This window comes from Procambarus clarkii, chromosome 75 (assembly GCF_040958095.1).
Source record: "Procambarus clarkii isolate CNS0578487 chromosome 75, FALCON_Pclarkii_2.0, whole genome shotgun sequence".
Taxonomy (NCBI): domain Eukaryota; kingdom Metazoa; phylum Arthropoda; class Malacostraca; order Decapoda; family Cambaridae; genus Procambarus; species Procambarus clarkii.
Window position 1 is genome coordinate 29,016,609 of NC_091224.1, and position 70,677 is coordinate 29,087,285.

General features: G+C 48.6%; 1 protein-coding gene and 2 long non-coding RNA genes across 3 annotated transcripts; all 3 read left to right on the forward strand.

Annotated features, from left to right (window-relative positions):
* Positions 1 to 2,118: 2,118 nt before the first annotated feature.
* Positions 2,119 to 3,868, forward strand: LOC138356964 (uncharacterized). Its single transcript, XR_011224734.1, has 3 exons — positions 2,119 to 2,275; positions 2,389 to 2,570; positions 3,759 to 3,868. It is a non-coding gene; the product is annotated as an uncharacterized lncRNA (long non-coding RNA).
* A 7,969-nt stretch (positions 3,869 to 11,837) lies between these two features.
* On the forward strand, positions 11,838 to 17,030 carry LOC138356911 (uncharacterized). The gene is made up of 2 exons (XM_069313444.1): positions 11,838 to 12,054; positions 12,436 to 17,030. Exon 2 carries the CDS (start codon positions 12,672 to 12,674, stop codon positions 17,016 to 17,018), a length of 4,347 nt encoding a protein of 1,448 aa, XP_069169545.1. The 5' UTR covers positions 11,838 to 12,054; positions 12,436 to 12,671; the 3' UTR covers positions 17,019 to 17,030.
* Positions 17,031 to 21,178: 4,148 nt separating this feature from the next.
* Positions 21,179 to 23,252, forward strand: LOC138356913 (uncharacterized). The gene is made up of 3 exons (XR_011224722.1): positions 21,179 to 21,334; positions 21,438 to 21,619; positions 23,143 to 23,252. It is a non-coding gene; the product is annotated as an uncharacterized lncRNA (long non-coding RNA).
* Positions 23,253 to 70,677: the final 47,425 nt, after the last annotated feature.

The window sequence follows — 70,677 nt, forward strand, 5'->3', positions numbered from 1 at the left end:
TCTTGAGTGTCCAGATGAATGCTGTCTCCTCCAGGTGGTGGAAGGGTGTCCCGAATGGGACCCGCACTGTGGCGCTACGCTTGAAGGAGGCCATCCCTTCATCTCTACAGCTTCTGGGCTTCATGGTACGTGTGTTCTATGGGGGTCAGCCCCGGACTTGTTTCCGGTGCGGGCTCTCGGACCATCAGACTGCGGGTTGTGATGCGAGCCGGGTCGGGCCTGTGAACCTCTTCAGGGAGGAGGACTTTCCCCCGTTAGCGGTCCCGGACCTGTCGGAATGTGCCGCTGTGTGCTGAGTGATACTTCCCAGTCGTCTGGTGCCCCGTTGCCAGTCTCCGATGCCAGCCTCGATGTGGCTGTGGGAGTCGGGGTGGTAGTTAGTGCATCCCCGGCTCCCGCACCTGAGCTACCCCTACCTGCCTCATCTCCTGTTGTGTCTCCTGTGGTGTGTGGTCTCATGCCCACGGACGTGGATGCTGCGCCCCGGCAGCTATGTCTTCGGCCTGTGTCGACGTGCACGCTGTGATGTCTCCCAGGGTGTATGGTGTGGTCCTGTTCCCCGGATTGGTGAGGCTGCGATGTTGAGTGATTGTGCGCTGCGGGGAGTTGCGCGGCCGACCAGAGGTTCTGCTACGGTGCTTCCTGACGGGGGTGATAGTTCTGACGACCTGCGACCTGTGTACAAGTGTTCGCGGCGAACTTTGAGTCTGTCTCCACCTCGTAGTGAGGCCTGGGCCGACGTGAGGGATTTTGGGGACTACGGAAGTTCGTCTTCTGTGGATGATGATGTGGGCGACGTTGTTGGAGTGCCTGCGGCTCCTGTGGGCCGTGTTGGGTGGTGGGTCCTGTGGTGGGATTGTCGCCTGGCCCTGGTCCGGTGTGTTCTCCGGTTGCCTCTGCGTCCCTGGATGGTGGTTCCCCATGTTGGGAGGTTGTGGCACTGGCCGAGGTTGCGGGAGAGGGAGAGGACTTGGTGCTGGTTCTTAAGAAAGATTCTGTTCTGGCGGCCCCGTGCCTCTGGCGTCCATGCCTGTGCCTTCCGGCCATCTGCCCTCAGTGATGCTGATCGCTGCGCGGTTGCCCTCTGCTCAGCCGTCCTTTGTTACTCCGCCCCCTGTGGTGTCGGCCCCTGCACCATCGCCCTCTATGATTGTGTCCCCTGCGACTCTGCCCGCTAAGTTGCTGGCCTGTGTCCGGCCGGCTCCTGTGCTTCAGTTCCATGTGGTTCCACCGTCTGTTCCGAAGAGCTCTGTGTGGCCTCTTCCCGTGACTTCCGCCTCGCCCCATCCGTCGTGGAGGGTGCCGATCTGGATGTTCCCGATTTCATGTATCGCCCGCGGGGATCACGTGGTCACGTTAACGCGTCTGCAGAGGTGTGGGCTCGGTGGGATGCCTACTGGAAGAAGTACCTGCGTCGTCTATTTCCAGATTATATATTGAGGATTGACTGTGTGTGGTTCTAGATTTGTGTTGCTTTATTTATCTGTTTTGATGTGCTGTGAGATACGTTATTTTTTCATGTGTTTTTTACCTGGTTATTGTTGGGTTATAATGCTCTGGTGCTTTTTCTTTTCTGACTGTGTTTAAATGTTATCTATGTTTATGTTTCCATTTCCTGCGTTGTACAGCATTTGTTTGTGTGTGTTTGTTTTCCTGTACTTGAGTTTTGTTCTTGTGATTCTTGCCTTGTAAATGTGACTGTTGATGTTGATGTTTTTCTGTTATGTTGTATTTGTGTTTACCAAATAAAAAGAAAGAAAAAACTACTTGGCAAGTGTTGTTACTGCCAGTCCCTCATGGGAGAGTTGACCTGGGAGAGGCTCTTCCCTCTGTTTGTTCCTTCCCTCATTACCTCATTATTATTTTGGGAACTTCAATGTTACTCGGCCCGATACTGGGAAGTATACATTTGGTAACTCACTAAACTGGAAACTTGGAGTGCATGGTTCTTCCCACTAACAAGTTTGGAGAGTCAATGGGGAATGGGAACATGTGGGCAGATAATGGGTCCAACATCTCAACGAGGAACTGACAGGTGTTGACTGCCTTGTTTGCCTATGACTGAATGCCATTGGTTGGTTTGTGGAGACGTGTGGTCGAGGTTTCGACCCTCATAAACGAGACGACTGGAGCCAACATTAGCCTGGCTTGTTCGGGGTCCCGCTTGTGTTGACGGAGCATATATAACCGGGTCACTTGGCTGTGGAGCGTCAGTACAGCTTGGGAGACTCTCAGTGTTGTCTGTGTTTCCATCATGTTTACTATGCGTTGCGTTGTAAGTGTATTATGATTTTAAATTATTCGTGGAATTTAATAATTATTAAGTTATTGAATTATTAATTTTATATCTTAAAACTTGTTTAAGTTTGACTAAAACGCTGTTTTCAGAGCCTAGCAGCTCTGATGGTGCTCATGGCTCTACTACACTTCTCGACTGCCCAGTATTGGCATGATCGTCGGTACCAGCCAGTGTATGGCCAAGGTTACTACCAGGACAACTACGGGTATCGTCCCACGTACGGCCACGGTTATCAACAGTACTACGACGACGGGCTCTATGGTAGACACAGGTGCGGACACGAATAGTTCGTATATCTTCAAATTTATGAAGTTGTTTATGGTACAAACTTCGTAAATGTGTACATTACGTGTACACATTTACGAAGTTCGCTCATCCGTTTCCCCTCTGACTCATCCACGCACCAATTCATTAATGATCCCAACCATCTATGAGGGGGTGTTTGTAGCGAGTCTTTAACACCCTATGTATTCAAACCTTCTACATAATGCACTGCTTGTTTTTATCTTCTGACAAACTTCGTGCATATGTTACTGGATGAGTATTCCAGTTGGGACTAAAACTTTGTCCTCGCCAGAATTTTTTAGCTTTGCCAAACGGCAAAAATTGCCGTTTAGTCTAAAGTTTCTTCTAAAATTTCTTCTAAAATTCAGTTCAGATATAGGTGCTGAGATTTGCATCCATGCAGAACCTCCACGGACTATTAATCTCGCTATCGACAGTTTAGTAACTTTAATTTGATTCTTCTTTATCTTTAATGCCAGAAAAATTAAAGCATTGATCTTTGAAGAAATGACTGCTTAATTTTTGTTTACTTTAATCGAACCTAATAATAAACTCTAAGGACTGAAAGTTCTGTTTTTGGTAAAGTTTCACATAAACATTTACTTAGCATATCTAGAGTAATTACCAGATTACTGGTAATACTGTCTAGGATACCTGCATTGAGCCAGCTACTGCATTTACATCTTAAAATGCATAAGGATAATTGCTCGGAAAGATTACCAGGTTTTTAAAAAAAAAAATCTGAAATCCTCTGAAGACGCTACTAGATAGCATAGATCTGATACCTGGAGAACAAAACGGAATAATTAAAATCTTGGTTAGTGTTTACGCTTGCAAAGCTTTTAACAAAGTTACTAACTCGCCTTGAGTTTGACTGTTAGCTTCTGCCATAACGTAAAAACTGACTAACCTGTTATGTAAAAAGAGTACGTGCAGTTTTTTACCTAGAAACTAAACGTACATAAACTTAAATGTTTGCGGTAGTATCTGGGTACCAGAGGCCATGAAATCGTTACTTGAAATGTGAAGAAAGTGATCACTCTGTGGCAGGGAAGTGAAGGCTTACAAATTCCCACAGGAACACTGGGAAAGTTCCTGCATGGCGATATATCACTTGTAGCTATTGTTACTGAATTTTTGTAAATATTTTTTAATGATCCTAAATTTTTTTCAGGTTTAGGTACTAAAGACTTTAACCAAGGACTCTGGTGGCTGCTTACATTCTGTACAATCTTCTAGTGATGGAACACTTTCTGTAATTTCTTGAATAAATGTCTCTACGAATTGTACTTTTAAATTTTCCAATTGAAATACTTAAGGTTTGAGGTAAGGGAATTGATTAGAATTTAACAAATGCCCGTAGTTAAAACTCTAACATCGATAATAAAGCTATAAAGGATTACTGTTTTTTTCATTACTACTAATTTGTTAGTGTAAAGTATTTGTCCTTGACCAGTAAACTTCAGCAGCTGCAAGTGCCGAGTATACCAGTCACGGACACTAGCTGTTATTCTCATTATTTAAGAGTTTGTATAATCTACAAATTGTGTTATAAAAAATAGTTCTGAACAAGCTTGGACAGCCACTGGCACGCATAGTGGCTCTAGCAGGTCCTTAATCCTATGCTCCTCGGAATATGACCCTGCCAAACCCTTTTAGACTACTTTCATCGTTAATTTGCTGTGTGGATTAACTGTATCCTCGTGGCTTGAGGCCAATAAGTTTTGTGTAAGTCAAAATCAAATGCCAGAATTTTTTACCTGACCTAGCAATAAAAAGTGCAAATTAATGCATTTAAATTAAAAGCTCGGTGGGTGTCATCTTGACTTGATGATTAAGCACTGCCCTCGGTTAGGTGGTGGCTCCTGCCCGTCCGTGGTGCCTCCTAGCCGTGGTGAGGGGCTCGCATACACCTCTCTGGGACCGGTGTGAGTTGCTTGTTCCCCCCTCTCCTGCCCCCTCTTTGGGTGGTGTACGTGCTGAAGGGCACCATGTAGGGGCCTTAGTGAGCCATCGGACCACCCGCTGGAGGGTTCGCCTGTGAGAGGCCGCCCCGAGTGGATGGTTGGGTGTCCAGGCTGGGGCGACAGTGGGACTGAGGTCTTGGCACTAGTGTGGGAGAATAAACGAAGCCGTAGGACTCTCCTGTTGAAAAGGGGGAGCACCGCTAGGGACGACGCACCCTTCCTGCACTGGCCCACGCTCGGCCTCCCTGGTAGATGATATCCCTTGGTTCCAGGTCCCATCCCTTGTATATTGGTTTGCTGTATGGATGACTTGAGTTCTCTTACCCAGGCTCATAGGGGTGGGCGACCAGGCCCCAGAGTCGGACAGTCATGGAAGACCGGGATCTGTAGCCTCCGCTGTGTTGGGCCCCGACCTTGCTCCTCCTTTGACCGTCCTGACTTCTTCCCCCAGCTCCCCTCCCTCCTCTGTGGTTGGGTCGAGCCTCCAGCCCCCAGTGGTGACCACTTCGTCCCCTGGTGCGGCTAAGTCTCTAGTTATGACTACTGCGCCTTTTGACCCCTCAACGCCTGGGAGTGAACCTGGGGGTTCTCGACGCCGTTCATGCCCCGGCTGCACTCGCTAGATTCCTTCCCGTACTGACGCGTATCAGGCCTTGTTTGGTCCCGCTTCATGGGCCAAATACTTTGATCGCCTCCCTCTTGCTTCTGCGCCTCCTGACGATTTCTCCCTCCATCGGCATCTTGTAGCTTCTGTGGATGAGTCTGTTACCATCAACCCCTCTCGTCTCGGTACACGTGTCGTTGCTGCTCCTTCTCAGGATGCAGCAACCTGCTTGGATGCCTTGTCTTGCCTTGGCGAGATCCCTGTTCGGGTCTCAAAGAACGTTCGGATGAATGCCAGTGTCTGCACTATTCTCGTCCCGCCCCATGTTGCAAGCGGTGTTCAGAATCTGCAAGATTGCCACGATGATATTCGGCATATCCTTGATGCCCAGGGCCATTCTGTCCTCCAGGTTTACTCGTCCCCTCGTTGTCGTCGCCGTCAACCCCTTCGTGTTGTGAAGATCACCTTTGATGGTAGGACCCTTCCATCCTCGGTCATTCTTGCTGGTGCTAGGTGCTCTGTCCAGGAGTATATTCCTTCTCCTCGACTTTGTAACAAGTGCTGGAGGTTTGGGCATGGTGCCCTCCGCTGCTCTGGGACTGTCTGTCCTTTGTGTGGGGCCGAAGGTCACTCTAACTCGGAGTGCACTTCTCCCCAAGCTCGCTGCCTCAATTGCGGCGAGGCCCATCCTACCTTCTCCTGTGCCTGTATCCATTACACGCTTGAGGCGGCCGTCCTCAACTTGAAGCACCGGGAGTGATTATCTTTTCCTGAGGCGAGGCGCCAGGTTCGCCGGCTCCCGCCTTATTCTAACGTCAATTATGCTCGCGTGTTGCGCTATTCCTCTCCTCGTCCTTCCCTCCTTCCTCACTCGCAACCGTTTCCGGGCCTTGGGCCCTGATACGCCCACTGTCCCCTCCTGTTCCTTTGCGTTGTGTCCCGAAGGGACCCCCTCCTGGTCCTCAGTCTGGGGTTCCCCTTCTTTCTATCCGGTCTGTCATGTCTCCTGTGTCTTCTTCCTCATTTCCCTCCGATCCTCCTTCCCATCCTCTTCCTCCATCTATCGGCTCTCTCTGTCGGTGCAGGCGGATGTCCATCGCTCTCCTAACGACCGTCGTGTGCGCTCTCGTTCCGCTTCACCTGTTGAGACACTGGAAACCGTTGCCCGGTACGTAGTTGCTGGGACACAGGTCTCTAAGTCGGCATAAGCCTGGCTCCTCTCCTTCCTCCTCCCCGGTGGGTAAGAAGGCTTCGCTTTCTTCCTCAGCCCCTACTTCTGCCTCCATCGCTCCTTCCCCCTCCCATTTCAGTGATTGCGCCCCCTGTTCCTGTTATGGAGGTTTCTTTGGCCCCTGCTGCCCTTTCGGTTGCTGCTCTTGCTGAGGTGCGCTCCCCTCTTTCTACTCCCCCCTCTTCCTGCTGCTGTCCTTGACTGCTCCTCTCCGTTGTCTCTTCCTCCTCAGGACCCCACCCGCCCACCTCTGGTCTGTTCCCCCGCTTCCTTCCCTCCGTCTTTGCTTAGTTTACCCATGCCCCCTAACCCTGACTTTGCTGACCCTGATATTCTTTAACGTGCTGTGTTGCTCTTTCGCCTTTGTTTCTTCCCTGTTCTCTGTTTTTGTCCTTTCTCCTCTCGTCGATGTCTATTCTTCAATGGAACGTTCGAGGTTATTACGCTAATTTCCTCGAACTCCAACTTCTGATTTCGCGGTTTTCGCCCCTTTGTGTCTGTCTCCAGGAGCCGATGCTTGGTGCTCGTCCTGGTCGTTTTCGTGGCTATTCCTTTCTCCCCCCCCCCTCTCCAGCCGTTGCTGGGGCTCCTAATTCTTCTGCTCTCTTGATTCGCGCTTATGTTCCCTTTGTTCCTTTACTTTTTCCTTTGCCTTTCCATTGTTCTGCTGCTCGTATCTTTGTGGGGAAATGGTACACAGTTTGTTCCATTCATCTCCCCCCGAGTGTCTCGCTTTCTCTTCCTGATTTGAAACGCCTCTTGGCCTCCTTACCTGTGCTCCTGCTGGGGGACTTAAATTGTAGTCATTCTCTTTGGGGTGACGTTCTGACGAATACCCGGGGTCGCCTTCTTGAGCCGTTTATCCCCTCTTCTTCCCTGTCTCCTCTGAATTCTGGTGAGCCCACTCATTTGGACTCTAGGACTCGCACCCTTTCCTGTCTTGATCTTTTTCTCTGCTCTTCTCTTTACTTAGATTTCACGTGGCTGGTTCTTGATGACCTCCATGGCAGTAATCATTTCCCCATCCTTGTTTCCTTTTTCTCGTTTCGCCCTTCCCTCTCATTTCTTAGGTGGCAGTTTGCTAAAGCGGACTGGAACCTCTTTACCCTCAGTGCTGCTCTCTCTGACCTCTCCCTTCTGCCTCTCCCTCGTACTCTCCTCCTTTTTCATGAGTCTTCAACGCTGCCCTCCGCTCTATTTCTCGCTCTTCCTCTCGGGGTCCGCGGAAGTGCGTTCCCTAGTGGAATGCGGATTGTGCTCGGGCTGTCAGCTGTAAGCGTGCAGCCTGGAAGAGGCACCGCCGTCGGCAGACGGCCGATTCTTTTCTTTTCTTTCGGAAAGCGAGTGCAGTGGCCCGTAGGGCCATCCGTATGGCTAAACGTGAATGTTGGGCATCTTATGTCTCAACAATTACGTCCAAAACTTCTATGCCCCAGATCTGGAAGCGTATCCGCAAGATAGCGGGTAAGTTCGTTCCCGATGTTTCACCGGTCCTTCACCTCCATGATGCTCTTGTGGCGGACCCGTTGCAGGTCGCTTCTGAACTGGGTTCCCACTTTTCTTCTGTTAGCTCTGGTCTCCATCTTCCCTAATCTTTCCTTCTTCGTAAACCTGCCCTTGAGTTTCGTCCTTTAGATTTCTGCACTCGTCTTCAGCTTCCCTATAATGATCCCTTCTCTCTCTCTCTGAACTTCGTTCTGCCCTGGCCCTCTGCGGTTCTACGGCGGCGGGCTCCGATGGTATTCATTGAGATGCTTCGTCATCTCTCTCCGTGCACGTCTCAGTATTTACCGAGTCTGTATAATCGGATCTGGGAGTCGTCGTCAGTCCCTGAGGACTGGCTCGATGCCGTTGTCCTCCCTGTTCGCAAACCGGGGTCTCTGGGTACTTCCGCTAAGGACTTAAGCCCTATTGCCCTCACAAGTTGTCTGCAAACTCTTTGAACGTATGGTTAACGTTCGTCTGATGTGGTTCCTGGAACACCATCACCTCCTCTCCCCTTCTCAATTTGGTTTCCGCAAGTGCCGCAGTACGACAGATGTCCTGGTGAACTTGGAGGTCTACATTCGTACTGCTTTTGTCTGCGAAGACCTTCGTTGTTGCTGTCCTCTTTGACCTGGAAAAGGCTTACGACACTACTTGGAGATATCATATCCTATCTCAACTTCATTCTTTTGGCCTTCGTGGTCATCTCCCTCTCTTTCTCCGCAGCTTCCTCTCTCGTCGTTCCTTTCGGGTGCGTCTTGGTACCGCTCTCTCTGCCTCTTTTCAGCAATATAAAGGTGTGCCCCAGGGTAGTGTTCTGAGCACTACTCTTTTTCTGGTTGCCCTCAATGGTCTTCTTTCCTCTCTTCCTTCAGGTATCTTCTCCGCTCTGTCGATGATCTTACCATTTGCTGTCAGGGTGATGATTCGCCTCTCCTTCAGCGCCGGCTTCAACTTGCAATTGATGCCGTGTCGTCTTGGGCCACCGATCATGGCTTCAAATTCTCTCCTTCTAAGACTTGTGCCATGACTTTTACGCGGAAACGGGTTGTTTTTCGTCCCTCTTTGTAACTTTATGGTCATCCCCTTGAGTACAAAGATTCCGGGAAGCTTTTGGGGTTATTCCTTGACACTCGTTTGTCTTGGTCTCCCCATATCTCTTACCTCCGTGTTGAGTGCTCTAAGGCCCTTACCCTCCTTCGGGTCTTGTCCCATACTTCTTGGGGGGCAGATAGGCGCGTACTCCTTGCTTTACATTCCTCTCTCGTCCTGTCTAAGCTCGATTATGGTTGCCCTGCTTACTCGTCTGCTTCTCCTTGTACTCTTCGCCGTCTTGATGCTTTGCACCATACTGGGTTGTGCCTCAGGTGTGGTGCCTTTCGTTCGACTCCCGTCCTTAGCTTGTATGTTGACACTGGCTTCCTGTCTCTCCAGGACCGCCGTGATCGCTACTGTCTCCGCTATCTTGCGCGGTCCTTACAACATCCTTCCTCTCGCCTGTGTCGTGCTTTAACTTTTACCCCTCCTGCGGTTCCTGTTCCTCTTCACCACCTCCTCTTTCTGTCCGGTTATCTCGCCTACAGAACTCTTTCCGTTCGTATTTCTAATGTTTCTCCTCGTGTTGTTGTTCCTTTGCCCCCGTGGAGAGTCCCTCTTCCGCGGTTTTGTACATCCTTGACCCGTATCACTAAAGCTTTTACCCCTCCTACTGTTCTAAAACGCCTTTTCCTTAAGCACTTTTCTTCTCACTCCCGCTCCATTTCTGTCTTCACCGATGGGTCTAAGTCTGCGGACGGTGTTGGCTACTGTTGTTTTTCCTGATCGCACTTATGTGTCGCTTACCTCCGGAGACTAGCATCTTTACAGCGGAGCTTTATGCTATTCTCTATGCTCTTCGTCTCCTGCTTTCTCGTTGTCAGTCTTCCTTTGTAGTTGTTGTTGACTCTCGTAGTGCCCTCATGGCTCTCGGGTCCTTTAATCCGGTTCATCCAGTAGTTGTCGAGATCCAGCATTGGCTGTTCCTTGTTCACAGTAAATTTAAGTCGGTTGAGTTTTGTTGGGTTCCCAGCCATATTGGTGTGTGTTTAAATGAGCGTGCGGATGCTGCTGCCAAGGAAGCTGTCCGCTCTTGTCCCGCTGTTGTCTGTTACTGGTAACAAACTACGTACTCTTAAATGTTGTGTTTCCTCGTAGCCGTCTTCCTACCACCGTAACCGGCGATGGGAAACAGCGGCGATGGGAAACAGCTCTGGCGAGGTTGTGTATTGGCCATAATCACTTAACCCATGGTCACTTGGAGCGCCGCCCTGCTCCTTACTGTCCTAGTTGCATTGTCCCTCTGACGGTCGTGCATGTCCTTCTTGAATGTCCTGAATTCCAGGACGAGCGTGTGTCTTGCTTTCTGACCGCCCCTCGCGGTCACCTGTCCCTCAATAGAATTCTTGGTGACTCGGATACTTTTGATATCGTTCGCCATATGCGTTTTTGTTCTCGTATTGGCATCCTTGGTGATATTTAGCGCCCTCTGATTATTCTGCACATTTGATAGTGCTACATAGCCTTTCCGGTTTGGTGCCTTCTTTTGATAATTACTTGCTTACACCAGCCCAGATGAGTCATCAGTCCTGCCACCTCTCCATACCCCCCAGGGCCTGGCACGGCTTGGTACGACTCACAGGCAAGGTGGGTGCCTCTGCTAACCGGTAGTTTGCCCCCACAAACTAGCAGTTAGCCGCCTTCAACTGGCAGTGGTGCAGCTCAACACAAAGGCACCGTTAGCTATAACGAGCAGTTTGTTAGTTGACCAGATGTCCACCTTGTGGTGACACTGGAGGAGTCATCACCGCCGGACTATATAAAGGGCGCCGCCTCCCTGGAGAGCTACGGGCTCGCCATAGCCTGTGCTGCTTGGAACTTTTTGTTCCAGGTAGTGAATCTTAAACAACAACAACAACCCTGGAGAGCCAGTCTCTCCCTTAGTGCTCTAGGATCACCTACGTGTCTCTCACCCGTCGTCCGCCTTCAGCCAACGTCGTGTGATTGATGCCATGGTGGTATGGTAGCTGTCTTCAGTAAACCAGTATATCTTTATGCTTTTCTTCATTGCTTATACTGTAGTATATTGTTACATTTAAGATCATACTTGTTCACTTTTGCATTACATGAGAGCCAAGTATTTTCAGGGGCATTTATGTTCATTAATATTTCAGTAAATTGTTTAATTATTTATTTGATTTTTATTTGTTTCCACCTGCGACTTACACACTGCAGGGCCAATAGCAGTATTTTTGTTTATTGTGTGCAGGAGAGCCATACCATCTTGGTTCAGTATAGCTGCGATACCACAACCCGTCACAATAGCAATATGAGAACAAAAGCGCATAAGGCAAACAACATCAATAGCATCTGATTCACCAAGGATACTATCGAGGGACAGGTGACTGTGAGGGACAGTCGGGAAGCAAGACGCATGCACATCCTAGAAGTCAGGACATTCAACAAGGATATGCACGACAGTAAGAGGGACAATGTAATTGGGACAATAAGGAATAAAGCGGCGCTCCTTATTGTCATAAGTCCCGGTGAGTTAAGCGTGTATGGCCAATACGTAACCTCGCCAGAGCTATTTTCCACCGCGGGTTACAGAGGTAGGAGGAAGGCTATGGGGGGAACACTACACTTAAAATCACACAGGTTGTTACTGTTACGTACTCCTAGCAGAATACGTATATAAATTTAAAATAAATATTATTTTATTTTATCATTGCATGTATATGTACACACATTGTGTTTTGGGTAAATTGTCGTGTGGTTTGGCAGCGTCAGTGGACAGGAGAGCGGTTGTCTCTGCACACGTCTATTACTTGATTGATACGGGAAAGCTGGACCTGTTCAGTTTGAGAGTTCCAGATGTCACTTTATTTTAGTTAGAAATTGTTTCATATACTGTAATTAAACAGGTGTCATTATACTTATATATTTTGTAAGCAACTATTATATGTAACTTGCAGTCTTATGTGTTTTGAGAACAAGTGGTTGTTCAATTAGTTTATAATATTAAAAAGTCCTTAGTTTCCATCCCTCATCCTGGGATGAGGCAGACGGGAGGTGAGAATGTGGGTGGCGACAGAGCGAGAGTTCAGTAGCTGATACTGGACCAGGAGGAGTAACAAGTGGGAGATAAGTCTGTTATTATTCATTTGTTGCCATAATTACTATTATATATATTGTGACATGACTATACAATCATATTCTATAAGTTAACTTTACCATCTGTGTTTTTATATTATACTGTTTTGAATATATAGCTATCATATTGTGTATCTATTCTTCAGTCCTAAACGAAGATTGTTAATTATGTGCTCATTACCTATTAAGGGGTTATACTGGTGATTCGCTATTGAGAACAGCAGTTGTGTCGTATCCCTAGATGTAATTAAAGTTTGGCTGCTGTAGAGTCACGAGCCGTAACGTACGATAGGTAACAAAGAGTTATGGGGGCCTGTGCCGGGAAATATTGTCCCATTTTTAACTTAACTATGCTAATCTAACCTTGCCTTCCTAGGTACCAGTGTGTCAAGTGTCTCTGTGTGTTTCTTAAGAACTATTCCATGTGCCAAGCAAGCCTTCCTGTGTGTCAAGTAACAACGTTTCACGATTTTGAGGTAAGTCATCCTATATATTTTGTTTGTGCAGTGAGGCCAAGCGAATTTTCAGTGTGGTGACAATTTTACAGTGAAGTGTAGTGCAGTGCCATTGTTTTAATTATTGTTGTGAATTAAGTGCCAAGTGTTAGTAACGATGGAGGAGAAAGTTGCAGCGTTGGTGGCTCACCCAGACTTTGAAGGGATTCAGAACCTTAAAAAGACTGAGTTAATACAAATGGCAAATCAGTTGGATTTGACCGCCAGCAATAGAATGGTTAAAGCCCAAATATTGAAAGTCATTGTGACGCATTTTGTTGAGAATGGGGAGTTAGATGAAGAAATTCTAGAGGAGTTAAGAGAGGAGTCGAGTGATCAGATGACGTTAAAGCGTCTTGAGTTAGAAGCTCGCCAATTAGAGCTTGAAGCTCAAAAAGAACAGAAAATATTAGAGGCTGAAGCTCAGCAAAGGGAGCTGGAGACTAGGCGTTTAGAAATTGCGGCACAAAACCAGAGAGGTTTAATTGAGTTGCAACTTGAAGCCACAAAGAAGCAACAATTAGAGATTCAACAACAAATGGCTGACACTAACTTCAGGCTTGAATCACAGCGTATGGCAGCTGGGCATGGAAATACTAGTAATGTTTCAACAAATAGTGATAATAATCCCATCAGGATGAATAAGTATATAGAGTTGCCCAAGTTCAATGAGGAAGATCCTGAGGTTTTCTTTGCACATTTTTATAAAATTGCCATCAGTATGAACTGGCCAAGGGATCAGTGGGTAGCCATTATGCAGTCTCAATTTAAGGGGCGTAGTCAGGAGGTTTTCACATCCCTACCTGACTCTCATAGTTTTGATTATGATTTTGTAAAGAAAAGCATCTTAAATGCTTATCAACTAAATCCAGAGGCACACAGGCAAAGGTTCAGAAATCTAAGGAGGACAAGTGATCAAACAATAGCAGATTTTACTCGTCAGAAGACGAAATTTTGTAACAGATGGTTAAAGTCACTTCCAGTCACTGATTTTGATGCTTTAAAGAATCTTCTTATAATGGAAGAAGTATTGTCATGTCTCCCAGACCAGTTGTCTACTTTTATGGCAGAACAAAAGAATGTAACAGACATTGATGAGCTGTCAAAGCTCGCGGATGAGCATGAGTTGCTGACTAAGGCCCCGTTTACGGCCACTTCACCTAAGTCTAGTCGTAGAGTAAATTTCAATGCTCACCGAACTCCTTATCAGTATAAGTCTCCTCCTGGTGCGACAGTTACTCCCGTGAACTTTTCTCTTACTAACCCTAAGATGGTTACTCCATTGCCAGGATCATCTAAGCCTAGTAATGCTAATTCTAAACCTACAGTTGGTTCTACCAGTGTGTCCACTGTAAGGTCCTGTTCCCATTGTAAGAGAAAAGGCCATGGAATTCATTCATGTTTTATATTGCACCCTGAGTTACGACCAACTGGTCTCATTTATTGCAGAGGTGTGCAAAATAAACTTACTAATAACCATGTAACTGTAAACCCCAATTGGGTGAAACAGTATTCACCATATCTGTCTTCAGGTGAAGTCTTGTGTATTAATGGAAAGTGGAAGCCAGTGGTTATTCTTCGTGATACAGGTGCTTCCCAAACCATAATTTCATCCAGTATTCTTTCTGATGTTGAAAAGAGAGAGACAGGAAAGTTTGTTGTTCTTCAGAGTGTTGCAGGATGTAAAACTGTACCTCTAATAGACATTAATTTCAGATCCACCATTACACCACGTTTATGCACTGTGCGTGTTAGTACACAGTTGCCCATCCCAGGTGTGGATGTTATATTGGGTAATGATGTGGCCATAAATCATGTTGTGGGTGAGAATGATCCCCGTTTGTGTAAACAGCCAGTTGCAGACCATGTTTATTCTGCCTGTGCTGAAGTTAGTTCTATGAATGAACCTGTTGTAGAAGATGGTTTTGTCCCTTCTACCTGTGCTGATGTCAGTACTCTTATAAATCCAGTTGTCAGTTCTGATGTTGTTACTCAAGCATTTGTTCCAGTAACCAGTACCCCTTCAGTGGAGAAGTGGGATGTGGTTGTTCCAGATTCCTGTGTGGCCGATTTAGTTGTTGAGAGTAAGCCTGATACTATGACTCTGCTTTATTCCAATAAATTGGGAAAGGATGTCCATGTACCATTGTCTTGCCCGCTCACTACGAACGTTGTGCCAGGAGTTGAGAGAAACTTAAAAGCCACGACTCTGTATTCCAGCCAAGTGAATGGTTTAGGACAAGATGTCGGGTTGGCAGAAGTATTCCCGCTCACTCCAAGTTTAGAATCAGTTGTCGAGAGTAAGTCCGTTGTCGAGGCCCCGCCTCACCCTAGTCAAGGTGATATAATAGGGGAGGAGGTCAAACTACCTGTTACTTGCCCGCTCGCTTCAGATTCCCTTCATTTATGTGCTTTGAGTAGAACTGACCCTAAGATTTCAGAGAGAAGCAAGGAGACAGTCTGTACTGTAGATCCAGTTTTGGAGAGTGTGGGAAAGCAGCCAGAGGATCAGCTTCTGTTGAGTAGATGGAGACCCATTGAGCCTCCCTCTTCAGTTGTCTGTGAGGATGTGACCCAGCTTGGTAGTGATATTGTTGATTGTGAGCAGACAGTACTCCAAGCAGCTCCAGAAGTCATGGGAGGAAATTTTGGTAAAATCATTAAGAGTGGTAAAGCAGCATTTGGATCTAAGTTGCGGAGTTGTGATTCTTATTCTATGTGGAGGAAGTATTTCTCATTGTGTACATTGAGTCAGAGTGTGTGTAGGATGTTGAAATCTACTTTTATTCTGCAGGAGCCATTTTCTTGTGAAGTAATGGACTGTGGGACATCTTTGTCAAGCCTTGTGGTTGAGCAGAGAGAGTTTACTCAAGTAGGTTGTGCATCCAGTTCTGAGGAAGTGGTGAGTTATGCTAGAGCAGTGTCTCTATATTCAGATCCAGTTAATTTTGATGCACGAGTGATAAAAGTGTATGTTCCACTCAAGTGTGGTGTTGATTTTCAGAATCATATTGTGGGTGAAGGATTAAATCATACTGGGGAGCAGATGTTTGAGGCTCCAGGTGTGCAATTCAAGTTGGAGGATAAGGTTATCCTACCTAGTGTTAATCATTGTGAAGGGTTTCAGATTGTCCTAGGGCGTGTTCCAGGTAATCTGCTGTTCATCTTCAAGATGTTAAGACCCTTAAACCTCTTGGTTGATTGGTTGTCATCAGACGTAAATCACTTGGGAAGTGATGGTGAGGGTTGTAAAGTTTTCGGCATGTTTTATTTAGTCTCTTGGAAGACTAGACGGTTGATGAATGTGTGTGTTGTGTTCAAGTTCACCATCAGAGGGTGTGAACTTGTCTTGAGAGTTATGATTGAGATATGGTGCCTAGGCATATGCCTGTTTTCTTTCACTGATCGTTATGACAGAGTTATGAGGCAATTGATTTCTGTGTTCCTTATGGATCATCTGAGTCAGTTCGATCAGGTAGTCTTTGCACTTATCTTGGGTTGTATTTCTTGGTTGGAAGGTCAAAGGTTTGATAAGTCGGTGTCTTGTGTTTCGGAAGGTTCTATGAATGGGAAAGTCTTATGCATAATTGTGAGGTTTAATGCTACTTTCTCTAATTTTAGTATCCATTGGGCGAGAGTATGTGTTCCACAGAGGATCAAGAGTGATGAGCAGATGTCTGTGTCAGAGCATACCCAGGAGAAGTCCCAACTCAACTCAACATACAGCCTGCTTCAATTAAGCAGTTCAGCTCCAGAAAAAGGGAGTAATGGAAAATCGAGGCTGTCTTGGGAAAATTCACCATGTGAAAAAGGAATCACATGGAAAAATGAAACTGATCTTGAAGAAATAGTAGAAACATATGAAAAGCAAAATTGCCATGATTACTGTGTGAAAGCAGCTACCTATATTGACAATTCTATTCATGCTACTAATGATACTGTTGTAGATAGGAGTGTGAAATATGATCTAAAACAAAGTGAAATAAATGAGATAGTACCTTGGAGAGATAAATTTGCATACTCCAGTGACACATATGTAGAACATAGTCATAAGACTGAAATTTCTGAGTTTCCTGTAAAACTATATTTGGAGTGTTTTCATATTTGTCCAGAAATGTGTTCTTATTACTTATACATGTTTGGTGTAATTAATACCATAAATCTCAAGTGTCATACATTTTACTTTGAAAAAATGCCATTGATCTTCAATCTATTGCATTTTTTTTCTTGGAGGTGGAAGTGTTACGTACTCCTAGCAGAATACGTATATAAATTTAAAATAAATATTATTTTATTTTATCATTGCATGTATATGTACACACATTGTGTTTTGGGTAAATTGTCGTGTGGTTTGGCAGCGTCAGTGGACAGGAGAGCGGTTGTCTCTGCACACGTCTATTACTTGATTGATACGGGAAAGCTGGACCTGTTCAGTTTGAGAGTTCCAGATGTCACTTTATTTTAGTTAGAAATTGTTTCATATACTGTAATTAAACAGGTGTCATTATACTTATATATTTTGTAAGCAACTATTATATGTAACTTGCAGTCTTATGTGTTTTGAGAACAAGTGGTTGTTCAATTAGTTTATAATATTAAAAAGTCCTTAGTTTCCATCCCTCATCCTGGGATGAGGCAGACGGGAGGTGAGAATGTGGGTGGCGACAGAGCGAGAGTTCAGTAGCTGATACTGGACCAGGAGGAGTAACAAGTGGGAGATAAGTCTGTTATTATTCATTTGTTGCCATAATTACTATTATATATATTGTGACATGACTATACAATCATATTCTATAAGTTAACTTTACCATCTGTGTTTTTATATTATACTGTTTTGAATATATAGCTATCATATTGTGTATCTATTCTTCAGTCCTAAACGAAGATTGTTAATTATGTGCTCATTACCTATTAAGGGGTTATACTGGTGATTCGCTATTGAGAACAGCAGTTGTGTCGTATCCCTAGATGTAATTAAAGTTTGGCTGCTGTAGAGTCACGAGCCGTAACGTACGATAGGTAACAGTTACCAGCAACAGAAGACCAACGACTCTGTCAACGGGCAAGGATGGAGGAATGAATAACTGGGTAGAAGTCGAAATATGGAATACCTTTACGGGAGATGGGACAAGTGCGGATAGCTTCCTTAGCGGCAGCGTCCACACGCTCATTTTAGGACACCCCAATATGGCTGGGAACCCAGCAAAACTCGACTGTCTTAAATCTGCTGGAGATAAGAAACATCCAATATTGAATTTCGATGACCACAGGATTTACAGGATTAATTGACTCCAGAGCCATGAGGGCGCGGCGAAAGTCAACTACAACCAAAAAAGGCAGAAAAACGGCGAGAAACCAATTAACGAAGAGCAAAAAAATTGCATTAAGCTCAGCCGTGAAAATGCTAGTCTCCGGAGGCAGGCGACACATAAAGGTGTGGTCAAGAAGCACAACGGAGTAGCCTTTACCTTTTTTGAGATATATACAAGAATTGTTACATTCTTGTACAGCCACTAGTACACGTAGCGTTTCGAGCAAGTCCTTGGAATACAACCCATGCCGCGAAGAATCGTTTTTACAGCCAAGTACCCATTTTACTCTTGAGTTAAACAGAGGCTACAGTTAAGGATTTGCGCCCAGTAAATCCTCCCCAGCCAGAATACGAACCCATGACAAAGCGCTCGCGGAACGCCAGGCGAGTGTTTTACCACTACACCACGGAGACTGGTAAACAGACCGTCAACCGACTTGGACTCATTTGTAAAGACGGAGATGGAGCGGGCGTGTGAAGAAAAGTAAGCAAGGAAAACGCGTTTCAGAACTGTAGAAGGGGTAAAAGCCTTAGTCATGCAGGTCAAATTTCTATAAAACTTAGGAAGAGGGACTCTCCATGGGGACAAGGACGGAATGACACGAGGAGAAACATTGGCAACGCGACCGAGAAAGAACCTAGCAAGCAAGACAATTGTACAGAAAGGGGACGGTGGTGAAAGGGAACAGAGCCCATAGACGACATAAGCGAGTGTGAGGGGTGTTGTAAGGACCGCGCAAAGCAGCGAAGACAGTACCGATCATTTCGTTCCTGTGAAGACAGGACGTCGGTCTCAACATACAAGCTCTGGGTAGGGGACAAACGAAAGACACTAGAGCTAAGACGGAGTCTAGAATGATGAAGAGCATCAAGACGACGATGGGAGAGGGGAGAGGCAGATGAGTAAGCAGGACGGCCATAATCGAGTTTGGACGTTTAGACGAGTTTAGCGTGCGCCTATCAGCTTCCCAGGATGTATGGAAGAAGACCTTAAGTAAGTTAAGAACCTTAGAGCATTCAACTCGGAAGATAGGAGATATCGGGTGACTAGGACAAGCGAGTGTCAAAGATTAACCCAGAAGTTTAGCAGAATCCTTATACGAAAGAGGATTAGCATAAAGCGACAGAGGGTGTCGAAAGACGACCTGCTTCCGAGTAAAAGTCATAGCACAAGTCTTAGCCAGAGAGAACTTGAAGACATGAGTATTGGCCCTTGACGACACGGCATCAATCGCAAGTTAAAGCCGCCGTTGGAGGAAAGGCGAGTCATCACCTTGACTGCAAAGGGTAAGATCGTCAACATAAAGAGCGGAGAAAATGTCAGAGAAGGGAGGAGAGAAGGCCAATGAGGGCAACCAGAAAGAGAGTAGTGCTCAGAACACTACCTTGGGGCACACCTTCATATTGCCGAAAAGAGGCAGAGAGAGTGGTACCAAGCCTCACCCGAAAGGACCGATGAGAGAGGAAGCTCTGGAGGAAGAGAGGGAGATTATCACGAAGACCAAAATAATGGAGTTGGGAAAGAATATGGTATCGCCAGGTGGTGTCATACGCCTTTTTCAGATCAAAAAGAAAAAAACAACAACGGAGGTCTTCGCAACAAAGGCAATATGAATATAGACCTCCAAGTTGACGAGGATATCAGTCGTGCTCCGACACTTGCAAAAGTCAAATTGAGAAGGGGAGAGGTGGTGATTGTGTTCCAAGAACCACATCAGACGGACATTGAGCATACGCTCAAAGAGTTTGCAGATGCAACTCGTGAGAGCAATGGGGCGGAAGTCTTTAGGGGATGATCCTAGAGAACCAGGTTTCCGAATAGGAAGAACCAGTCAAGCCAGTTCTCAGGGACTGACGACAACTCCCAGACACGGTTATAAACACTCAGTAAAAACTGAAACGTGCACGGAGGGAGATGGCGAAGCATCTTATAATGAATACCATTCAAGCCCGCCGCCGCTGAACCGCAAAGGGCCAGGGCAGACTGGAGTTCTGAGAGAGAGAAAGGATCGTTATAGGGAAGCTGAATAGAAGTGCAAAAAGGATAAAGGAGAAGATTCAAAAAGGGGCTTAAGGGTAAGGAAAGAAGGGGGGGGGGGGGGGGAAATGAAAGCCTGAGCTGACAGTCGAAAAGTGAGAACCCAGTTCGGTCGCGACCGTCACCTGATCTTCCGCAATAGAACCATGGAGGTGAAGGACTGGTGAGACATCTCTATCAAGCTTACCCGCTATCTTGAGGATTTTCTTCCAGATCAGGGGCAGAGGAGTGTCAGACGTAATGGTGGAAATGAAAGATCTCCAACCCTCACGTTTAGCTATACGGATGGCCAGTATGGTCATCGTGCCCTCTGAAACTAAAACAAAACAAAAGAAACGGGCGTCCTACGGCAACGATGTTTCTTCCAGGCTGCACGCTTACAGCGGACAACCCGAGCAGTCTGCATTTCACCAGGGAACGCACTTCCGCGTGCCGGGAGGTAGAGCGAGGAACAGAGCAGAGGGCAGCATCAAAAACAGTGTCATGAAAGAGGAGGAGAGCTCGGGGGGACAGGTAGAGCAGAGAGATCTGAAAGAGTAGCACGCACAGTGAAGAGGTTCCAGTCAGCCCTGGCAAACTGCCACCTAGGGAAGGAGGGCGAAAAGAGAAGGTGACAAGGACTGGGAAATAGTCACTTATGTAGGTCATCAAAAAACCGCGAGATGAAGTCCGAATAATGAGAAGACGAGCAGAGAGAAAGATCAAGACAGGAAAGGGTACGAGTGCGGGAGTCAACATGAGTTGGTACACCAGAATTCGGAAGAGACAGAGAAGAACAGAGGACAAAAAGGTTCAAGAAGACGGCCGCGGGTGATTGTCAGAACATCACCCCAGAGGGTATGCCGATAGTTAAAATCACCCAAAAGGAGCACAAGCTCTGGCAAGGAGTCCAACAGGTGTTTAAGATCAGGAAGACAAAGTAGGACATTCGGGAGGAGAGAAATGGAACAGACTGTATACCATTTGCTCAAAACGTTACGGGCCGCAGAACACTGAATGGGCGACTGAAAAAGTAGGGGAACGAAGAGAATATCTTACTATACCCACGTGAGAGAGTTCCCATATTACTGTATCATGGTTCCATGATATGTACCATATCATGGTTCTTGTTACTAATAATTTTGGAGAGTCAATGGGGAATGGGAACATGTGGGCAGATAATGGGTCCAACACCTCAACAAGGAACCGACAGGTGTTGACTGCCTTGTTTGCCTGTGAGTGAATGCCATTGGTTGGTTTGTGGAGACGTGTGGTCGAGGTTTCGACCCTCATAAACGAGACGACTGGAGCCAACATTAGCCTGGCTTGTTCGGGGTCCCGCTTGTGTTGGCGGAGCATATATAACCGGGTCACTTGGCTGTGGAGCGTCAGTACAGCTTGGGAGACTCTCAGTGTTGTCTGTGTATCCATCATGTTTACTATGCGTTGTTTTGTAAGTGTATTATGACTTTAAATTATTTGTAGTATTCGATGATTATTAATAGTGTATTTTAAAATGTATTTAATTTTATGTTTGACTAAATGGCTGTTTTCAGAGCCTGGTTCTCCTGCTGGTGCTCATGGCTCTACTACACTTCTCGACGGCTCAATATTTTCACGATCGTGGGTACCAGCCAGTGTATGGCCAAGGTTACTACCAGGACAACTACGGGTATCGTCCCACGTACGGCCACGGTTATCAACAGTACTACGACGACGGGCTCTATGGTAGACACAGGTGTGTACAAGAGTAACGCGTCAGTATCAACATTTATTAATTGGTCTTTTAAAAACACTTGTGTAAATTTACAATATTGTGTATGAACATTGACTAGGCTAGGCTTAAGGCCTAGGCTTGAGCACTAGGCTTAACACGCAAAATTGATATTAGTTATTGCCCAACTGAACTTTAAAATCCTTAATTCTTGGATATCAACTATTAGCTTAAACTAAGTTCATAATTTAAGTGAGTGACTTGCAAAAATTTGTAAATTGAAGGCCGTAGATGTTAATACTTTACGTATGCAATTCTGACCTGAATGAAATTACCAGGTATCTCCTACACCTAATAAAATGCACCCATCACAACTGTCCTGGATAACTAACTAGGCCTTCTGGTTATGGACCTAAATAAAAAAAAAAAAAAAAAAATTGCAGGCAGCTCTTTACAGCCTGACTGAAATGACAACCAGGTTTCAGAAATGATTAAGAGCTTGAGTTTGTCCTAAAATATCGGTTGGTTACCCTCTGTAGAAGAGTTAGATATGACTTCTTTAGTTTTTTTTTTTTTTTTTTTTTTTTTTGCTTTGTGCACAGACCATTTTTTCAATGGATATCTAGCAAAGTTTGACTTGGTTTGTCCCTGGGGAAAATCTCTAATCCGTTCTGATCTTTAAGACATCTCGTCTAGTATATAGTAAAACCTATTGTAGACGGTCACAAATACTTGGTAATAAATTATTCTACAACTAAATTTTGCATGCTCTACCGGTCAATTTATCATTTGCATAAGTCTTAATATGCACGGATATTTTCCAGTATCATTGGAATGGCAATTTTTTTTTTTCTCCTTTCTCCCCCCCCCCCCCACCCTCCTTTGTCTTGCATTTGACTGTGCCTTAAAAGCGGTCTTTTTAAACTAAAGTCTAGTACAAATTTGGTTAAGTAGTTTAGAACTTGGGTAGTTGTGTTAACAATAACTTCAAGTTATATTTTCTACATACTCAAATATTCGAAACGGTTGGTACTGTAAATAAGACAAATCTTGTCAGTCATTACCAAGGTAACTTAATATTGACCAGGATAAAAGCAATTAGTACCAGCGACTGCATTTCTTTTAAATGCACAAGGATAATTACGGAAACAAACACTCTTAAACATTTTGAAGACTATGACTAGATGGCATAGATCAGTTTGATAGAGAACAAAACAGAATTTAAAAATAGTTTGTAGAACGTCCTTAAGCTTTACAACAAACTGTTATCTTATGAGTTTGACTTGGTGTCAGTTCGTTATGGCTGAAATAAGTTGTGTAAAGTTTAGTTTCAGCTAAAAATTAGTCGCGTAACTTGAGTGTATAGGGCAGTATCTGGTGATTGAGGACACTAAATCGTTAATCAGAATGGGATGTAGTTTGACTCCTTGGCAGGAAAGTGTGAAGCAACTTTTCCCAATGTTCCTGTGGCACTGGCTAAGTTCCCACATAGCGATGTACCACATTGTACCTGTTACTATCATTTTATGATCACCTAATTTTTTCAGGTTTAGGTACTGAAGACTTGTAGCAAGAACTCTGGTGGCTGCTCTAAATTCTGTAGAATCTTCCAGTGATGGAACACGTTCTGTAATTTGAATAAATGTATTTAAACCAATTGTACTTGTAATTTTCCAATAGGGGGGGGGGGTGAAATAGCTTCAAGCTGTCAGGTAATTGGTTACAGATAGAATAAAGATTCTAGTACTTGTCGTTAAAACTTGGATTTTAAAGCTATAAACAATTTAGTTTTATTAGTTTGTTAGTGAGATTTTTTGATAATACTTGACAATTAAACTTCAGTAGCAGTGACTCGCTTGTCACAAACTAGTTGTAATTCTCATTAAGCGTTTATACAATCTGCATCAAAGCTAACTAGCAAATCTGACGTCTGACCCTATTTAGTCAAATCGGAAATCTTCTAATTGACATAGGTGGCCCTGAGAGAAAGTATAATTTTCCAAATCTTGCACCCCCCCCCCTTCCCTGTCCGGCTCGTTGTTGCGGTGAGGAGGCTTGGTGGGCGGCTACCAGTGGGGTGATGCTCCATGGGACAGTCCTGTCTTTTTGTGGCCTTGTACTCCTCCTGATGTCCTCGCCAACTTTGCTGGACTTTCTTCCTCCCTCCTCCTCCTCCCTTCCCCCCCCCCCGTTTGTTCTCCCCTCTCCTCCTTTATCATTTCCCGCTGACCTTGTGCCTGTTTTGATCATTCTTTTGGCCTTCTCTTGTTTTGACGTCTGGGTGTTTGAGGAGGCATACTCTTGCGACGTAGAGTACTACAGGTGCGAGCGCACGGAACCTTTTATTGTCAATCCTCCTTTCGACATTGAACCCGATCTCGACTGACTGTTCTTAAGGTGGTGTTTGTGGGGTGTATAATCCCGACGCACCCCTAGGGAGGGCACCCAGCAAGATCTGCAACATGTCTCTTGTTGGGTGTCCTGCCTCCAATGGTGGATGTGGGCACATTCGTGAAAAGAACTTCCTTCCTCTTGTCTCTGAAATCTGTTCCTCTCATTCCTTCCCGGGCTCGGGCGCTTGGTGGCCCAACCCACGAGTCGGATTGTGTTGAAAGACCAGGCTCTAGACCCCCAACTGCATTAGGTTTGACCTTGCTCCTCTTTTGACCCTTCTGACTACTCCCCTTGGCTCTCCCCCCCCCCCCCCTCTCTGGTTGGGTCGAGCCACAAGTTCCCCGGTAGTACTCGCCTTGTCCCCTGGTGCAGCTTAGTCTCTCATTGTGCCTTTTAACCCCTCTGGGGGTTGTAGACGCACGCCACGGCCGCATTCGCACAATACCTTCCCGTACTGGTCCGTACCATGCCTTGTTTGGTTCTGCTTCGTGGGCCAAATAGTTTGATCCTCTGGATTCTTTACATCTTGATTCTCCACATCCAGCCCATTGGTGCCGTGAGGGGGCTTAGTGGACGGCTGCTGGAGTGTGGTGTTCCGTGGGACAGTCCTGTCCTTTTGTGGCCTTGCACTCCTGCTGCTGTCTTCTCTAATTGTGCCGGATCGCTTTTCCTTTCCTTTTTTCTCACTCTTCTCATATCTGCTTGCCGTTTCCTGCCGACCTTTTGCTTGTTTTGGTTATTCGTCTGGACTTCTATTTTGATACCCGGGTGCTTGAGGAGGCATACTCTTGCACCCGTAGAACTGTAGTACCCGACGTCTCGAGGGAGGGGAACCTTTTGTCAATCCCCCTTTCGTCGCTGAACCCGATCTCGACGGACTGATGGTTCGTAAGGTGGCGTTTGTGGGGCGTATACTCACGACGCACCCCTAGGGGGGGGGGGGGGCCCGGCATGATCGGCAATGGCTTCCTGTTGGGTGTCCTGCCTCTAATTGTGGCTCCATGGTGGGTATGGGGGGCACATTCGTAGATGAATTTTTCTTCGTATATATGTCGTTGAACGTTTGTTGTACCCTCTCGGGCTCTGTAGCCTCGGCTGCATTGGGCCCCGACCTTGCTTCTCCTCTGGCCCCTCTGACCCCTCCCCTCGGCCCCCCTCCCTCCCTCTGTGGTTGGGTCGAGCCCCAAGCCCCCAGTGGTGACTACCTCTTCCCCTGACGCGGCTCCATCTCAAGTTGTAACTACTGCGCCTTTTTAACCCCTCTCTGAGGGGGTTCTCAACGCCGTCCTCGTCACGGCCGCACTCGCTCGATTCCTTCCTGTTCTGATGGCTATCAAGCTTTGTTAGGTCCCGCTTCGTGGGCCAAATATTTTGATCTCCTCCCTCTTGATTCTGCGCCTGACGATTTCTCCCTCCATCGACATCTCGTTGATTCCGTGGATGCCTGTTACCTTCAACCCCACTCGTCTCGGTACACGTGTCGTTGCTGCTCCTTCTCAGGATGCAGCTTCCCGCTTTGCTGCCTTATCCTGCCTTGGCGAGACCCCTGTTCGGGTCTCGAAGAACGTTCAGTGAACGCCAGTGTTGGCACTATTCTCCAACCGCCCCATGTTGCGACCGGTGTTCGGGATCGGCGAGACTGCCACGACGATATTAGGCATATCCTTGCTGCCCAGGGCCATTCTATTCTCCAGGTGGACACGTATACTCGTCCCCCTCGTGGTAGTCGCCGTCAACCCCTCCGGGTTGTGAAGATTACCTTTGATGGTAGGACCCTTCCACCCTGTCATTCTTGCTGGTGCTAGGTGCTCTGTCCAGGAGTACATTCCTTCTCCTAAGCTCTGTAAGAAGTGCTGGAGGTTTGGGCATGGTGCCCTCCGTTGCTGTGCGACTGTGTGTCCTTTGTTTGGGAATGAAGGTCACTCTCAGTCGGAGTGCACTTCTCCCTGGGCTCGCTGCCTCAACTACAGTGAGGCCCATCCTACCTTCTCCCGTGCGTGTGTCCATTACAAGCTTGAGGCAGCCGTCCTCACCTTGAAGCACCGGGAGCGTTCATCTTTTCCTGAGGCGAGGCGCCAGGTTCGCCACCTCCCGCCTTATGCTAATATCTCTTATGCTCGCGTGTTGGGCTCTTCCTCTCCTCGTCCTTCCCACCTTCCTCACTCTCTCGACCATTTCCGGGCCTAGGACCCCTGATACGCCGACTCCCTCCTCTGTTCCTTTGAGTTCTGTCCCGAAGGATCCACCTCCTGGTCCTCTGTCTGGGGTTCCCCTCCTTTCTACCCGGTCTGTCATGTCTCCTGTGTCTTCCTCGTCTCCCTCTGTTCCTCCTTCCCATCCTTTCCCATCCTTTCCCTCCGTCTCTTGACTCCTCACCGCCTGTTGGTGCGGGCTGATGTCCATCGCTCTCCAAACGGCCGTCGTGCGCGCTCGTTCAGCTTCTGTTGAGACGCTAGAATCCGTTGCCCAGTACGTAGTTGCTGGGACACCTGTCTCTTTACGTCAGAAGCGTAAGCCTGGCTCCTCTCCTTCCTCCTCCCCGGCGGGTAAGAAGGTTTCGCATTCTTACTCGGCCCCTACTTCTGCCTCTATCGCTCCTTCCCCTCCCATTTCGGTGGTTGCGCCCCCTGTTCCTGCTATGGAGGTTTCTTTGGCCCCCGCTTCCCTCGGTTGCTGCCCTTGCTGAGGTGCGCTCCTCTTTTTTACTCCCTCTTCCTGCTGCTGTCCTTGACTGCTCCTCTCGGTTGTCTCCTCTTCCTCCTTCCTCCTCCTCCTCCTCCGGACCCTGCCCACCCCCCTCTGGCCTGTTCTCCCGCTCCCTTCCCTCTGTCTTTGCTTAGTTTACCTATGCCCCCTAACCCTGACTTTGCTGACCCTGATCATCTTTAACGTGCTGTTGCTCTTTCGCCTTTGTTTCTTGTTCTCTGTTGTCCTTTCTCTTCTCGTCGATGTCTATTCTTCAATGGAACGTTCGAGGTTATTACGCCAATTTCCTCGAACTCCAACTTCTGATTTCGCGGTTTTCGCCCCTTTTGCGGGACACTCTTCCCCCGAATGTCCCGCTTTCTCTTCCTGATCTGAAACACCACCTGGACTCCTTGCCGGAGCCTGGGCTCCTGCTGGGTGATTTCAATTGTCATTCTCTTTGGGGTGATGTTCTGACGAATACCCGAGGTCGCCTTCTTGAGCCGTTTATCCTCTATTCCCTGTCTATTCTGAATTCTGGTGAGCCCACTCATTTGGACTCTCGGACTCGCACCCTTTCCAGTCTTGATCTTTCTCTTTGCTCTTCTCTTTACTTAGATTTCACTTGGCAGGTTCTTGATGACCTCCTTGGCAGTAACCATTTCCCCATCCTTGTTTCCTTTTTCTCTTTTCGTCCTTCCCTCTTCTTCCCTAGGGTGGCGGTTTGCTAAAGCGGGCAGGAACCTATTTACCCTCAGTGCTCAGTGCCTCTCTGATCTCTACCTTCTGCCTCTCCCTCGCGCTCTCCTCCTTTTTCATGACACTGTCTTCGACGCTGCCCTCCGCTCTATTCGTCACACTTCCTCTTGGGGTCCGCGGAAGTGCTTTCCCTGGTGGAATGCAGACTGTGCTCGGGCTGTCCGGTGTAAGCGTGCAGCCTGGAAGAGGCACCGCCGTCGGTAGACGGCCGATTCTTTTCTTTTCTTTCGGAAAGCGAGTGTGGTGGCCCATAGGGCCATCCGTACGGCTAAACGTGAATGTTGGGCATCTTAAGTCTCCACAATTACGTCCGAAACTCCGCTGCCACAGATCTGGAAGCGTATCCGCAAGATAGCGGGTAAGTTCGTTCCCGATGTTTCACAGGTCCTTCACCTCTGTGGTACTCTTGTGGCAGACTCGTTGCAGGTTGCTACCGAACTGAGTTCCCACTTTCCTTCTGTTAGCTCTGGTCTTCATCTTCCCCAATCTTTCCTTCTTCGTAAACCTGTCCTTCAGTCTCGTCCTTTAGATTTCTGCACTCGTCTTCGACTTTCCTATAACGATTTCTTCTCTCTGAACTTTTTTTTTTTTGAGATGTATACAAGAGTTGTTACATTCTTGTACAGCCAATAGTACGCGTAGCGTTTCGGGCAAGTCCTTAATCCTATGGTCCCTGGAATACGATCCCCTGCCGCGAAGAATCGTTTTTTCATCCAAGTACACATTTTACTGTTGCGTTAAACAGAGGCTACAGTTAAGGAATTGCGCCAAGTAAATCCTCCCCGGCCAGGATACGAACCCATGACATAGCGCTCGCGGAACGCCTGGCGAGTGTCTTACCACTACACCACGGAGACTGCCAAACTTCGTTCTGCCCTGGCCCTCTGCAGTTATACGGCGGCGGGCTCCGATGGTATTCATTATGAGATGCTTCTCAATCTCCCTCCGTGCACGTCTCAGTATTTACCGAGTCTGTATAATCGGATCTGGGAGTCGTCGTCAGTCCCTGAGGACTGGCTCGATGCCATTGTCCTCCCTGTTCGCAAACCAGGGTCTCTGGGAACTTCCCCTAAGGACTTAAGCCCTATTGCCCTCACAAATTGTGTCTGCAAACTCTTTGAAACGTATGGTTAACGTTCGTCTGATGTGGTTCTTGGAACGCCATCACCATCCGCCATCACTCACCACCTGTCCCCTTCTCAATTTGGTTTCCGAAAGTGCCGCAGCACGACAGATGTCCTGGTGAACTTGGATGTCTATATTCGTACTGCTTTTGCTGCGAAGACCTCCGTTATTGCCGTCCTTTTTTGACCTGGAAAAGGTTTACGACACCACTTGGCGATATCATATTCTATCCCAGCTTCATTCTTTTGGCCTTCGTGGTCATCTCCCTCTCTTTCTCCGCAGCTTCCTCTCTCGTCGTTCCTTTCGGGTGCGCCTTGGTACTGCTCTCTCTGCCTCTTTTCAGCAATACCCCCCTCCCCGCTCAGCTCGTTGTCGCCGTGTGGGGGCTTAGTGGGCGGCTGCCGGAGTGTGATGCTCCTTGGGGCGGTCCTCTGTCCTTTTCTAGCCTTGTGCTCCTGCTGCCGTCCTCTCCAATTCTGCTGGGCATCTTTTCCTTTTCCTTCTGTTTCGTTTTTCTCCCCCCTCTTCTCCTATCTGCTTGCCGTTTCCTACCGACCTTTTGCTCGTTCTGGTTCTTCCCTTGGACTTCTTCTATTTTGACGCCCGGGTGCTTGAGGAGGCATACTCATGCACCCGTAGAACTGCAGTACCCGACGTCGAGAGCGAGGGGAACCTTTTATTGTCAATCCCCACTTCGTCACTGAACCCGATCTCGACGGACTGTCGGTTTCTTAAGGTGGCGTTTGTGGGGCGTATACTCGCGACGCACCCCTAGGAGGCCCCGACAAGATCGGCGATAGCTTCTTGTTGGGTGTCCTGCCTCTAATTGTGGCTCCATGGTGGGTGTGGGGGCACATTCGTGAGTGAATTCTTTCTTTCGTCAAGATGATTACCCCTGCTTCGGCTTCTTCTGGTTTACCTTCTCAGGCTCGTGGGGTGGGCGACCAAGCCCCCGAGTCGGTCCGTATTGGAAGACCGGGCTCTGTAGCCTCCGCTGCATTGGGCCCCGACCTTGCTCCTCCTTTGGCCTCTCTGACTCCTTCCTCTGGCTCCCCTCCCTCCTCTGTGGTTGGGTCGAGCCCCAAGCCCCCAGTGGTGACTACCTCGTCCCCTGGCGTGGCTCCTTCTCTAGTTGTAACTACTGCGCCTTTTAACCCCTCTCTCTCTGGGGGTTCTCACCGCCGTCTTCGTCACGGCCGCCCTCGCTCGATTCCTTCCAGTTCTGCTACCTATCAAGCCTTGTTTGGTCCCGCTTCGTGGGCCAAATATTTTGATCTCCTCCCTCTTGATTCTGCGCCTCCTGACGATTTCTCCCTCCATCGACATCTCATTGATTCCGTGGATGCCTCCATTACTTTCAACCCCACTCGTCTCGGTACACGTGTCGTTGCTGCTCCTTCTCAGGATGCTGCTTCCCGCTTGGCTGCCTTATCCTGCCTTGGCGAGACCCCCGTTCGGGTCTCGAAGAACGTTCAGTTGAATGCCAGTGTTGGCACTATTTTGCTCCCGCCCCATGTTGCGACCGGTGTTCGGGACCTACGCGACTGCCACGACGATATTCGACATATCCTCGCTGCCCAGGGCCATTCTATTCTCCAGGTGGACACGTTTACTCGTCCCCCTCGTGGTAGTCGCCGTCAACCCCTCCGGGTTGTGAAGATTACCTTTGATGGTAGGACCCTTCCACCCTCTGTCATTCTTGCTGGTGCCAGGTGCTCTGTCCAGGAGTACATTCCTTCTCCTCGGCTCTGCAACAAGTGCTGGAGGTTTGGGCATGGTGCCCTCCGCTGCTCCGGGACTGTCTCTCTCTGTCCTTTGTGTGGTGGCGGAGGTCACTCTAAGTCGGAGTGCGCTTCTTCCCAGGCTCGTTGCCTCAACTGCGGTGAGGCCCATCCTACCTTCTCCCGTGCGTGTGTCCATTACAAGCTTGAGGCAGCCGTCCTCAACTTGAAGCACCGGGAGCGTTTATCTTTTCCTGAGGCGAGGCGCCAGGTTCGCCGGCTCCCGCCTTATGCTAATATCTCTTATGCTCGCGTGTTGCGCTCTTCCTCTCCTCGTCCTTCCCGCCTTCCTCAGACTCACAACCGTTTCCAGGCCTTGGACCCTGATGCACCCACTGCCCCCTCCTCTGTCCCTTTGGGTTCTCTCCCGAAGGATCCTCCTCCTGGTCCTCTGTCTGGGGTTCCCCTTCCTTCTACCCGGTCTGTCGTGTCTTCTGTGTCTCCTTCCTCGTCCCCCTCCGATCCTCCTTCCCATCCTCTTCCTCCATCTATCGGCTCTCCCCGCCGCCTGTCGGTGCGGGCGGATGTCCATCGCTCTCCTAACGGCCGTCGTGTGTGCTCTCGTTCGGCTTCTCCTGTTGAGACACTGGAATCCGTTGCCCGGTACGTAGTTGCTGGGACACCGGTCTCTTTAAGTCAGAAGCGTAAGCCTGGCTCCTCTCCTTCCTCTTCCCCGGCGGGTAAGAAGGCTTCGCTTTCTTCCTCGGCTCCTCCTTCTGGCTCTGTTGCTCCTTCCCCTCCCGTTTCAGTGCTTGCGCCCCCTGTTCCTGCTATGGAGGTTTCTTTGGCCCCTGCTTCCCTTTCGGTTGCTGCTCTTGCTGGGGTGCGCTCCTCTCTTTCTACTCCCCCTCTTCCTGCTGCTGTCCTTGACTGCTCCTCTCCGTTGTCTCCTCCTCCTCCTCCTCCTCCTCCTCCTCCTCCTCCTCCTCCTCCTCCTCCTCCGGACCCTGCCCGCCCACCTCTGATCTGTTCTCCCGTTTCCTTCCCTCCGTCTTTGCTCAGTTTACCCATGCCCCCTAACCCTGACTTTGCTGACCCTGATCCCGACCCTGATATTCTTTAACGTGCTCTGTTGGTCTTTCGCCTTTGTTTCTTCCTTGTTCTCTGTTTTTGTCCTTTCTCTTCTCGTCGTTGTCCATTCTTCAATGGAACGTTCGAGGTTATTACGCCAATTTCCTCGAACTCCAACTTCTGGTTTCGCGGTTTTCGCCCCTTTGTGTCTGTCTCCAGGAGCCGATGCTTGGTGCTCGTCCTGGTCGTTTTCGTGGCTATTCCTTTCTCTCCCCCCCCCCAGCCGTTGCTGGGGCTTCTAATTCTTCTGCTCTCTTGATTCGGGCTGATGTTCCCTTTGTTCCTTTACTTTTTCCTTCGCCTCTCCATTGTTCTGCTGCTCGTATCTTTGTGGGGAAATGGTACACAGTTTGTTCCATTTATCTCCCCCCGAGTGTCCCGCTCTCTCTTCCTGATTTGAAACACCTCCTAGACTCCTTGCCGGAGCCTGTGCTCCTGCTGGGTGACTTCAATTGTCGTCATTCTCTTTGGGGTGACGTTCTGACGAATACCCGGGGTCGCCTCCTTGAGCCGTTTCTCCTCTCTTCTTCCCTGTCTCTTCTGAATTCTGGTGAGCCCACTCATTTGGACTCTCGAACTCGCACCCTTTCTTGTCTTGATCTTTCTCTCTGCTCTTCTTCTCTTTACTTAGATTTCACATGGCAGGTTCTTGATGACCTCCATGGAAGTGATCATTTCCCCATCCTTGTTTCCTTTTTCTCTTTTCGCCCTTCCCTCTCTTTCCCTAGGTGGCAGTTTGCTAAGGCGGACTGGACCCTGTTTTCCCTCAGTGCTACTCTCTCTGACCTCTCCGTTCTGCCCCTCTCTCGCGCTCTCCTCCTTTTTCATGACACTGTCTTCGACGCTGCCCTCCGCTCTATTCCTCGCTCTTCCTCTCGGGGTCCACGGAAGTGCGTTCCCTGGTGGAATGCGGACTGTGCTCGGGCTGTCCGCTGTAAGCGTGCAGCCTGGAAGAAGCACCGCCGTAGGCAGACGACCGATTCTTTTCTTTTCTTTCGGAAAGCGAGTGCGGTGGCCCGTAGGGCCATCCGTACGGCTAAACGTGAATGTTGGGCATCTTATGTCTCGACAATTACGTCCGAAACCCCTCTGGCCCAGATCTGGAAGCGTATCCGCAAGATAGCGGGCAAGTTCGTTCCCGATGTTTCACCGGTCCTTCACCTCCATGATACTCTTGTGGCGGACCCGTTGCAGGTCGCTTCCGAACTGGGTTCCCACTTTTCTTCTGTTAGCTCTGGTCTTCATCTTCCCCAATCTTTCCTTCTTCGTAAACCTGTCCTTGAGTCTCGTCCTTTAGATTTCTGCACTCATCTTCAGCTTCCCTATAATGATCCCTTCTCTCTCTCTGAACTTCGTTCTGCCCTGGCCCTCTGCGGTTCTACGGCGGCGGGCTCCGATGGTATTCATTATGAGATGCTTCGCCATCTCCCTCCGAGCACGTCTCAGTATTTACTGAGTCTGTATAATCGGATCTGGGAGTCGTCGTCAGTCCCTGAGGACTGGCTCGATGCCGTTGTCCTCCCTGTTCGCAAACCAGGGTCTCTGGGTACTTCCCCTAAGGACTTTCGCCCTATTGCTCTCACAAGTTGTGTCTGCAAACTCTTTGAACGTATGGTTAACGTTCGTCTGATGTGGTTCCTGGAACACCATCACCTCCTCTCCCCTTCTCAATTTGGTTTCCGCAAGTGCCGCAGCACGACAGATGTCCTGGTGAACTTGGAGGTCTATATACGTACTGCTTTTGCTGCGAAGACCTCCGTTGTTGCCGTCCTTTTTGACCTAGAAAAGGCTTACGACACCACTTGGCGTTATCATATCCTATCTCAACTTCATTCTTTTGGCCTTCGTGGTCATCTCCCTCTCTTTCTCCGCAGCTTCCTCTCTCGTCGTTCCTTTCGGGTGCGCCTTGGTACCGCTCTCTCTCCCCCTTTTCAGCAATACGAAGGTGTGCCCCAGGGTAGTGTTCTGAGCACTACTCTTTTTCTGGTTGCCCTCAATGGTCTTCTTTCCTCTCTTCCTTCTGGTGTCTTCTCCGCTCTCTATGTCGATGATCTTACCCTTTGTTGTCAGGGTGATGATTCGCCTCTCCTTCAACGCCGGCTTCAACTTGCGATTGATGCCGTGTCGTCTTGGGCCACAGGTCATGGCTTCAAGTTCTCTACTTCTAAGACTTGTGCCATGACTTTTACGCGGAAACGGGTTGTTCTTCGTCCCTCTTTGTCACTTTATGGTCATCCCCTTGAATACAAAGATTCCGCGAAGCTTTTGGGGTTATTCCTTGACACTCGTTTGTCTTGGTCTCCCCATATCTCTTACCTCCGTGTTGAGTGCTCTAAGTCCCTTACCCTCCTTCGGGTCTTGTCCCATACTTCTTGGGGGGCAGATAGGCGCACTCTCCTTGCTTTACATTCCTCTCTCGTCCTGTCTAAGCTCGATTATGGTTGCCCTGCTTACTCGTCTGCTTCTCCTTCTACTCTTCGCCGTCTTGATGCTTTGCACCATACTGGGTTGCGCCTCAGTTCTGGTGCCTTTCGTTCGACTCCCGTCCTTAGCTTGTATGTTGACACTGGCTTCCTGTCTCTCCAGGACCGCCGTGATCGCTACTGTCTTCGCTATCTTGCGCGGTCCTTGCAACATCCTTCCTCTCGTCTCTGTCGTGCTTTAACTTTTACCCCTCCTGCGGTTCCTGTTCCTCTTCACCACCTCCCTCTTTCTGTCCGGTTATCTCGCCTGCAGGATTCTCTTTCCGTTCGTATTTCTGATGTTTCTCCTCGTGTTGTTCCTTCTTTGCCCCCGTGGAGGGTCCCTCTTCCGCGGTTTTGTACATCCTTGACTCGTATCACTAAAGCTTTTACCCCTCCTACAGTTCTAAAACGCCTTTTCCTCGAGCACTTTTCTTCTCACTCCCGCTCCGTTTCTGTCTTCACCGATGGGTCTAAGTCAGCGGACGGTGTTGGCTACTCTGTTGTTTTTCCTGATCGCACTTATATGTGTCGCTTGCCTCCGGAGACTAGCATCTTTACAGCGGAACTTTATGCTATTCTCTATGCTCTTCGTCTCCTGCTTTCTCGTTGTCAGTCTTCCTTTGTGGTTGTTGTTGACTCTCGTAGTGCCCTCATGGCTCTCGGGTGCTTTAATCCAGTTCATCCGGTAGTTGTCGAGATCCAGCATTGGCTGTTTCTCGTTCACAGTAAATTTAAGTCGGTTGAGTTTTGTTGGGTTCCCAGCCATATTGGCGTGTCTTTAAATGAGCGTGCGGATGCTGCCGCTAAGGAAGCTGTCCGCTCTTGTCCCATCTCTCGTAAAGGCATTCCGTATTCCGACTTTTACCCGGTTATCCATTCCTCAGTCCTTACCCGTTGGCAGGCTTCTTGGTTGTCTGTTACTGGTAACAAGCTACGTACTCTTAAATGTTGTGTTTCCTCGTGGCCGTCCTCCTTCCACCGTAACCGGCGGTGGGAAACAGCTCTAGCGAGGTTGCGTATTGGCCATACTCGCTTAACCCATGGTCACTTGATGGAGCGCCGCCCTGCTCCTTATTGTCCTAGTTGCATTGTCCCTCTTACGGTCGTGCATGTCCTTCTTGAATGTCCTGACTTCCAGGACGAGCGTGTGTCTTGCTTTCCGACCGCCCCTCGCGGTCACCTGTCCCTCGATAGAATTCTTGGTGACTCGGATACTTTTGATATCGTTCGCCTTATGCGTTTTTGTTCTCGTATTGGCATCCTTGGTGATATTTAGCGCCCTCTGATTATTTTGCGTATTTGATGGTGCTACATAGCCTTCCCGGTTTGGTGCCTTCTTTTGATAATTACTTACTTACTTACTCTGTAGCCTCGGCTGCATTGGGCCCCGACCTTGCTTCTCCTCTGGCCCCTCTGACCCCTCCCCTCGGCCCCCCTCCCTCCCTCTGTGGTTGGGTCGAGCCCCAAGCCCCCAGTGGTGACTACCTCTTCCCCTGACGCGGCTCCATCTCAAGTTGTAACTACTGCGCCTTTTTAACCCCTCTCTGAGGGGGTTCTCAACGCCGTCCTCGTCACGGCCGCACTCGCTCGATTCCTTCCTGTTCTGATGGCTATCAAGCTTTGTTAGGTCCCGCTTCGTGGGCCAAATATTTTGATCTCCTCCCTCTTGATTCTGCGCCTGACGATTTCTCCCTCCATCGACATCTCGTTGATTCCGTGGATGCCTGTTACCTTCAACCCCACTCGTCTCGGTACACGTGTCGTTGCTGCTCCTTCTCAGGATGCAGCTTCCCGCTTTGCTGCCTTATCCTGCCTTGGCGAGACCCCTGTTCGGGTCTCGAAGAACGTTCAGTGAACGCCAGTGTTGGCACTATTCTCCAACCGCCCCATGTTGCGACCGGTGTTCGGGATCGGCGAGACTGCCACGACGATATTAGGCATATCCTTGCTGCCCAGGGCCATTCTATTCTCCAGGTGGACACGTATACTCGTCCCCCTCGTGGTAGTCGCCGTCAACCCCTCCGGGTTGTGAAGATTACCTTTGATGGTAGGACCCTTCCACCCTGTCATTCTTGCTGGTGCTAGGTGCTCTGTCCAGGAGTACATTCCTTCTCCTAAGCTCTGTAAGAAGTGCTGGAGGTTTGGGCATGGTGCCCTCCGTTGCTGTGCGACTGTGTGTCCTTTGTTTGGGAATGAAGGTCACTCTCAGTCGGAGTGCACTTCTCCCTGGGCTCGCTGCCTCAACTACAGTGAGGCCCATCCTACCTTCTCCCGTGCGTGTGTCCATTACAAGCTTGAGGCAGCCGTCCTCACCTTGAAGCACCGGGAGCGTTCATCTTTTCCTGAGGCGAGGCGCCAGGTTCGCCACCTCCCGCCTTATGCTAATATCTCTTATGCTCGCGTGTTGGGCTCTTCCTCTCCTCGTCCTTCCCACCTTCCTCACTCTCTCGACCATTTCCGGGCCTAGGACCCCTGATACGCCGACTCCCTCCTCTGTTCCTTTGAGTTCTGTCCCGAAGGATCCACCTCCTGGTCCTCTGTCTGGGGTTCCCCTCCTTTCTACCCGGTCTGTCATGTCTCCTGTGTCTTCCTCGTCTCCCTCTGTTCCTCCTTCCCATCCTTTCCCATCCTTTCCCTCCGTCTCTTGACTCCTCACCGCCTGTTGGTGCGGGCTGATGTCCATCGCTCTCCAAACGGCCGTCGTGCGCGCTCGTTCAGCTTCTGTTGAGACGCTAGAATCCGTTGCCCAGTACGTAGTTGCTGGGACACCTGTCTCTTTACGTCAGAAGCGTAAGCCTGGCTCCTCTCCTTCCTCCTCCCCGGCGGGTAAGAAGGTTTCGCATTCTTACTCGGCCCCTACTTCTGCCTCTATCGCTCCTTCCCCTCCCATTTCGGTGGTTGCGCCCCCTGTTCCTGCTATGGAGGTTTCTTTGGCCCCCGCTTCCCTCGGTTGCTGCCCTTGCTGAGGTGCGCTCCTCTTTTTTACTCCCTCTTCCTGCTGCTGTCCTTGACTGCTCCTCTCGGTTGTCTCCTCTTCCTCCTTCCTCCTCCTCCTCCTCCGGACCCTGCCCACCCCCCTCTGGCCTGTTCTCCCGCTCCCTTCCCTCTGTCTTTGCTTAGTTTACCTATGCCCCCTAACCCTGACTTTGCTGACCCTGATCATCTTTAACGTGCTGTTGCTCTTTCGCCTTTGTTTCTTGTTCTCTGTTGTCCTTTCTCTTCTCGTCGATGTCTATTCTTCAATGGAACGTTCGAGGTTATTACGCCAATTTCCTCGAACTCCAACTTCTGATTTCGCGGTTTTCGCCCCTTTTGCGGGACACTCTTCCCCCGAATGTCCCGCTTTCTCTTCCTGATCTGAAACACCACCTGGACTCCTTGCCGGAGCCTGGGCTCCTGCTGGGTGATTTCAATTGTCATTCTCTTTGGGGTGATGTTCTGACGAATACCCGAGGTCGCCTTCTTGAGCCGTTTATCCTCTATTCCCTGTCTATTCTGAATTCTGGTGAGCCCACTCATTTGGACTCTCGGACTCGCACCCTTTCCAGTCTTGATCTTTCTCTTTGCTCTTCTCTTTACTTAGATTTCACTTGGCAGGTTCTTGATGACCTCCTTGGCAGTAACCATTTCCCCATCCTTGTTTCCTTTTTCTCTTTTCGTCCTTCCCTCTTCTTCCCTAGGGTGGCGGTTTGCTAAAGCGGGCAGGAACCTATTTACCCTCAGTGCTCAGTGCCTCTCTGATCTCTACCTTCTGCCTCTCCCTCGCGCTCTCCTCCTTTTTCATGACACTGTCTTCGACGCTGCCCTCCGCTCTATTCGTCACACTTCCTCTTGGGGTCCGCGGAAGTGCTTTCCCTGGTGGAATGCAGACTGTGCTCGGGCTGTCCGGTGTAAGCGTGCAGCCTGGAAGAGGCACCGCCGTCGGTAGACGGCCGATTCTTTTCTTTTCTTTCGGAAAGCGAGTGTGGTGGCCCATAGGGCCATCCGTACGGCTAAACGTGAATGTTGGGCATCTTAAGTCTCCACAATTACGTCCGAAACTCCGCTGCCACAGATCTGGAAGCGTATCCGCAAGATAGCGGGTAAGTTCGTTCCCGATGTTTCACAGGTCCTTCACCTCTGTGGTACTCTTGTGGCAGACTCGTTGCAGGTTGCTACCGAACTGAGTTCCCACTTTCCTTCTGTTAGCTCTGGTCTTCATCTTCCCCAATCTTTCCTTCTTCGTAAACCTGTCCTTCAGTCTCGTCCTTTAGATTTCTGCACTCGTCTTCGACTTTCCTATAACGATTTCTTCTCTCTGAACTTTTTTTTTTTTGAGATGTATACAAGAGTTGTTACATTCTTGTACAGCCAATAGTACGCGTAGCGTTTCGGGCAAGTCCTTAATCCTATGGTCCCTGGAATACGATCCCCTGCCGCGAAGAATCGTTTTTTCATCCAAGTACACATTTTACTGTTGCGTTAAACAGAGGCTACAGTTAAGGAATTGCGCCAAGTAAATCCTCCCCGGCCAGGATACGAACCCATGACATAGCGCTCGCGGAACGCCTGGCGAGTGTCTTACCACTACACCACGGAGACTGCCAAACTTCGTTCTGCCCTGGCCCTCTGCAGTTATACGGCGGCGGGCTCCGATGGTATTCATTATGAGATGCTTCTCAATCTCCCTCCGTGCACGTCTCAGTATTTACCGAGTCTGTATAATCGGATCTGGGAGTCGTCGTCAGTCCCTGAGGACTGGCTCGATGCCATTGTCCTCCCTGTTCGCAAACCAGGGTCTCTGGGAACTTCCCCTAAGGACTTAAGCCCTATTGCCCTCACAAATTGTGTCTGCAAACTCTTTGAAACGTATGGTTAACGTTCGTCTGATGTGGTTCTTGGAACGCCATCACCATCCGCCATCACTCACCACCTGTCCCCTTCTCAATTTGGTTTCCGAAAGTGCCGCAGCACGACAGATGTCCTGGTGAACTTGGATGTCTATATTCGTACTGCTTTTGCTGCGAAGACCTCCGTTATTGCCGTCCTTTTTTGACCTGGAAAAGGTTTACGACACCACTTGGCGATATCATATTCTATCCCAGCTTCATTCTTTTGGCCTTCGTGGTCATCTCCCTCTCTTTCTCCGCAGCTTCCTCTCTCGTCGTTCCTTTCGGGTGCGCCTTGGTACTGCTCTCTCTGCCTCTTTTCAGCAATACCCCCCTCCCCGCTCAGCTCGTTGTCGCCGTGTGGGGGCTTAGTGGGCGGCTGCCGGAGTGTGATGCTCCTTGGGGCGGTCCTCTGTCCTTTTCTAGCCTTGTGCTCCTGCTGCCGTCCTCTCCAATTCTGCTGGGCATCTTTTCCTTTTCCTTCTGTTTCGTTTTTCTCCCCCCTCTTCTCCTATCTGCTTGCCGTTTCCTACCGACCTTTTGCTCGTTCTGGTTCTTCCCTTGGACTTCTTCTATTTTGACGCCCGGGTGCTTGAGGAGGCATACTCATGCACCCGTAGAACTGCAGTACCCGACGTCGAGAGCGAGGGGAACCTTTTATTGTCAATCCCCACTTCGTCACTGAACCCGATCTCGACGGACTGTCGGTTTCTTAAGGTGGCGTTTGTGGGGCGTATACTCGCGACGCACCCCTAGGAGGCCCCGACAAGATCGGCGATAGCTTCTTGTTGGGTGTCCTGCCTCTAATTGTGGCTCCATGGTGGGTGTGGGGGCACATTCGTGAGTGAATTCTTTCTTTCGTCAAGATGATTACCCCTGCTTCGGCTTCTTCTGGTTTACCTTCTCAGGCTCGTGGGGTGGGCGACCAAGCCCCCGAGTCGGTCCGTATTGGAAGACCGGGCTCTGTAGCCTCCGCTGCATTGGGCCCCGACCTTGCTCCTCCTTTGGCCTCTCTGACTCCTTCCTCTGGCTCCCCTCCCTCCTCTGTGGTTGGGTCGAGCCCCAAGCCCCCAGTGGTGACTACCTCGTCCCCTGGCGTGGCTCCTTCTCTAGTTGTAACTACTGCGCCTTTTAACCCCTCTCTCTCTGGGGGTTCTCACCGCCGTCTTCGTCACGGCCGCCCTCGCTCGATTCCTTCCAGTTCTGCTACCTATCAAGCCTTGTTTGGTCCCGCTTCGTGGGCCAAATATTTTGATCTCCTCCCTCTTGATTCTGCGCCTCCTGACGATTTCTCCCTCCATCGACATCTCATTGATTCCGTGGATGCCTCCATTACTTTCAACCCCACTCGTCTCGGTACACGTGTCGTTGCTGCTCCTTCTCAGGATGCTGCTTCCCGCTTGGCTGCCTTATCCTGCCTTGGCGAGACCCCCGTTCGGGTCTCGAAGAACGTTCAGTTGAATGCCAGTGTTGGCACTATTTTGCTCCCGCCCCATGTTGCGACCGGTGTTCGGGACCTACGCGACTGCCACGACGATATTCGACATATCCTCGCTGCCCAGGGCCATTCTATTCTCCAGGTGGACACGTTTACTCGTCCCCCTCGTGGTAGTCGCCGTCAACCCCTCCGGGTTGTGAAGATTACCTTTGATGGTAGGACCCTTCCACCCTCTGTCATTCTTGCTGGTGCCAGGTGCTCTGTCCAGGAGTACATTCCTTCTCCTCGGCTCTGCAACAAGTGCTGGAGGTTTGGGCATGGTGCCCTCCGCTGCTCCGGGACTGTCTCTCTCTGTCCTTTGTGTGGTGGCGGAGGTCACTCTAAGTCGGAGTGCGCTTCTTCCCAGGCTCGTTGCCTCAACTGCGGTGAGGCCCATCCTACCTTCTCCCGTGCGTGTGTCCATTACAAGCTTGAGGCAGCCGTCCTCAACTTGAAGCACCGGGAGCGTTTATCTTTTCCTGAGGCGAGGCGCCAGGTTCGCCGGCTCCCGCCTTATGCTAATATCTCTTATGCTCGCGTGTTGCGCTCTTCCTCTCCTCGTCCTTCCCGCCTTCCTCAGACTCACAACCGTTTCCAGGCCTTGGACCCTGATGCACCCACTGCCCCCTCCTCTGTCCCTTTGGGTTCTCTCCCGAAGGATCCTCCTCCTGGTCCTCTGTCTGGGGTTCCCCTTCCTTCTACCCGGTCTGTCGTGTCTTCTGTGTCTCCTTCCTCGTCCCCCTCCGATCCTCCTTCCCATCCTCTTCCTCCATCTATCGGCTCTCCCCGCCGCCTGTCGGTGCGGGCGGATGTCCATCGCTCTCCTAACGGCCGTCGTGTGTGCTCTCGTTCGGCTTCTCCTGTTGAGACACTGGAATCCGTTGCCCGGTACGTAGTTGCTGGGACACCGGTCTCTTTAAGTCAGAAGCGTAAGCCTGGCTCCTCTCCTTCCTCTTCCCCGGCGGGTAAGAAGGCTTCGCTTTCTTCCTCGGCTCCTCCTTCTGGCTCTGTTGCTCCTTCCCCTCCCGTTTCAGTGCTTGCGCCCCCTGTTCCTGCTATGGAGGTTTCTTTGGCCCCTGCTTCCCTTTCGGTTGCTGCTCTTGCTGGGGTGCGCTCCTCTCTTTCTACTCCCCCTCTTCCTGCTGCTGTCCTTGACTGCTCCTCTCCGTTGTCTCCTCCTCCTCCTCCTCCTCCTCCGGACCCTGCCCGCCCACCTCTGATCTGTTCTCCCGTTTCCTTCCCTCCGTCTTTGCTCAGTTTACCCATGCCCCCTAACCCTGACTTTGCTGACCCTGATCCCGACCCTGGTATTCTTTAACGTGCTCTGTTGGTCTTTCGCCTTTGTTTCTTCCTTGTTCTCTGTTTTTGTCCTTTCTCTTCTCGTCGTTGTCCATTCTTCAATGGAACGTTCGAGGTTATTACGCCAATTTCCTCGAACTCCAACTTCTGGTTTCGCGGTTTTCGCCCCTTTGTGTCTGTCTCCAGGAGCCGATGCTTGGTGCTCGTCCTGGTCGTTTTCGTGGCTATTCCTTTCTCTCCCCCCTCCCAGCCATTGCTGGGGCTTCTAATTCTTCTGCTCTCTTGATTCGGGCTGATGTTCCCTTTGTTCCTTTACTTTTTCCTTCGCCTCTCCATTGTTCTGCTGCTCGTATCTTTGTGGGGAAATGGTACACAGTTTGTTCCATTTATCTCCCCCCGAGTGTCCCGCTCTCTCTTCCTGATTTGAAACACCTCCTAGACTCCTTGCCGGAGCCTGTGCTCCTGCTGGGTGACTTCAATTGTCGTCATTCTCTTTGGGGTGACGTTCTGACGAATACCCGGGGTCGCCTCCTTGAGCCGTTTCTCCTCTCTTCTTCCCTGTCTCTTCTGAATTCTGGTGAGCCCACTCATTTGGACTCTCGAACTCGCACCCTTTCTTGTCTTGATCTTTCTCTCTGCTCTTCTTCTCTTTACTTAGATTTCACATGGCAGGTTCTTGATGACCTCCATGGAAGTGATCATTTCCCCATCCTTGTTTCCTTTTTCTCTTTTCGCCCTTCCCTCTCTTTCCCTAGGTGGCAGTTTGCTAAGGCAGACTGGACCCTATTTTCCCTCAGTGCTACTCTCTCTGACCTCTCCCTTCTGCCCCTCTCTCGCGCTCTCCTCCTTTTTCATGACACTGTCTTCGACGCTGCCCTCCGCTCTATTCCTCGCTCTTCCTCTCGGGGTCCACGGAAGTGCGTTCCCTGGTGGAATGCGGACTGTGCTCGGGCTGTCCGCTGTAAGCGTGCAGCCTGGAAGAAGCACCGCCGTAGGCAGACGACCGATTCTTTTCTTTTCTTTCGGAAAGCGAGTGCGGTGGCCCGTAGGGCCATCCTTACGGCTAAACGTGAATGTTGGGCATCTTATGTCTCGAGAATTACGTCCGAAACCCCTCTGGCCCAGATCTGGAAGCGTATCCGCAAGATAGCGGGTAAGTTCGTTCCCGATGTTTCACCGGTCCTTCACCTCCATGATACTCTTGTGGCGGACCCGTTGCAGGTCGCTTCCGAACTGGGTTCCCACTTTTCTTCTGTTAGCTCTGGTCTTCATCTTCCCCAATCTTTCCTTCTTCGTAAACCTGTCCTTGAGTCTCGTCCTTTAGGTTTCTGCACTCATCTTCAGCTTCCCTATAATGATCCCTTCTCTCTCTCTGAACTTCGTTCTGCCCTGGCCCTCTGCGGTTCTACGGCGGCGGGCTCCGATGGTATTCATTATGAGATGCTTCGCCATCTCCCTCCGAGCACGTCTCAGTATTTACTGAGTCTGTATAATCGGATCTGGGAGTCGTCGTCAGTCCCTGAGGACTGGCTCGATGCCGTTGTCCTCCCTGTTCGCAAACCGGGGTCTCTGGGTACTTCCCCTAAGGACTTTCGCCCTATTGCTCTCACAAGTTGTGTCTGCAAACTCTTTGAACGTATGGTTAACGTTCGTCTGATGTGGTTCCTGGAACACCATCACCTCCTCTCCCCTTCTCAATTTGGTTTCCGCAAGTGCCGCAGCACGACAGATGTCCTGGTGAACTTGGAGGTCTATATACGTACTGCTTTTGCTGCGAAGACCTCCGTTGTTGCCGTCCTTTTTGACCTAGAAAAGGCTTACGACACCACTTGGCGTTATCATATCCTATCTCAACTTCATTCTTTTGGCCTTCGTGGTCATCTCCCTCTCTTTCTCCGCAGCTTCCTCTCTCGTCGTTCCTTTCGGGTGCGCCTTGGTACCGCTCTCTCTCCCTCTTTTCAGCAATACGAAGGTGTGCCCCAGGGTAGTGTTCTGAGCACTACTCTTTTTCTGGTTGCCCTCAATGGTCTTCTTTCCTCTCTTCCTTCTGGTGTCTTCTCCGCTCTCTATGTCGATGATCTTACCCTTTGTTGTCAGGGTGATGATTCGCCTCTCCTTCAACGCCGGCTTCAACTTGCGATTGATGCCGTGTCGTCTTGGGCCACAGGTCATGGCTTCAAGTTCTCTACTTCTAAGACTTGTGCCATGACTTTTACGCGGAAACGGGTTGTTCTTCGTCCCTCTTTGTCACTTTATGTTCATCCCCTTGAATACAAAGATTCCGCGAAGCTTTTGGGGTTATTCCTTGACACTCGTTTGTCTTGGTCTCCCCATATCTCTTACCTCCGTGTTGAGTGCTCTAAGTCCCTTACCCTCCTTCGGGTCTTGTCCCATACTTCTTGGGGGGCAGATAGGCGCACTCTCCTTGCTTTACATTCCTCTCTCGTCCTGTCTAAGCTCGATTATGGTTGCCCTGCTTACTCGTCTGCTTCTCCTTCTACTCTTCGCCGTCTTGATGCTTTGCACCATACTGGGTTGCGCCTCAGTTCTGGTGCCTTTCGTTCGACTCCCGTCCTTAGCTTGTATGTTGACACTGACTTCCTGTCTCTCCAGGACCGCCGTGATCGCTCCTGTCTTCGCTATCTTGCGGGGTCCTTGCAACATCCTTCCTCTCGTCTCTGTCGTGCTTTAACTTTTACCCCTCCTGCGGTTCCTGTTCCTCTTCACCACCTCCCTCTTTCTGTCCGGTTATCTCGCCTGCAGGATTCTCTTTCCGTTCGTATTTCTGATGTTTCTCCTCGTGTTGTTCCTTCTTTGCCCCCGTGGAGGGTCCCTCTTCCGCGGTTTTGTACATCCTTGACTCGTATCACTAAAGCTTTTACCCCTCCTACAGTTCTAAAACGCCTTTTCCTCGAGCACTTTTCTTCTCACTCCCGCTCCGTTTCTGTCTTCACCGATGGGTCTAAGTCAGCGGACGGTGTTGGCTACTCTGTTGTTTTTCCTGATCGCACTTATATGTGTCGCTTGCCTCCGGAGACTAGCATCTTTACAGCGGAACTTTATGCTATTCTCTATGCTCTTCGTCTCCTGCTTTCTCGTTGTCAGTCTTCCTTTGTGGTTGTTGTTGACTCTCGTAGTGCCCTCATGGCTCTCGGGTGCTTTAATCCAGTTCATGCGGTAGTTGTCGAGATCCAGCATTGGCTGTTTCTCGTTCACAGTAAATTTAAGTCGGTTGAGTTTTGTTGGGTTCCCAGCCATATTGGCGTGTCTTTAAATGAGCGTGCGGATGCTGCCGCTAAGGAAGCTGTCCGCTCTTGTCCCATCTCTCGTAAAGGCATTCCGTATTCCGACTTTTACCCGGTTATCCATTCCTCAGTCCTTACCCGTTGGCAGGCTTCTTGGTTGTCTGTTACTGGTAACAAGCTACGTACTCTTAAATGTTGTGTTTCCTCGTGGCCGTCCTCCTTCCACCGTAACCGGCGGTGGGAAACAGCTCTAGCGAGGTTGCGTATTGGCCATACTCGCTTAACCCATGGTCACTTGATGGAGCGCCGCCCTGCTCCTTATTGTCCTAGTTGCATTGTCCCTCTTACGGTCGTGCATGTCCTTCTTGAATGTCCTGACTTCCAGGACGAGCGTGTGTCTTGCTTTCCGACCGCCCCTCGCGGTCACCTGTCCCTCGATAGAATTCTTGGTGACTCGGATACTTTTGATATCGTTCGCCTTATTCGTTTTTGTTCTCGTATTGGCATCCTTGGTGATATTTAGCGCCCTCTGATTATTTTGCGTATTTGATGGTGCTACATAGCCTTCCCGGTTTGGTGCCTTCTTTTGATAATTACTTACTTACTTTTCAGCAATACGAAGGTGTGCCCCAGGGTAGTGTTCTGAGCACTTTTTTTTCTGGTTGCCCTCAATGGTCTTCTTTTCTCTCTTCCTTCAAGTGTTTTCTCTGCTCTCTATGTCGATGATCTTACCCTTTGCTCTCAGGGTGATGATTCGCCTCTCCTTCAGCGCCGGCTTCAACTTGTTATTGATGCCGTGTCATCATGGGCCACCGATCATGGCTTTAAGTTCTCTACTTCTAAGACTTGTGCCATGTCTTTTACTCGGAAACGGGTTGTTCTTCGTCCCTCTGTCACTTTATGGTCATCCCCTTGAATACAAAGATTCCGCGAAGCTTTTGGGGTTATTCCTTGACACTCGTTTGTCTTGGTCTCCCCATATCTCTTACCTCCGTGTTGAGTGCTCTAAGGCCCTTACCCTCCTTCGGGTATTGTCCCATACTTCTTTGGGAGCGGATAGGCGCGCACTCCTTGCTTTACATTCCTCTCTCGTCCTGTCTAAGCTCGATTATGGTTGCCCTACTTATTCATCTGCTTCTCCTTCTACTCTTCGCCGTCTTGATGCTTTGCACCATACTGGGTTGCGCCTCGGTTCTGGTGCCTTTCGTTCGACTCCCGTCATCAGCTTGTATGTTGACACCGGCTTCCTATCTCTCCAGGACCGCCGAGATCGCTACTGTCTTCGCTATCTTGCGCGGTCCGTACAATATCCTTCCTCTCGCCACTGTCGTGCTTTAACTTTTACCCCTCCTGCGGTTCCTGTTCCTCTTCACCACCTCCCTCTTTCTGTCCGATTATCTCGCTTACAGGATTCTCTTTCCGTTCGCGTTTCTATAATGTTTCTCCTCGTGTTGTTCCTTCTTTGCCCCCGCCAGGGCCTGTGCTCCTGCTGGGTGATTTTAATTGTCGACATACCCTTTGGGGTGATGTGCTGACAAACACCCGGTGTCACCTTCTTGAACCGTTCATCCTCTCTTCTTCCCTGTCTCTTCTGAATTCTGGTGAGCCCACTCATTTGGACTCTTGGACTCACTCTTTCCTGTCTTGATCTTTCTCTCTGCTCGTCGTCTCTTTACTTGGATTTCTCGTGGCGAGTTCTTGACCTCCATGGCAGTGGCCATTTCCCCTCCTTGTTACACTTTTCTCTTTTCACTCTCCCCTCTCCTTCCGTTGGTGGCGGTTTTCCAAGGCAGACTGGAATCTATTTACCCTCCATGCTACTCTCTCTGACCTCTCCATTCTACCTCTCTCTCGCGCCCCCGTGTTCAACTCACTTGGGCTTGATGGTAGAGTGACGGTCTCGCTTCACGCAGGTCGGCATTGAATCCCCGACCGTCCAAGTGGTTGAGCACCATTCCTTCTTCCCCCCCTCCCCCCGTTGCATCCCAAATCCTTATCTTAACCCCCTTTCCAGTGTCGTAATGGCTGGGCGCTTTCTCCTGATAGTTCCCTTCCGTCGCGCCCCCCTCATTTTTCATGACACCGTCTTCGACGCTGCCCTCCGCTCTATTCCTCGCTCTTCCTCTCGGGGGCCGCGGAAGTGAGTTCCCTGGTGGAATATGGACTGTGCTCGGGCTGTCCACTGTAAGCGTACAGCCTGGAAGAGACACCGCCGCCGGCAGACGGCCGAGTCTTTTCTGTTTCGGAAAGCAAGTGCGGTGGCCCGTAGAACCACCCGTACGACTAAACGTGAATGTTGGATGTCTTGTGTCTCCTCCGTTACGTCCAAGACTCCTCTGCTGCAGATCTGGAAGCGTATCCACAAGATAGCGGGTAAGTTTGTTCCTGATGTCTCGCCGGTCCTTCACCTTCTTGGCACTCTTCTGGCGGACCTGTTGGAGGTCGCGACCGCACTGGGTTCCCACTTTTCTTCTGTTGGCTCTGGTTCTCTTCTTTCTCATTCTTTCCTTCTTCGTAAACCTGTTCTTGAATCTCGTCCTTCGGATTTCTCCACCCATCTCCAACTTCCCTATAATGATCCTTTCTCTGAACTTCAGTCTGCCCTGGCCCTCTGCCCTTCTACTGCGGCGGGCTCCGATGGCAATTCATTATGATATGCTTCGCCATCTTCCTCCGTGCACGTTTCAATATTTACTGAGTCTGTATAATTGGGCCTGGGAGTCGTCGTCAGTCCCTGAGGACTGGCTCGATGCCGTTGTTCTTCCTGTTTGGAAACCAGGGTCTCTTTGGACATCCCCTAAGGACTTCCGCCCTATTGCCCCTCACAAGTTGTCTGCAAACTCTTTGAACGTATCGTTAACGTTCGTCTGATGTGGTTCTTGGAACACTATCACCACCTCTCCCCTTCTTAATTTGGTTTTCGCAAGTGCCGCAGCACAACGGATGTCCTGGTGAACTTGGAGGTCTATATTCGTACTGCTTTTGCTGCGAAGACCTCCGTTGTTGCCGTCCTTTTTAATCTGGAAAAGGCTTACGAGCCTTTCGCCACTTGGCGATATATTCTGTCCCAACTTCATTCTTTTGGCTTTCGTGATAATCTCCCTCTCTTTCTCCAAAGCTTCCTCTCTCGTCGTTCCTTTAGAGTAAGGCTTAGTACCACTCTCTCTGCCCCTTTTAGGGGCAGTATGAGGGTGTACCCCAGGGTAGTGTTCTGAGCACTACTCTTTTTTCTGGTTGCCCTCAATGGTCTTCTTTCCTCTCTTCCTTCTGGCGTCTTATCTTCTCTCGACGATCTTACCCTTTGCTGTTGGGGTGATGATTCGCGTCTCCTTCAACGGCGGCTTCAACTTGTGATTGATGCCATATCGTCTTGGGCCATCGATCATGACTTCAGGTTCTCTACGTCTAAGACTTGTGCTATGACTAACTCGGAAGCATGTAGTTCTTCGTCCCTCTTTGTCGCTTTATGGTCATCCCCTTGTGTACAGGGATTCTGCTAAGCTTTTGGGGTTAATCTTTGACACTCGTTTGTCTTGGTCAGCCCATATCTCTTACCTCCGAGTTGAATGCTCTAAGGCCCTTAACCTACTTAAGGTTTTGTCTCATACTTCTTGGGGAGCAGATAGGCACACGCTCCTCTATTTGCACTCCTCTCTCGTCCTGTTTAAACTCGATTATAGTTGCCCTGCATACTCTTCTGCTTCTCCTTCTACTCTTCGCCGTCTTGATGCTTTGCACCATACTGGGTTGCGTCTCAGCTCTGGTGCCTTTCGTTCAACTCCCGCCCTCAGTTTGTATGTTGACACTGGCTTCCTCTCTCTTCAGGACCGCCGTGATCGCTACTGTCTTCGCTATCTTATGCGGTCCTTACAACATCCTTTCTCTCGCCTATGTCGTGCTTTAACCTTTACGCCTTCTGTAGCTTCTGTTCCTCTTCATTGTCTCCCCGTTTCTGTCCGGTTACCTCGCTTACAGGATTCTCTCTCTGTTCATATTTCTAATGTTTCTCCTCGTATTGTTCCTTCCTTGCCTCCGTGGAGAGTCCCCATTCCCAGATTTTGTACTTCCTTGACTTGTATCACTAAAGCCTTTGCCCCTCCTACGATTCTGAAACGCTTCTTCCTTGAGCACTTTTCTTCGCACTCCCGCTCTATTTCCATCTTCACCAATGGGTCTAAGTCTGCGGACGGTGTGGGCTACTGTTATTTTTCCTGACCGCACTTATATGTGTCACCTCCCTTCGGAGGCTAGAGTCTTCACAGCCGAACTTTATGCTATTCTCTATGCTCTCTGTCTCTTGCTTTCTCAGTCATTCCTCCTTTGTGGTTGTAGTTGACTCTCGTAGTGCCCTCATGGCTCTAGGGTCCTTTAATCCTGTCCATCCGGTGGTCATCGAGACTCAACATTGATTGTTTCTTATTTCAAGTAAATTTAAATCAGTAGAGTTTTGCTGGGTTCCCATCCATGTTGGTGTTTCTTTAAATGAGCGTGCGGATGCTGCCGTTAGGGAAGCTATCCGTTCTTGTCCCATCTCCCGTAAAGGTATTCCTTATTCCGACTTTTATCCTATTATTCATTCCTCCATCCTTGCCCACTGGCAGGGTTGTTGATCCTCTGTGGTTAGTAACAAGCTGTGTACTCTCAATCGTAGTGTGTCCCCGTGGCCTTCCTCCTACCACTGTAACCGGCAGTGGGAAACTGCCTTGGCAAGGCTGTGGATTGGCCATACTCGCTTAACCCACGGTCACTTAATGGGGCGCCGCCCTGCTCCTTATTGTCCAAATTGCGTTGTCCCTCTTACAGATGTGCATATCCTTGTTGAATGTCCTGACTTCCAGGACCAGCGTGTGTCTTGCTTTCCGACCGCCCCTCGCGGTCACCTGTCCCTCAATAGAATTCTTGGTGACTCGGATACTTTTGATATCGTTCGCCTTTTGCGTTTTTGTTCTCGTATTGGCATCCTTGGTGATATTTAGCGCCCTCTGATTATTCCGCACATTTGATGGTGCTACATAGCCTTTCCGGTTTGGTGCCTTCTTTTGATAATTACTTACTTTTTATATCGTTCGCCTTATGCGTTTTTGTTCTCGTATTAGCATTCTTGGTGATATTTAGGGCCTCTGATTATTTCGCACTTTGGTGGTGCTACATAGCCTTCCCGGTTTGGTGCCTTCTTTTGATAATTACCTTACCTGTTACCTCCGAGTTGAAAGCTATAAAGCCCTTCAGGTATTGTCCTATACTTCTTGATGGGCGAATAGGCGCACTCTCCTCGCTTTATATTCCTCTCTCGTCCTGTCTAAACTCAATTATGCCTTGCATACTCGTCTACTTCTCCTGCTCTTCGCCGTCTTGATGCTTTGCACCATGCTGGGTTGCACTTCAGCTCTGGTGCCTTTTGTTCGACTACCGCCCTCAGCTTATGTTGACACTGGCTTCGTGTCTCTCCAGGACCGCAGTGATCGTTACTGTCTTGCGCGGTCCTTGCAACACCTTTCCTGTCGCCTCTGTCATGCTTTGACTCTTACGCCTCCTGTAGTTCCCGTTCCTCTTCACCGCCTCAGTGCTAGGCAAGCTATCCATTCTTGTCCCATCTCTCGTAAAGGTATTCCTTATTCCGACTTTTATCCTGTTATCCATTCCTCCATGCTTGCCCATTGGCAGGGTTGTTGGTCTTCTGTAGTTGGTAACAGGCTGCGTACTCTCAAATGTCGTGTCCCCCCCCCCCGTGGCCTTCCTCCTGCCACTGTAACCGGCGGTGGGAAACTGCTCTAGCAAGCAAGGTTGCGGATTGGCCATACTTGCTTACCTCATGGTCACTTAATTGAGCGCCGCCCTGCTCCTTATTGTCCAAATTGCCTTGTCCCTCTTACAGTTGTACATATCCTTGTTGAATGTCCTGACTTCCAAGACGAGCGTGTGTCTTGCTTTGTGACCGTCGCCCGCGGTCGCTTGTCTCTCGATAGTATTCTCCGTGATTCGGATATTTTTTATATCGTTCACCTTATGCGTTTCTGTTCCCGTATTTTCATCGTTAATGATATTTAGCGCCCTCTGATTATTCCGCACATTTGATGGTACTACATAGCCTTCCCAATTTGGTGCCTTCTTTTGATAATTACTTATTTTCTAAGAAAGATACGGGCAGCAGAACAATGGAGAGGCGATGGAAAAAGTAAGGGGACAAAGGGAACATCGGAGCGAATCAAGAAAGCAGAAGAGTTAGGAGCCCCAGTAACAGCTGGGGGGGGGGGAGAGAAAAGAATAGCCAAGAAAACGACCAGGACGAGCACCAAGCATCGGCTCCTGGAGACAGACACAAAGGGGCGAAAACCGTGAAACCAGAAGTTGGAGTTCAAGGAAATTGGAATAATAACCGCGAATGTTCCACTGAAGAATAGACATCGACAAAAAGAGAAAGAACAACAACAAAGAACAACGACGAAACAAAGGTGAAAAGGGAACACAACACGTTAAAGAATCTCAGGATCAGGGTCAGCAATGTCAGGGTTAGGGGGCTTGGGTAAATTGAGTAAAGATAGAGGAATGGGAGCGAGAGGAAATACCAGAGGCGGACGTGTAGGGACAGGAGGAGGAGGAGGACGGGGGGGACAACCGAGGGTCAAGGACAGCAGCAGCAGGAGCAAAAACTAGGGAGTGCACCTCATGTAGGGCAGCAACCGAAAGGGAGGAGGCGACCAAAGAAACCTCCAAAGCAGGAACAGTGGGCGCAACCACCAAAACGGGAGGGGATGGAGTGAGAGTCAGAGGAAGGGGGCGAGGATGAAAGCGAAGCCTTCTTACCCGCCGGGGGAGGAACAAGGAGAGGAGCCAGGTTTTCGCTTCCGACTCGGAGACAGACGTCCCAGCAACAATGTACTGGGCAACAGATTCAAGCATCTCAACAGGAGAACCAGAACGACAGCTAACATGATGGCCGTTGGGAGAGCGATGGACATCAGCCCGCACTGACAAGCGGGATGGAGAGCTAAGAGGAGGAGGAGGAGGATCGGAGGGAGACGAAGAATACACAGGAGACATGACAGAATGGGTAGAAAGAGGGGGAACCCCAGACAGAGCCATGAGGGGGACCCTTTGGGACAGAACTCAAAGGAACAGAGGCGGCGGCGGTGGGCGTGTCTGGGGCCTAAGGCCCGGAAACGGTTGTGAGACTGAGGAAGGCGGGAAGGACGAGGAGAGGAAGAGCGCAACACGCGAGCATAAGAGACGTTAGCATAAGGAGCGAGACGGCGAACATGACGCCTCACCTCAGGAAAAGGCTGTCTCATGCTTGTAATGTATACACGAGCGGGAGAAGGTAGGGTGGGCCTCACTGCAATTGAGGCAGCAAGCCTGGGGAGAAGTGCACTCCGACTTAGTGACCTTCGTCCCCACACATAGGACAGAGAGAGCGCGTATCAGAGCAGCAGAGAGCTCCATGCCCAAGAAAGTAATTATCAAAAGAAGGCACCAAACCAGGAAGGCTATGTAACACCAGTAAATGTGTGGGATAATCAGAGGGCGCTAAATATCACCAAGGATGCCAATACAAGAACAAAAACGCATAAGGCGAACAATATCAAAAGTATCCGAGTCACCAAGAATTCTATCAAGAGCCAAGCGACCGCGGGGGACGGTCGGAAAACAAGACACACGCTCGTCCCGGCAGTCAGGACATTCAACAAGGATATTCACGACCGTAAGAGAGAGAGAATGTAATTTGGACAATAAGGAGCAGGGCGGCGCTCCATTAAGTGACCATGAGTTAAGCGAGTATGGCCAACACACAACCTCACCAGAGCCGTTTCCCATCCCCCGATTACGGTGGTAGGATGGCGGCTACGAGGACACACAACTCTTAAGAGTACGCAGTTTGTTACCAGTAACAGAAGACCAACACGCCTGCCAACGGGTAAGGATGGAAAAATGGATAACCAGTTAAAAGTCGGAATATGGAATACCTTTACGAGAGATGGGACGAGAGGACAGCTTCCCTGGCGGCAGCATCCGCACGCTCATTTAAAGAGAGACCAATATGGCTGGGAATCCAGCAAAACTCAACCGACTTAAATTTACTGTGAATAAGAAACAGCCAATGCTGGATCTCGACAACCACTGGGTGAACTGGATTAAAGGACCCGAGAGTCATGAGGGCACTACGAGAGTCAACAACAACTACAAAGGAAGATTAACAACGAGAAAGTAGGATACGAAGAGCATAGAGAATAGCAGAAAGTTCCGCTGTGAAGATGCAAGTCTCCAGAGGTAAGCGACACATAAGTGCAATCAGGAAAAACAACAGTAACCTACACCTGCCGCAGATTTAGACCCATCGGTGAAGATGGAGGGGGAGTGAGAAGAAAAGTGCTCTAGAAAAAGGCATTTTAGAACTGTAGGAGGGGTAAAAGTTTTAGTGATGCAGGTTAAGGATATACAAAATTGCAGAAGGGGAGACTCTCCACGGGGGAAAAGAAGGAACAACACGAGGAGAAATATTAGAAATACGAACTGAAAGAGAATCCTGTAAGCGAGATAACCGGACAGAAAGAGGGAGGTGGTGAAGAGGGACAGAAACTGCAGGAGGGGCAAAAGTTCAAGCACGACAGAAGCGAGAGGAAGAATGTTGTAAGGACCACGCAAGATAGCGAAGACAGTAGCGATCACGGCGGTCCCGGAGAGATAGGAAACCAGTGTCAACATACAAGCTGAGGACGGGAGTCGAACGAAAAGCACCAGAACTGAGGCGCAACCCAGTATGTTGCAAAGAATCAAGACAACGAAGAGTAGGAGAAACAGACGAGTAAGCAGGGCAACCATAATCGAATTCACACAGGACGAGAGAGGAATGTAAAGCAAGGAGAGTGCGCCTATCCTCTCCTCAAGAAGTATGGGACAATACTCGAAGGAGGGTAAGGGCCTTAGAGCACTCAACACGGAGGTAAGAGATATGGGGAGACCAAGACAGACGAGTGTCAAAAATCAACCTCAAAAGCTAAGCGGAATCCTTGTACACAATAGGGTGACCATAAAGTGACAAAGAAGGACGAAGAACGACATGCTTCCGAGTAAAAGTCATAGCACAAGTCTTAGACGTAGAGAACCTGAAGCCATGATCGGTGGCCCAAGACGATACAGCATCAATCGCAAGTTGAAGCCAGCGTTGAAGAAGAGGCGAATCATCACCCTGACAGCAAAGGGCAAGATCGTCGACATAGCGGAGAAGACACCAGAAGGGAAAAAGGAAAGAAGACCATTGAGGGCAACCAGAAAAAAAAAGTAGTGCTCAGAACACTACCCTGGGGCACACCTTCCTATCGCTGAAAAGAGGCAGAGAGAGCGGTACCAAGCCTCATTAAAAGGAATGAAGAAGCCCAACATTCACGTTTAGCCATACGGCTTGGCCCTATGGGCCACCGCACTCGCGTTCCAAAACAAAAGAAAAGGATCGACCGTCTGCCGGCAGCGGTCTCTTCCAAGCTGCACGCTTACAGCGGACAGCCCCAGCAGGGAACGCACTTCCGTGGTCCCCGAGACCAAGAGCGAGGAATAGAGCGGAGGGCAGCGTCGAAGACAGTGACATGAAAAAGGAATTGAGCGAGGGAGAGGTCAGAGAGAGCAGCACTGAGGGTAAATAGGTTCCAGTCTGCCTTAAATAACTGCCACCTAGGGAAGGAGAGGGGAGGGTTTAAAGAGAAAAAGGTAACAAGGAAGGGGAAATGGTCACTGCCATGGAGGTCATCAAGAACTCGCCACATGAATTCTAAGTAATGAGACGACGAGCAAAGAGAAAGATCAAGACAGGAAAGGGTGCGAGTCCCAGAGTCAAAATGCGTGGGCTCACCAGAATTCAGAAGAGACAGGAAAGAAGAGAGAATGAACGGCTCAAGAAGGCGACGCCGTGTGTTTGTCATCCCCAAAGGGAATGACGACAATTGGAATCACCCAACAGGACCCCAGGCTCTGGCAAGGAGTCCAGTAAGTGTTTAAGATCGGGAAGAGAAAGTGGGACACTCGAGGGGTGGGAGGGTGGGGGGGGGGGAGATAAATGTTGTTGTTTAAGATTCACTATAAGATTGTACCATTTCCTCACAAAAATACGAGCAGTAGAACAATGGAGAGGAAGGAAAAAGTAACAGGACTAAGGGAACATCAGAGCGAATCAAGAGAGAAGTAGTTAGGAGCCCCAGCAACAGCTGCGGGGAAGGGGAGAGAAAGGAATAGCCACGAAAGTGACCAGGACGAGCACCAAGCATCGGCTCCTGGAGACTAACACAAAGGGGCGGAAACCGCGAAATCAGAAGTCGGAGTTCAAGGAAATTGACGTAATAACCACGAACGTTCCACTGAAGAATAGACATCGACAAGAAAAGGAAAGGACTGCAACAGAGAACAAGGAAGAAACAAAGGTAAAAAGGGAATACAGGACGTTAAATTAGAGCAGGATCAGGGTCAGAGTCGGCGAAATCAGGGTTAGGGTGCATGGATAAACCAAGTGAAGGAGGGAAGGGAGCTGGAGAACCGACCAAGGGTGGACAAGTAGGGTCTGGAGGAAGTAGAAGGGGGGGGGGGGATAACTGAGGGTTATGGACAGCAGTAGGAGGGGCAGAAACCAGGGAGTGCACCTCAGCAAGGGCAGCAACCCAGAGGGAAGCAGGGACCTAAGACCCTTCCATAGCAGGAACGGGGCGGAACCACCGAAACGGAGGGGACAGAGCGAGAGTCAGAGGTAGGGGACGAGAAAGAAAGCAAAGCCTTTTTACCCGCCGGGGAGGAGGAAGGAGAGGAGCCAGGCTTACGCTTCTGACTCAAAGAGACAGGCGTCCCAGCAACAATGTACTGGGCAACTGATTCTAGCATCTCAACAGAAGCAGAACGAGAGCTTACACAACGGCCGTTAGGAGAGCGATGTACATCAGCCCGCACCAACAGGCGGCGGGGAGAGTCAATAGACGGAGGAAAAGGATGGGAAGGACGATCGCATGGAGACTAGGAAGAAGACACAGGAGACACGACAGACCGGGTAGAAAGAAGGGGAACCCCAGACAGAGGACCAGGAGGGAGACCCTTCGAGACAGAACTCAAAGGAACAGAGGAGGGGGCGGTGGGCGTATCAGGGTCCAAGGCCCGGAAATGGTTGAGAGTCTGAGGAAGGTGGGAAGGACGAGGAGAGGAAGAGCGCATTACGCGAGCATAGGAGACGTTAGCATAAGGCGGGAGCCGGCGAACCTGGCGCCTCGCCTCAGGAAAAGATAAACGCTCCCGGTGCTTCAAGTTGAGGACGGCTGCCTCAAGATTGCAATGGACACACGCATGGGAGAAGGTAGGATGGGCCTCACCACAGTTGAGGCAGCGAGCCTGGGGAGAAGTGCACTCCGACTTAGTGACCTTCGCCCCCACACAAAGGACAGAGCGGCTCCATCTCTAGTCACAACTAGAGATGGAGCCGTGCCACGGGACGAGGTAGTCACCACTGGGGGTTGGGGCTCGACCCAACCACAGAGGAGGGAGGGGAGCCGAGGAGAGTAGTCAGAGTGGCCAAAGGAGGAGCAAGGTCGGGGCCCAATGCAGCGGAGGTTACAGAGCCCGGTCTACCAACACGGACCGACTCGGGGGTTTGGTCGCCTACAACACGAGCCCAAGAAGGTACAAGAGGAAAATCAAGTGACAGTCTTTCCTCGTTTGTGTGTCATTCACGAATGTGCCCCCCACACCCACCATGGAGTCACAATTAGAGGCAGGACACCCAACAGTTGCCGATCTTGCCGGCCTGCGTCACGAGTAAGCGCCCCCACAAACGCCACCTTAAGAACCGTCAGTTCGTCGAGATCGGGTTCGGTGGAGAGGACTGACAATAATAGGTTCCCCTCGCTCGAGACGTTGGGTACTACAGGTCTACGGGTGCAAGAGTATGCCTCTTCAAACATCCGGGCGTCAAAACAAAATGCCAAAAGAATGATCAAAACAGGCACAAGGTCAGTGGGAAATTACAATTTGAAAGGAGAAAAACTAAACAAAAGTTAAAGTTGTCCAGCAAAATTAGTGAGGACAGCAGGAGTATGAGGCCACAAAAGGACAGCACTGTCCCATGGAGCATTACACGCCTGCAGCCGCCCACCAAGCCCCCTCAGGGCAACGAGCCGGACAGGGAGGGGGTCACGGTCACTTAACCGAGTGCCACCCTGCTCCTTTTTGTCCAAATTACATTGTCCCTCTTACGGTCGTGCATATCCTTGTTGAATATCTTGACTTTCCACGAGGAGCGTGTGTCTCGTTTTCTGACAGTCCCTTGTGTTCGCTTGTCCCTCTAGACTTTGGTGAATCTGATACATTTGATATCTTTCGCCTTTTGCGTTTGTTCTCGTATTGGCATCCTTTGATATTTAGCGCCTCTGATTATTCCACACATTTGATGGTGCTCCAGTCATACTGATTTAGTGCCTTTTCATGAATACCGTGCAATCATGTTAAACTGGTGTAAATATTGAAGGTGTAGAGTTGAAAGGACTTAGTGATAAGTTTCATACCGTGAGGGTTTGAAAGCTTTATATTTTCCATTTTAACACTGTGCTCTTATCTGCTGGCACAACCATTAACCAATCCTTGAAAACTTAAGCTTGCAGCCACTTCCCAAAAGGGTTTATCGTACTAAACATTCTGCACTTTTAACTTAAATTCAGTTTATTATATTTTTACTTCTGAAGCACTGTTGCACAGACGCCACAGCTTCTGCCAACTGTGTAGTCATGCCATATGGTTACTATAGAAAAATTGATCACTGGAAAATCTGAAAATAGCACGCTCCGAGTCTTTAAACCGACTTAACCATTTTGATTTATGTATAAATCTTTTTTTTGTACTTTAATTTTCCACGCAAGTTTTAGTAAATTTAATTGGCAAAAGTAATCTAGTCGTGCACCTCTTTGTAAAATACCCGGATACGATCGATCCTTTTATTTTTATGTTCTTTCAAGATACAGTATAGGGAAATACGTTTATCCTTGCGTGTCAGACATTTATCAGATTTGTCTTTAGCAATATTTAGTGCCTGAAGTAGCAGCCTTCCCATCTTTAAATTTCATAAGATGGTATCCTACCCCTCCTTAAAGTTCAAGATAATGCAGCAACTAATTATCAGAAGGCGATACTACAGCAAAAGTAGGGTAGTTTTTCTAGGTCAAATAAGTACCGTGATATATAAGGTTCTCAGCATGTGCTCGACTATTTTAGAGAGTTAGTCTTTGCGAGAGCCAAACTACCATTTAGTCTGGGAACCCTAAATAGAGCGGGTGGTTTAGCGAGGATCCTCCAATGATTACCAGAATTAACGAGTGCGAAGACTTCCGATGTCAGGATAAGAGAACTAGAAAAAATAATTTTTTTTTTTCCACAGGGTTAGAGGGAAAAGCACTACCTCTTTTCAGTCCATGAACAGACTTAAAATTAGAAGATTAATACGTAAAGAAACAGTTTATCCCATTTTTAAATGCCATCCTAACTTTCCAATAGCGTCAGAGGTAATTTTTTTAAACGATTGCAAGAGACCAAAGACAGATGCCATTATGGCTTTTCGGTATGGCAGCAAGAGAAGCAGGTCAAGGTTAAGAGCTCGATGTAAAGAACCAAGTTAGCCTTGCTACACGACGGCACCTTGATATTAAGCACTGGTTAAATTTATACCATTTAGCCATGTCTACTTCACAGTGTAATCAACTTTAAAATTGTGGTAAGGGGCACTAGTTTTCTTAAACTAGTGATGAACTAGTGCTAACGTGATCAGGTTTTCAAAACTAGCGAGCATCATGCTAGTTTTGATTAACTCAAAGGGGAAGATATATCTAGTTTAACCATTACCTTCGGCAAATTACTTTTCAGAACAGTTTAGCAAGAATTTATGCTTTATTATACATTTACAGTGAGAAATCTTCAATCATTTCCCCTTTGAGAAACAGCAAAGGCAAACCACCTTCACATCCAGAATATTAAGGTTCTGGATAAGGGCGAATTAAATAGCCTGAACACTGGCTGAAGTCAGTATGATGGGACATCACCTGAAGTAGGATTAAGTCAATCTATGGGAAGAATCTTAAGTTTGGCACAATTATGCCTAAATGTTATGCACGTATTAACATTATGTGGACGGGAAATTATGAAGCATGATTACGTTGGCCAGGAGTACTTTGGCTGTTCAAGTGATATTTTGCCATTTTACCATTCTGCGTTTTTCTAGAATGCTAGACTAGCTGAAGTTACCTAAAATTGCAAGTTAAAATTTTAATCCCATACGGCCACCTACCAAAATTTAAGGCGAAAACTTTCTAGCCCTTTAGTTGCTGCTAGCAGGTTTTAACGTTATGGCATTTTTGCGTCTTCAACGTAAAGGCAATATATAAACTGAACTTTGTTAGACGGTATAATGTTAATATTTCACCAAACCGTCTACAGCGGGCCAAGATTAATTCACCGTTTCTGGTCTTTAGGAGAAGAGGGGGGGGGAACTAGTGGAATAGATTAACTGCCCAAGGTTAAGTTAACTTAAACACAGTTAAGCTAGGAAATTTATTCAGCTCGCTACAGAAAAAAACGTAAGAGTCCACCACGGGTTGAAGAATCCAATTGTTGCCATTCCAGCCAGAGCACGTCAGTACCTATTAAACCTGAAATAAGTAAATACCAATATAGATACGGAAATAAGTTAAACCGCTTGCGATTACGAAAGTAAACTACACACCTGTGTCTACCATAGAGCCCGTCGTCGTAGTACTGTGATAACCGTGGCCGTACGTGGGACGATACCCGTAGTTGTCCTGGTAGTAACCTTGGCCATACACTGGTTGGTACCGACGATCGTGAAAATATTGGGCCGTCGAGAAGTGCAGTAGAGCCATGAGCACCAGCAGGAGGACCAGGCTCTGTAAATAAAGTGTCAAATAAACAAGGCTAACAAATTTTAAAAGACCAAGAAAATAATAATCTATATAAACTAAGAATATGTTAAAGCTGGAATACTTACAACACAACGCATAGCAAAACATGATGGATACACAGACAACACTGAGAGTCTCCCAAGCTGTACTGACGCTCCACAGCCAAGTGACCCGGTTATATATGCTACCGTCAACACAAGCGGGACCCCGAACAAGCCAGGCTAATGTTGGCTCCAGTCGTCTTGTTTATGAGGGTCGAAACCTCGACCACACGTCTCCACAAACCAACCAATGGTATTCAGTCACAGGTAAACAAGGCAGTCAACACCTGTCGGTTCCTTGTTCAGCCCGTCCTCCAAACAAAAACCCAAAGTTCATTCCATGCACTCGCCAAACCCCTGTTTATGAATGAAAAGAATTTACACACGACTCACAACTGATGACGTTCGAACACTTCCGGAACAAGCGGGCTCCCGCTTGTGTTGGCGGAGCATATATAACCGGGTCACTTGGCTGTGGAGCGTCAGTACAGCTTGGGAGACTCTCAGTGTTGTCTGTGTATCCATCATGTTTGCTATGCGTTGTGGTTGTAAGTATTCCAGCTTAAAATATTCTTAGCTTATATTGATGTTTATTTTTTTGGTCTTCTAAAGTTTGTTAGCCTTGTTATTTGACACTTTATTTACAGAGCCTGGTCCTCCTGCTGGTGCTCATGGCTCTACTGCACTTCTCGACTGCTCAATATTTCCACGATCGTCGGTACCAGCCAGTGTATGGCCAAGGTTACTACCAGGACAACTACGGGTATCGTCCCACGTACGGCCACGGTTATCAACAGTACTAAGATGACGGCTCTATGGTAGACAAAGGTGCGTACAAGTTCAATTGGGACTCTCGGAACAAAATTAGTACTGAAAAATTGAATAAATTTAAAATGATAATTGACAATAGACGTTAACAGGCTAATGTGTAAATACTAAATTGTTAATTATCTTTGTCCTAATCTAAAATAACTACTCTACTCATTCCTGAATTAAACGGAGAATCTTCATGGCTTTTAAGTTTATAAAAATTTAGCCACTTACATCTAATGTTATTGTAGTGGCTACAAGAGCTGCATCCTCAAAACTCGTCAGTACTCTAGACTATACTAGAATTTGACATTTAATATTCAGCACTACTAGGTAAAATTATCGGGGATCTCCCTGACTAATTTATATAGGGAAATTTGATTTTTTTTATCTAGCGATATTTAGAGTAGCAATCTGCTAGTCTTCCCATCTTTAAAGTTTCATGAACTGTGAGCGAGGTAGGATAAGAATGTGGCCACTAATTACCAAAGAGTGATACTACCTCCGTAGGCCTAGGTGATTATACCAGGCCTAATGGCTAATATTCTAAGCGGTTGAAAGCGGCTGCTTGCATACTAAAAAGTTAAAACCCTGATCTCTAAAGTAGCTTGAAAGTACTTGTACTGTTTTCTAACGGTTTCGCTGGTTCCCCATATGTAAGGAAAAATAGGGTAGTCTTGGTCACTTATAGCTAGTCCTGTGCCTATTGCAGCTGAATTTTCAGTATGGCTGTTTTGAAATCTTGCCATGACTTGCTGTTATCAATGTAAATCTGACCCTTCCTAATTTTTACTTTGTAAAAAGATGGAATATGTCCTGCCTATCCTAATCAATGAACTTTGGCTTGTTTAGGCATTCAATAGTTTAAATTTCTTAGCATTCGTGCACTAAAATTTTTGCACGCTTCGTCTGCAATTGTTCGAAACTTTAATAGCGTTTTTAGTATGCGCTTGTCAAAGTATCATTGGCATCTACAGGTTTACCAAACCTGTAATGTCCATTTGTGACGGCTGTTTAGTCTTCTAATAATTCTGAACTTTAAAATGTAATATAGATAACTTGGATAAAGTTAGTGCCGTTGGAAAGTGGTATATTGTCGGTATTCACTGTACTAGGAATTGCTTCAAAATCCCATATGAACGCTGTGGGGAAGAGTAGTGATGGTTCTCTTGGCCTATGTATTCAGCCTGAACTATTACTTAATACACCCGTTTTATTTCCTAACAATTAAATTTCTGGGAAACTCATTTTCCTTTGAACTGAACCTTGTTGTCCGCACTACACATCAGAAATCGCCCATAGGCCTGAGATTTGAGTGTAAAGAGAAACTTGTATTCTCGCTCAAATTTGTTTACAAAATGGTTTAAATTTTTGAAGGTGCAGTACTTCACAAAGGCAGAAGTGCACAGGAAAGTTAAACTTACTTTTGACCATGTGTAAAGTGGATGTTGGTTAGTTTATTTTGGTCTAAAATAGTCGGGGAAAAAAAATAGACTGAAGAAATCACCGTTTCCATGTAAAATGGTTACATAGTTGTTTATTCCATGCGCACTCTGGATTGAAAGTTCGGTTGTATTGAGTTAGGCATTAGGTTCCCCTAGCACATCTGGTCGGTGCCAGTTACGTGGTAACTGGTATTATTCGTACCCTGGTAAATAGTCGGGTAGACCAGTCATTAAACGCATAAGGATAATTAAAATTTTAATGTTCTAGACATCTAATAGATTGCGCAAGTTTGATACTTTAATTTTAATCGAAGAGTATTTAACATTTGGAATTAGTTAGCCTAAAGAAACTTGCCTTGCGAGTGACTTATTTTCAGCCACCACTAAAACACTGATGGCGACATAATGTATACAAATACATTGTCGACTAGATAGTAACGTTACCTAAATCTACGTGGTTAGGGAAGTAACTAATTATCAAAGGCCATGGAATAGTTAATCATGGAAAGGTGGGTAATTATCAAACTTGTTGGCAAGAAAGTACGAAGCCACTTAACTGTACTTCCTGTTATGGGTAAGCGTTCTTGCCTAGCGATGTACCACGTTGTAGCCGTTGTTACTCATTTTAACTTTTTTTTCCAGGTTTAGGTACTGAAGACTTGGAAAAACTCTAGTGGCTGCTCTAAATCCTGAACCATCTTAAAGTAATGGCACACTTTTTGTAACTTGAATAAATGTTCGTCAACTATTTAACTTTAAATTTCCAAATTAAAATGGGTTCTGAACTTTTAGTCAAATTCTGTAAAAAAAAAAACTTGTCAGATTGTAGTACCTGTAATTAACTTAACATTATTATAAACCTATAAGTGGCAATTTTAGTTCTTGGTACTCGGTGTTTCTTAAATTGGTAACTATATCATTGACCAGTAAACTTCAGCTAGAAGTGTTGACTCTACCCGTCCAAGACACTAGACTTCCCACTATTCCAAAGTGTTTATACAATCTCCAGCAAAAATGTTTACTACAGACAACGTAGATTCAGTAAATGCCCCCTCCCCGTTCAGCTCTAAGATGCCGTGAGGTGGGCTTAGTGGACGGCTGCCAGGTGTGATGCTCCTTGGGACAGTCCTGTCCTTTTTGTAGCCTTGTGCTCCTGCTGCTGTCCTCTACAATTTTTGCTGAATAACTTTTCCTTTTCCTTCTGTTTAGTTTTTCCTCCCCCCTTCCCCCCCCTCTTCTATCTGCTTTTAGTTTCCTGCCGACCTTTTGCGTGTCTCGGTTATTCCTTTGGACTTCCCCTATTTTGACGCCCGGGTTGCTTGAGGAGGTATACTCTTGCACCCATAGACTGTAGTACCCCACGTAGAGCGAGGAGAACCTTTTGTCAATCCCCCTTTCGTCACTTGAACCCGATCTCGACGGTTTTCTTAAGGTGGCGTTTGTGGGGTGTACTCACGACACGCCCCTAGGGAGGCCCTGGCATGATCGGCGATAGCTTGTTGCTGTCCTGCCTCTAATTGTACCTCCATGGTAGGTGTGGGGGCACATTGTGGATGAATGTCTATGGTTTGTACCCATGTTCTGTTCCTCCTTTACCTTCTCAGGCTCGTGGGGTGGGCGACAAAGCCCCCCCGAGTCGGTCCGTGTTGGAAGACCGGTTCTGTAACCTCCGCTGCATTGGGCCCCGACCTTGCTCCTCCTTTGGCATCTCTGACTACTCCCCTCGGCTCCCCTCCCTCTGCGGTTGGGTAGTGCCCCAAACCCCCAGTGGTGGACTACCTCGTCCCCTGGCACGGCTTCCATCTCTAGTGGTAACTACTGCGGCCTTTTAACCCCTCTCTCTGGGGGGTTGTCAACACAGTCCCTGCCACGGCCCAACTCGCTAGATTCCTTCCCGTTCTGATGCCTGTCAAGCCTTTTGGTCCTGCTTCGTGGGCCAAATTCTTTGATCTCCTCCTCTTGATTCTGCACCTCCTAACGATTTCTCCCTCCATGTACATCTCGTTGATTCCGTGGATGCCTGTTACCTTCAACCCCACTCGTCTCGTACACGTGTCGTTGCTGCTGCTGCTCCTCAGGATGCAGCTTCCCGCTGGGCTTGCCTTATCCTGCCTTGGTGAGACCCCTGTTCGGGTCTAAAAGAATGCTCAGTTGAACGCCAGTGTTGGCACTATTCTCCTCCCGCCCATGTTGCGACCGGTGTTCGGAAACTGCAGGACTGCCACGATGATATTCGGAAATATTCTCGATGCCCAGGGCCATTCTGTCCTCCAGGGTGGACACGTTTACTCGTCCCCCTCGTGGTAGTCGCCGTCAACCTCTTCGGGTTGTAAATGATTACCTTTGATGGTAGGACCCTTCCACCCTGTCATTCTTGCTGGTGCCAGGTGCTCTGTCTAGGAGTCCATTCCTTCTCCTAGGGCTCTGTAACAAGTACTGAAGGTTTGGGCATGGTGCCCTCTGCTGCTCTGGGACTGTCCTTTGTGTGGGGGGCGAAGGTCGCTCAAAGTCGGAGCGCACTTCTCCCCAGGTTCGCTGCCTCAACTGCAGTGAGGCCCATCCTACCTTCTCCCGTGCGTGTATCCATTAAAAGCTTGAGGCGGCCGTCCTCACCTTGAAGCACAGTGAGCGTTTACTTTTTCCTGAGGCGAGGCGCCAGGTTTGCCGGCTCCCGCCTTATGCTAATGTCTCTTATGCTCGCGTGTTGCCCTCTCCTCATCCTTCCCACCTTCCTCACTCAAGTTTCCGGCCCTTGGACCCTGATACGCCCAGTGCCCCCCTCTGTTCCTTTGAGTTCTGTCCCGAAGGGTCCCCCTCCTGGTCCTCTGTATGGGGGATCCCCTTTCTACCTGGTCTGTCATATCTCCCGTGTCTTCTTCCTCCTCTCCCTCCGATCCTCCTTCTCCATCTATTAACTCTCCCTGCTGCCTGTCGGTGTGGGCTGATGTCCATCTCTCTTCTAACGGCCGTCGTGTGTGCGCTCGTTCAGCTTCTGTTGAGACGCTGGAATCCATTGCCCAGTACGTAGTTGCTGCTATACCGAAGTAAGTCAGAAGTGTAAGCCTGGCTCTTCTCCTTCCCCCTCCCCGGCGGGTAAGGAGGCTTCGCTCTCTTCCTCGGCCCCTACTGATTCTATTGCTCCTTTCCCTCCTGTTTCAGTGGTTGGGCCCCCTGTTCCTGCTATTTCTTTGGCCCCTGCTTTCCTCTCGGTTGCTGCCCTTGCTGAGGTGCACTCCCCTCTTTCTACTCCCTCTTCCTGCTGCTGTCCTTGACTGTTCCTCTCCGTTGTCTCCTTCCTCCTCCTCCGGACCCCGCCCGCCCACCTCTGGTCTGTTCTCCCGCTTCCTTCCCTTCATCTTTGCTCAGTTTACCCATGCCCCCTGACTTTGCTGACCTTGATCCCGACCCTGATCTTCTTTAACGTGCTGTTGCTCTTTCGCCTTTGTTTCTTTCTGTTCTTTCTCTTCTCTTCGTTGTCTATTCTTCAATGGAACGTTCGAGGATATTACGCCAATTTCCTATAACTCCAACTTCTGATTTCGGGTTTTCGCCCCTTTGTGTCTGTCTGCAGAAGCCGATGCTTGGTGCTCGTCCTGGTCGCTTTCCTTTCTCTTCCCCCCCCCACCCCCCCCCCCCCCCCCACCTGTTGCTGGGGCTCCTAACAATTCTGCTCTCTTGATTCGCTCCGATGTTCCCTTTGGTCCCCTTACTTTTTCCTTCTCCTACCATTGTTCTACTGCTCTTATCTTTGTGGGGAAATGGTACACAGTTTTGTTCCATTTATCTTCCCCCCCCCCCCCATGAGTGTCCCGCTTTCTCTTCCTGATCTGAAACACCACCTGGAACTCCTTGCCGGAGCCTGTGCTCCTGCTGGGAGATTTAAGTTGTCGTCGGCATTCCCCTTTGGGGTGATGTTCTGACGAACGCTCGAGGTCGCCTTCTTGAGCCGTTTATCCTCTTCCCAGTCTCTTCTGAATTCTGGTGAGCCCACGCATTTGGATTTTCGGACTCGCACCCTTTGCTGTCTTGATCTTTCTCTTTGCTCTTCTCTCCTTAGATTTCACGTGGCAGGTTCTTGACCTCCATAGCATTGACCATTTTCACTATCCTTGTTACCTTTTGCTTTTTGCCCTCCCCTCTCCTTCCCTAGGCGGCAGTTTGCGAAAGTGGACTGGAACCTCTTTACCCTCAGCGCTGCTCTGACCTCTCCCTTCTACCTCTCCCTCGCTCTCTCTCCTCCTTTTTCATGGACTATCTTTGATGCTGCCCTCCGCTCTATTCTTCGCTCTTCTCCTCGGGGTCCACGGAAGTGTGTTCCCTGGTGGTGTGCAGCCTGGAAGATGACCGCCGTTGGCAGGGACGGCAGATTCTTTTAGTTTCTTTTCGGAAGGAGAGTGCGGTGGCCTGTAGGGCCATTCGTACGGCTAAACGTGAATGTTGGGCATCTTATGTCTCCACCATTACGTCCGAAACTCCTCTGCCACAGATCTGGAAGCGTATCAGCAAGATAGCGGGAAAGTTCGTTCCCGATGTTTCAACCGGTTCTTCACCGTGGTAATCTTGTGGCGGACCCGTTGCAGGTCGCTACCGAATTGGGTTCCCACTTCTGTTAGCTCTGGTCTTCAACGTTCCCCAATCTTTCGTTCTTCTAAAACCTGTCCTCGAGTCTTGTCCTTTAGATTTCTGCACTCGTCTTCGACTTCCTATAACGATCCTTTCTCTCTAAACTTCGTTCTGCCCCTGGCCCTCTGCGGTTCTACGGCGGCAGGCTCCGGTGGTATTCATTGAGATGCTTCGCCATCTCCCTCCGAGCAAGTCTCGGTATTTACCGAGTCTGTATAATCAGATCTGGGGTCGTCGTCAGTCCCTGAGGACTAGCTCGATGCCGTTCTCCCTGTTTGCAAACCAGGGTTTCGGGGAACATCCCCTAAGAACTTTCGCCCTATTGCCCTCACAAGTTGTCTGCAAACTCTTTATGGTTATCATTCGTCTGATGTGGTTCCTGGAACACCATCACCACCTCTCCCCTTCACAATTTGGATTCCGCAAGTGCCGCAGCACGACAGATGTCCTGGTGAACTTGGTCTATATTAGTACTGCTTTTGCTGCGAAGACCTCCGTTGTTGCCGTCCTTTTTGCCCTTGAAAAGGCTTAAGGGGGCATATCATTTAAATAAAAGTTGTTCAATTTGCTTATAAATTTATTATGAAATGGTTATAGAAAGGGCTGTAGCTGGTCCAAGTTTCACCATCACACCCTAAACAGAAAAGGAGAAAAAAAATACACAACGTATTATGCAACGAATGTTCAACATTCTCAAATAATCTCAGGGAACACATGTGTCAACTAAAATGTCTAACTATGTGCTGTAGAAGCACAAATTCTTGTAATAATTGTAGTATGTATGTGCAATATATTTATATTTAATTTTTGTTTTTTTCTCATTTGTTATCAAGGAATTTGCATGAAACTTGCACACCTTGCTCAATGGATGCCTATCTGCAAGGGTGCCAATTATGAAACGAAATCTGTCGAAGTCAAGGTCAGCTACAGGTGGCCGAACTTGGATCTTTATTTTACTCTGGAAAGTAATTTACACCTTCAAAGTACTTCAGAGCTTTCATTATTAATCACTTTACATGCAAATTTCACCTTATATGTAGCGTTTGTGCTTCTACAACATGGCGTAGACATTTTAGTCCAAAGTCTATTTGTTGATTTTATAAAAATTTATAAATATCATATATTGCATATATTTTAATAGAAGGGTAACTTTGAATAATTATATTATTGCACTAAACACTTTTTTCATAAAACTGATCACTAGAATCCTTTATTATGTGCCTAAATCTAATATCTGAGTGTTATAGAAATGATTTTAGTTTGACACATGTGTTCCCTGAAAACTATTTGAAAATTCGTTGCATAATTCGTTGTGTATTTTTTTCTCCTTTTCTGTTGAGGGTGTGATGGTGAAACTTGGACCAGCTACAGCCTTTCTATAACCATTTCATAAATAAATTTATAAGCAAATTGACCACTTGTAATTTTTAGTTGATATGCCACCTTAAGACACCACTTGGCAATATCAAATTCTATCCCAGCTTCATTCTTTTGGCCTCCGTGGTCATCTCCCTCTCTTTCTCCGCAGCTTCCTCTCTCGTCGTTCCTTTCGGGTGCGCCTTGGTACCGCGCTCTCTGCCTCTTTTCAGCAATATGAAGGTGTGCCCCAGGGTAGTGTTCTGAGCACTACTTTTTCTGGTTGCTCTCAATGGTCTTCTTTCCTCTCTTCCTTCAGGCGGCGTCTTCTTTCCTCTCTTCCTTCAGGCGTCTTCTTTCCTCTCTTCCTTCAAGCGTCTTCTCTGCTCTGTCGATGATCTTACCCTTTGCTGTCAGGGTGATGATTCGCCTCTCCTTCAACGGCGGCTTCAACTTGAGATTGATGCCGAGTCGTCTTGTGCCACCGATCCTGGCTTCAAGTTCTCAACTGCTAAGACTTGTGCCATGACTTTTGCTCGGAAACGGGTTGTTCTTCGTCCCTCTGTCACTTTATGGTCATCCCCTTGAGTACAGATATTCCTCGAAGCTTTTGGGATTATTCCTTGACATTCGTTTGTCTTGGTCTCCTCATATCTCTTACCTGTGTTGAGTGCTCCAAGGCCCTTACCCTCCTTCGGGTATTGTCTCATACTTCTTGGGGAGCAGATAGGCGCGCACTCCTTGCTGTACATTCCTCTCTCGTCCTGTCTAAGCTCGATTATGGTTGCCCTGCTTACTCGTCTGCTTCTCCTCCTACTCTTCGCCGTCTTGATGCTTTGCACCATACTGGGTTGCGCCTCAGTTCTGGTGCCTTTCGTTCGACTCCCGTCCTTAGCTTGTATGTTGACACTGGCTTCCTATCTCTCCAGGACCGCTGTGATCGCTACTGTCTTCGCTATCGTGCGCGCGGTCCTTGCAACATCCTTCCTCTCACCTCTGTCGTGCTTTAACTTTTACCCCTCCTGCGGTTTCTGTTCCTCTTCATCGCCATCACCTTTCTGTCCGATTTTCTCGCTTACAGGATTATCATTTAATTCGTATTTCTAATGTTTCTCCTCGTGTTCCTTTTTTGCCCCCGTGGAGAATCCCCCCCCGCAGTTTTGTACATCCTTGACCCGCATCAATAAAGCTTTTACCCCTCCTACGGTTCTAAAACAAAGTTTTAGAGCTCAGTTTCTTTGAGCAGTTTTCTTCTCACTCGCGCTCCGTTTCCGTCTTCACTGATGGGTCTTAGTCTGCAGATGGTGTTGGCTTCTGTTGTTTTTCATGATTGCACTTATATGTGTCGCTTACCTCCGGAGACTAGCATCTTCACAGCGAAGCTTTATGCTATTCTCTATGCTCTTTGTCTCCTGCTTTCTCGTTGTCAATCTTCCTTTGTAGTTGTTGTTGACTCTCATAGTGCCCTCACGGCTCTTGGGTCCTTTAAAAACTTTCATCCAGTGGTTGTCGAGATCCATCATTAGCTATTTCTTGTTCACAGTAAATTTAAGTCGGTTGAGTTTTGTTGGGCTCCCAGCCATATTGGTGTCTCTTTAAATGAGCATGCGGATGCTGCCGCCAGGGAAGCTGTCTGCTCTTGTCCCATTTCTCCTGTAAACGTATTCCTTATTCTGACTTTTACCCGGTAATCCATTCCTCCATCCTTACCCATTGGCAGGCTTGTTGGTCGTCTGTTACTGGTAACAAACTATGTACTCTTAAAAGTTGTCCTTGTGGCCCTCCCCGTACCACTGTAACCGGCGATGGGAAACGGCTCTGGCGAGGTTGCGTATTGGCCATACTCGCTTAACTCATGGTCACTTAATGGAACGCCGCCCTGCTCCTTATTGTCCTAATTGCATTATCCCTCTTACGGTCGTGCATGTCCTTCTTGAATGTCCTGACTTCCAGGACGAGCGTGTGTCCTGCTTTAAAACCGCCCCTCGCGGTCACCTGTCCCTCAATAGAATTCTTGGTGACTGATACTTTTGATATCGTTCGCCTTATGCGTTTTTGTTCTCGTATTGGCATCCTTGGTGATATTTAGCGCCCTCTGATTATTCCGCACATTTGATGGTGCTACATAGCCTTCCCGGTTTGGTGCCTTCTTTTAATAATTATTTACTTACAAAGAAAGATTAACAAAAAAACAAGAGACGAAGAGAATAGCGCCATGGGGGAAGAGTCGGGGCGTTCTACACTAGCCATGAAATCTTTTGGGAGCGACCCCCTCCCCTTCCGGCCCGTTGGCGTCATGAGGGGGCTTGGTGGACGGCTGCCGGAGTGTGATGCTCCGTTGGGCAGTCCTCTGTCCTTTTCTGGCCTTGCACTCCTGCTGCTGTCTTCTCCAATTGTGCCGGATCGCTTTTCCTTTTCCTTATGTTTCGTTTTTCTCCCCCCTCTTCTCCTATCTGCTTGTCGTTTCCTGCCGACCTTTTGCTTGTTTTGGATTATTTCTTTGGACTTCTTCTATTTTGACGCCCGGGTGCTTGAGGAGGCATACTCTTGCACCCGTAGAACTGTAGTACCCGACGTCTCGAGCGAGGGGAACCTTTTATTGTCAATCCCCCTTTCGTCGCTGAACCCGATCTCGACGGACTGACGGTTCTTAAGGTGGCGTTTGTGGGGCGTATACTCACGACGCACCCCTAGGGGGCCCCGGCGTGATCAGC

Coding starts and splice junctions, on each gene's coding strand:
- LOC138356911 (XM_069313444.1), top strand. CDS start 12,672: ATGGAGGAGAAAGTTGCAGCGTTGGTGGCTCACCCAGACTTTGAAGGG.